This window comes from Condylura cristata, unplaced genomic scaffold (assembly GCF_000260355.1).
Source record: "Condylura cristata isolate star-nosed mole 26May11 unplaced genomic scaffold, ConCri1.0 scaffold00003, whole genome shotgun sequence".
NCBI lineage: Eukaryota > Metazoa > Chordata > Mammalia > Eulipotyphla > Talpidae > Condylura > Condylura cristata.
This window is the reverse complement of record NW_004567104.1, coordinates 8,149,007-8,210,297: the sequence shown is the minus strand read 5'-3', so window position 1 is coordinate 8,210,297 and position 61,291 is coordinate 8,149,007. Positions and strand designations below refer to the sequence as shown.

General features: G+C 39.1%; 1 protein-coding gene across 1 annotated transcript; it reads right to left on the bottom strand.

Moving 5' to 3' along the window:
• Window positions 1-27,887: 27,887 nt before the first annotated feature.
• On the bottom strand, window positions 27,888-48,490 carry SAMD7 (sterile alpha motif domain containing 7). Its single transcript, XM_004674947.1, has 7 exons — window positions 48,405-48,490; window positions 47,053-47,177; window positions 41,122-41,200; window positions 39,194-39,819; window positions 38,156-38,277; window positions 32,401-32,511; window positions 27,888-28,082 (listed from the first exon to the last, which is right to left on the bottom strand). The coding sequence occupies exons 1-7, from the start codon at window positions 48,488-48,490 to the stop codon at window positions 27,888-27,890; spliced, it is 1,344 nt and encodes a 447-aa protein (XP_004675004.1).
• Between the last annotated feature and the right edge of the window lie 12,801 nt (window positions 48,491-61,291).

The following is a 61,291-nucleotide window of genomic DNA, read 5'->3' as shown; positions in this document are numbered from 1 at the left end:
TGCATACAGAACTGGGGTACAGGCCAGAGGCTCACGGGCAGTGAGAGGTTTCACCAGAGACAGAGTGGGGAGTAGGACAGGCAGATCGACAAAGTACACTGCTGACAAAGTACAGTGCTGAGAGGAGCAGCGGGCAGGTCAGGAGAGGTCTGCCACGTCATGTGGTCACCTCCGGGGCAGGCGGGGATCAAACTCATGTGGAAGTGGCTTTAGCTTCTTAGTGCTGTGCTTTAAGCCGCTGTGCCAACAGGGAGGGCCAAAATATATATATTTTAACTTTATAACAGTTTATTTTACATTTTTACATTTTTTTTTTCCATCTCAATTGTAGTCCCCGCCGGTTTCCCATCAGCAAGTCACCCGTGTGCCATCACCATAATGCCGCGTACTTCCCTCCCTATCCCCCACCCCCCACCGCCACCCCCGTTTTTGATCCCATTCCCCCCTTCACCCTCACAAAATGTCTCTGGTATATGGCTGTTCATTATTCTTGTTATTTTCTAGCCTTGTCCATTATACTCCTGCTATGAGTGAAACCATCCGGTATTTTTCTTTCTGGCTTATCTCGCTAAGCATGATCTTTTCCAGCTCCATCCAAGTTGCTGCAAAAGACATGTGTTTCTCTTTTGGTTGCTGAGTAATATTCCATTGTATATATGTACCACATCTTTTTAATCCAGTCATCCACTTTTGGGCATTTGGGCTGCTTCCATGTTTTTCCAATTGTAAATAAAGCAGCAATAAACATGGGGGTGCAGGTATCTTTTTCAATCAGTCAGTGTTTTTGTGTCTTTTGGGTAGTTACCTAGGAGTGGGATTGCTGGGTCTTGGGGAAGCTCCATGTTTAGCAGTTTGAGGAACCTCCAAACAGTTTTCCATAGTGGTTGTACTAGTTTGCATTCCCACCAGCAGCAAAATCACTGTATTTTTAAACTGTAATACTAATTTTGATAATTTAAAACAGAAATATTAACAAAAAGATTCTTGTTCATATCTAAGGTACTCACAGTTTCCTTATATTTGGTATTAACAAATATATTTCCTTATATATTTGCTATGTACACTGTAAAAAAAGGGAACTATTCTAGGTAGCTTGATAAGAAGGGGACTTAATTAGGGGACTTAGATGATTCCAAAATCCTTAAAAGTATGGAGGAACACACAAGATTTGATTTTCCTGAATGACAGCCAGAGCCCTGCAGCCCTGACCAGCGTGGGGATCTCTACCTTTGGGAATTCAAGAGTCTGAAAGAGCAATACTACATTCAAGAAACTACAGGAATACCTGTGATCCATCTACAAGGAAGCCATTTTCAGAAGTAGTTGCCAGTACTGCTACAATTGCCCCTAATCACCTGAGGTGAAGGCTGGGCACTGGGGCCATGCTGTAGAGAAACCCTCTATCACTGTGACCTTGCTTGCCAGCAGAGTGAAAAACCATCATCAGCAGGAAGAGGGTCTACTCATCACTTTGTCCAGAAAGCTGGAGTAGGGGGTGGAGTCCGTAAGACTCTGCAGAGTTCCTTTAGGACATCCTTCCCCTTAACACTTCCTTTGTCTCCAGTTACTGTTATTTTCCTTACCTGTTGCTTCTAACAAAGAGGGTTTCTCAATTACAACTCATCACTTCCCAACTGAATGCACTACATTAAAAGTGGCACATTTTAAATCAAACAGCAAAGAATATACTAGGTTCCTTTCCTAAACTTATATCATTCTTCATTTTGTGCATTTTTTCATCTCAGTTGTAATCCCCATGGGCTTCCCACCACCAATTCACCCATGCCAAACTATACTTCCTAAGGAAGAGATTTCAGGGGTATTGATATTTCATTTACCAGAAATGGAAACTTTTCTCTTCTATTCATCTTCCACCCAGGAGTTAGTGATTTGAAGGACAGTATATTTAGTGCCTGACTCTCATAATAAATTTTTCTAGCAGAAACCTACTCATATTGTTACCAAGTACAGATGAGAATTACCTAAGTATGTTCATACATGATTGCTATTCTGATCTTCCACTTTGGTAATAAAATAAATGGTGAAAGTTCATCATGTGCTTTTAAGAAATGCCTGAATAATCCTACATATGACTATTCAAAGGCAAACTTTGCTTGTCTGGTCTTAAATTCAAGAATGAAGATATTACTTTACATTAGTATGTATTTTTTTTTTTTTAAGATTTATCCATTTGTGCATACAGAATTGGGGTATAGGCCAGAGACTCAGGGATGGCGAAAGACTTCACCAGAGACAGAGCAGGGAGCAGAACAGGCAGATCGACGAAGTACACTGCTGAGGGGAGCAGCGGGCGGGTCAGGAGAGGTCTGCCACACCATGTGGTCACCTCTGGGGCAGGCGGGAATTGAACTCATGTGGAAGTGGTTTCAGCTTCTTAGTGCAGTGCTTTAACCCGCTGCGCCACCAGGGAGGGCCACATTAGTATGTATTTTAAAAATTCACAACAAATCAATATTATAAGTGAATTTTCCTCAACCATGGATTTTGAAATTTATTTACAATTTTCTCAACGATTCATTTTTGCAATTTTCAAACCCACAAGAAAGTTACCAAAAAAGGTGTGATGAATTCTCACATATACTGTTCAGTCAGTTTCTACAATGTTCACATCTTTTTAACCACAATACCGTTTTCAAAACAGGAAATTGACAATATACTATGAAGTAATGTAGAGATTTTATTCAATTTTGTCCTGTACCACTAATGTACATTTTTGGGTTCAGGATAGAAGATCCTGTTTTGCACTTAGTTTTCATGGTTTGTTAGTCATTTATCTGAAAAAAAGAAAACGATCCTGGTTTTCTTTGTATTTCATGAATTTAACTCTTTGCAGATAACTGGCCAGTTATTTTGTGAAATGTTACTCCATTTGGGTTTATCTGATATTTCCTCATGACTACATTCAGGTTACCCATTTTCAGCAAGAACATCACAGAAATGATACTGGTTCCTTCCTCAGTACATCCGATCAGGAGGGGAGTCAGTAGTTGATAAGTTTTATCACTGGTCATGCTAACTTTGATCACCTAGTTAAGGTGGCACTTGTCAGATTCCACCACTGTCAAGCTACTCTTCTTCCCTTTGAAATGAATAAGAGCTCAATGAAGATGTACCTTGAAACGATGTAAATATTACTTTCATCACTTACTTTCCCACTCATTTCCCTACCTATTGTTACTATGGTGTTTGCCAACTGGTGTATTTTTTATTACTATCGTTCCTTCCACATTTAATGACTGAGATATTACTGTAGGGAAGTTTGCTTGTTTATGTAATTATTAAATGACCTCTTTGGCATAACTCTCTATAGACAATACGTAAGAATGGTTTGTGAATGCGAGATAATAAGATTTTCAGCTACTGTTTTCTCCTTACCATGTCACAAAACTGCTTCCTTTGTCATCTTGTAGCAAGTGGCTGCAGCCAAAGGCTGTCATAGGAGGTGCCCCCTGGAGGTGCTTGCAGGTGAGGCTAGATAGCCCCAGGGAAGATTATAAAAATTATTGCATTTGTGAGTAGAATGGCTTTTATGAAATATAAGGGACTGCAGAAGCAGCCATGGATTATTCAGTGCTTGGGATTCAGTGTTGGAGCATTCAGCATTTGGTATTCAGCATTTTTAGATCTTCAGAAATTCTGATTCCATGATCAGCAATTTTGGCCCCCACTGTGCCAATCTTCCAGAAAGCTATTGGAGGCCTCTGATGAATGCAAAGAGCCCTCCAGCAGCTAACCTTGGGGAAGAAAAATCGGAGACTTTGCAATTAGCCAAATGGCTGAAACTGCTCCCAGTTTTGCTGCTGTTACAGCCTGGCAGGAAAGGTAAATATCCAGAGCTGGGTGCTTTGCAGAGCTGCATGAGTGTGGCCGTTTGTTGGGTCATACAGCTGCTGTTTTCAATGCTACTTGTCTGGCGCTGTGCTGGAGTGTTGGGGACCGGCCTCAATATGCAGCAAGGGGGGCAGGGCAGGGTTTTCGAGGTGGGATACTGTGTCAGTGTACGGAGATTCCAAAAAGGGGGAAAGGGGAGTGGGAGCGAGGAAGACACAGGAGTTGGTATTGGGTGTAAATCTTCCTGCCCATTTTCTCAACAGGTCTTTATTTATACTGTGTAGCAAGTAGTTTATTACAATAATGCATAGAGTAAGTTAACAAGAAATCACCAGAAATGTTCTCAAGGAAGAGGGAACAATGCATCTTCTTCCTGACACTTTATGGTCTACTAAATTATACACATTTATGATAACTGTCATGTATACAGATGTTTAACTCTAACTCAAAGGATAAGGGATCTGGGAAAGGATGAGCTGTTAGCAAAGGATTATTAGGGGTCTTAGGGAAGGAATAGATTGTGTTAGCAGAGTCATCAGTGATTGTCTTAAGAGAAGCTAATGGCTAACTTAAGGCTAGCAGAGAATAGTTAGTGACTATTTTAGGAAAAGGTTAATTTAAGACTAGCAGAGAGTAGTTAGGGATTGTTTAAGAAAAGGGTAAATTAAGAGGAAGTCATACAGTCATGCATTAAGCAACACCTGTGTAAGCAAGGTTAGGAAATTGTCCATGAGTCCTTATGGCCTTGGAGTCTTATTTGAGGTTTGCTTTTTGTTTCAAAAGACTGAGGAAGCTTCCCAGGAGTCTTTATGTCGTAGGGGTCTTATTTCTCCTGGGGCTTGCCTTTTGTCTCAGGAGACAGAGGAATTTTATGTCCTGGGGTAGCATCTGCTTGCCTGGGCCAGGTAGCCACCTTATGAGGCTAAGGCAATCCAGTTGTTAGCTGATGGTTGCTCAGGATATTTTTGGTATTATGATTATACAAAAAGGGAGGTCGTAATGTAAGTTAGCAATGGAAATTCTGATCTTTCAGAGGTTTTCCCTTCTGTCCAGAATTAGTCAGATGACAGAAGTTGCATAGCTGTGTCACTGGGGCATCTTGGCACTTCCAAGATCACCTTCTGCTGTGTATTTTGTTGTCTTCATGAGATGGAACTTGGCCTATAGTCTGGCTGCCATGTACTGTAGGTCCACGGTGGCAGAAAGATGCCATCTTGGTTATGCAGCTTATTGTTGTGGAGCGAAGCTTTGCATCTTCAGTGGTGGAAAAATGCCATCTTAGATGATTTTTGATTAGGACTTGAAAACACTGGACACTGCTTGAGGAGAGGTAAATGACCACTTTGGCTTCAGCAACTCTTTGTTTTTCCCTGATTTGTTAAATAAACCCCCTTGTTTTCTGAGCCTAAGTAGTCTTGCAATTATGTGCGCAGGTGAAGAACTCAGATAGTGAATGGTAAACTACTTGGGCAGTGTCCCTGGCCAGTTTTAGTGCCCCTTGCTGCCCTGTATCAATATGTGTAACTGTATTTACTTTTTGAGAGAGGGGAAAGAGATCTAGGAAAGATATCATGTGATCTTGTGGAGAGAATCTAGGGATATCTCATTACAAATCTATTTGCATCCCTTGGTAGACACTGGGCTAAACATTTTTCCAAAAATAGATAGGCATATACAGCATATCTGAATGACTTGTGTGATCCTCATTGTAGGACCTGAGTGCTGGAAGGAGCAATTTGGAGCATGAATGTAGTGGAGGTTCTTTAAAGGGCAGAAAGAATCTGGTTAGGTAAGTCCAATGCAGAAATAGAACAGGAGTTTCAAGTGGTTGGAAATTTTTGATCACTATTGTGGTACTTACTTCAATACAGAGCTAAAAGTAAGTATGACACTTGGCAAAAAATGCTTTGTGTTTTAATTAAAAGAATTGTAAGACTAGATGCTCTAATTATGTTGTTCCAAATAACTGGGGGGGAGGGGGGAGGAGGAAAATTCCCCCTTATTCCTCTCCATTCTTCTCCAGCTGAATGAATAATCAAATCAACAGGTGAAAAACCAAGACTTAATTATTTTGTATATCTGCACAACAACATATGACACAGAGGTATGAGGACAGAGGTCAAGTGACATAGATGCTGTCTTGAGCTGAGGAATGGGATAGAAAGCTGAGTTTTCAAGAGGGGAAAGAAGGTAATTCACATGATGAAAAGAAAAGCAGATATTTTAAATTAGATGTTTGCTCTGCCTTTTAGTTAGGTTATTCAGATAGAAAGGTTATTTCTGCTAAGAGCCCTATTTCTGGGCAGATTCCCCAATTTACATCTTTGAGGGGAACTCAAGGTGTAGTATAAGTTTCTTTTGAACCTGCAGGGCCTTCACTGATTTCAGCTTGAAATTATCTATAAGCTTAAGTGGCACATCTTGGGGAGATCTGCAGAAAAACTCTTGGGAAGACTGCTCTAAATCCCCTCACAACCCTCTCCTAGTGGAAGCCAGGAGTAGTCTCCTCACTTCACAAGATCATAGTTGAATGCTAAGCCTCAAGGATGACATTTCTTTTTTAAAAGATTTCATTTATTTATGCATACAGAAATGGGGTACATGCCAGAGAAGATTCACCAGAGACAGGGTGGAGAGCAGAACAGGCAGATCTACAAAGTACACTGCTGAGGGGAGCAGTGGGGAAACAGGAGAGGTCTAATGCACTATGTGGATCACCTCTGGGGTGGGGATCAAACTTGCACTGAAGTGGCTACAGCTTGGCTTAGCTTCACAGTGCGGCACTCCAACCCACTGCACTACCAGGAAGGGCCCAAGGATGACATTTCTATTCCATCTCCACCAGGCCAGCTGTGAGACTTTGGCTTCATCACACTGGAAGTAGCTCAAGGCGGTACTGAGTTCTCAGCCCTCCAGTTCCCAGCAGACAGGCATGGACACAGCGTAGCTTCAGTTCTGAATGAAGCATTGCCGCTGAGGCCACAGGATCCCAGTCTACATTAGAATTTCAAATCATGGCCTAGAATGACTCATCCCATCTGAAAGCCCTCCAAGCATCCTAGTTAAAGATTGGGCTTCTGACATAGTTGGGCAAAGGTGAAGTGAAATACTATTAAGCTTTAATATCAAAGGGCTTCAATTGTACCCATTGTGTTAAGAATAAGATACCAGGATTCTAGAGATAAAACAATAATTTTCCCTAGCTTAACTTGGTCTCCAAAGCACACAACACTATTTAACTATAAAAACAAGCAGATCTTTGTGAGACATTATCTTCCTATTGCAAGATGAATAATAATGATTGCCTCTCCTTTATTCAGATCTTTTTCTTCCATATGACTCCAACTGTGCTGATCCAAGGTTCACAGGACACACTTAAAAATTTATAATTAACCCAAAGGCAGTTATAGTTACTATGTAACAGGTTGCCCATCTGCCAGAAAAATCTTACATGAGGGAAAACAAAAACAGTCATGACTGAAAACCTTAGAGAAGTATTTCAGGAGCATAGGAAACTCAAGAGTCAAAGTCAAAAACTTGAGAGAACAAGTTTCAGAAGAACAAGGCATTTGCCATTTTGTGGCAGGCTAGTTGTCTTCTGTTTGCCCTTCTAGATCTCCTCTCTCCCCTTCTCTATTACTTTATGATTCTCAGACTATCTCAGTGATCTCCTCCTGCTCTGGTTTCTGCTGAGGTCAGTCAGGGGGAAGCACTAACAGGAGATGGGGAGGAGGGAAAAGTATCCAGATTGTTGCATTTGCTGGTTCACATCTCTAGTGGGAAGTGCTGTTGTTGTCATGCCCTTAGTTGAAGTTCTTGCTAGGTGGCCTACAGAGCCAGCCGGTTGTGCCATGTTAGGTGCTAGAAACAGTTACCTCCCCTTGACTTTTCAGGCTTAGTCTGGGGTAGGCTGTAGGTGCTGAACTGAGAAGTAAACAAAAAATTAGATAAAGAAGCGCTTTGGAGGAGTTGTTTGACATGGATACACATGCATATCTAACTCAGGGACACTCTCAGCCAAATCTGGGACAGAGGAAGAGCCTGTCTGTTTGCTCCAGGACTCCCTGCCTCATTAAAAAAGGATGATGAGGGCCCTGTCAGGTGGCACAGCGGGTTAAAGCACAGCACTAAGAATTTAAAGCAACTTCAGCATGAGTTCGATCCCTACCCTGGAGATGATCCACATGGTGTGGCAGACCTCTCCTGACTCACCTGCTGCTTCCCTCAGCAGTGCACTTCATTCGTCAGCCTATTCTGCTCCCCACTCTGTCTCTCGTGAATCCTCTCACCCTCTGCACCTCTGGCCTGTACCTAGTTCTGTATGTATTCATAAATAAATAAATCTTCAAAAAAATTAAAAAAAAAAAAAAAAAGGACGATGACCTGAAGTAATTCTGATGCCTGTGGAAGAGCTGGGTTGACGAGGAAACACTGGTGTCAGTTTTCTCTTCTTTTAGAGTTAGAGAATGAGCAGAAAACTCCAAGAGCCCTTTTTTAACTTTGTACATAATTTTACAAATTAAAACTATGCTGGGTCTCTCTGTTGGTGCAGAGGTTAAAGACAACCCTATCAAGCTATTTGCAGCCACTGAAGTGGGAGTTCCATACCCTGTCAGGGAGGTGACTCACATGGCACAGCAGACCTCTCCTGTCTTACCTGCTGCTTCCCTCAGCAGTGTACTTCAGTAGATCAGCTTGTTCTGTTCTCCATTCTGTCCCTGGGAACCCTCTCACTACTCCCCCACCCCCACCCCTACCCCCCAACTCTGGCCTGCATCCCAGTTCTGGTATGCATAAATGCATAAATCTTTAAAAAACACTATGCTGGTATTTCTCAACAATCAGACTAGTAAAGAGCAAAAGTTTAGATAAAATTGTGATGGTGAGGGTATAGGCAACATTGCTGGCAATCGTGTAATATTTTGTTACATTTGTTCCATACATCACCTTTCCAAATATATCATGTTAACTTTTGCATAAAGTAGAGAGTAAAGAATATATATACACGTTTTTTTTTTTTTTACTTGCTGCAGGAGATAAGGTTGGAATAGAATCTTTTCAATGTATTTCCTCTTGAGTCTTGTGACCATATGCATTACTTTTTTTAAGTATAAAATTTAAATTTAAAAGTCACAAGAAGGATTTGGTTTTTGACTCTGTTTAAGATGGTGGATTAGTAGCAGCAGGATTTATCTCTTCCTCCATCAGCACAATGAACTCCCTTAGTGAGGGAACAACTGCACCTGAATAAGAACTGAGAACTTAGAGACTGTCATCTCCATAAAGTACGAGAGAGACCTGAAAAGAGTAGGATCACCAGAAATGGTTCTGCTAAGAATTATACTGGGGATTTTGGAAAGGTATTTTTTTGCACCCCCTCCTTTCCCCTCCCCCACACTGGATTCCCCAGTTTCCCCTTGCTCATAGCCCACTGATGAAGGGCAGCACTTCCCAAACAAACATTGTCTGTTGGGTGGGCTTGAGATTGGCACACTTAAGACTAGCTGGTGGCTAGCTTGGCATCCCAAATGTTCTCTTAAATGGACTCCTGGGGCATTCGCACAGTTTCTGGCCACCATTGGCTGGTGACACACCTTGGGGCTGATGATGATCCAGATGGTCTTGGTGGTTGGGAGAAGCATCAGACCCTCCTTCATCTTAGCTTGACAAGCATTTGAATGGCTTAACTACTACATTATCTGCAGCTTCTCATAAATCTAACTGCAGACCAAGCCCACTGGCTACTCTGTGCTTTAAGGCAAAAGCATTATCAGCAAAATTTGTATCAGAACAAGGCTGAAAGATCAATTGCAGTTTGAGTCTTCTAGGTGAGCCACATTGGGAGAGTCTGCCTGGACCAGAAAGTAATTGTGGATTTCTCCCTGTGTAAGAAGCCACAGCACTGAGGGAAACTTGTGTCCATGGCTATATACTCGGGAACCTATGCAGACCACATACCTCCAGTTTTGACCCTCCTGGTCAGGTTCTTAGACAGCCACCCCACACTGGCTCTTAATTTTCAGTCAGCCCAACTGGTGATATTTCAACCTATACAACAACAGAAACCTCAATATCCAAGACTAACAACCTAGGCTAATGCTTTACAACCTGCAATTTGAAGACAAGACATGCATGGAAGGGCTAGGAAGGAAAACAGTCTAGTTTAACTCCAGTCAATTGCTCAAGAGAAAACCCTGAGAAAAATCACCAATATAACAGAATTAACCGAACTACCAGAAGAAGACTTCAGAGCAACTCTCTTAGTGATGCTTACTGAAATTAGGCAAACAATTGATAAATAACTGAAAGATACAGCAAGAACAGAGCATGTGAAAAATCTCCAAACAGACATCACAGAAATAAGGAATGCAACAGTTGAATGTAAAATACAAAAGAAGAACTCAAACATTAGACTCAATGAGGCTGAAGAAGGAATTGGTGAGATAAAATAGAAGGCAGTGGGGAAAAGATACACACACAAAAAAAAGTGTGGGGGGGGAGTGGGAATTATATGATGGGAAAGAAGATAAAGGAGATAAAAGCATTTTTAAAATTTCTATATAAGCAACTTATGGGAAATCTCCAAGAGAAATAACATTCACATGGAAGGAATTCCAAAAGAAGAGAGAGAAAATGGCAATAATCTAATTATGAAGATGCAGTCTATATACACAATGGAATACTACTTATCTGTTAAAAAGATGCAATATCACAATCTCACTATTTGTGACAAAATGGATGGAACTAGAGAGGTTTTTATTAAAATTAAGTCAGAAGGAGAAAGACAAGAGTAAGTTTATTTATGGAATATAAATAAATGAAACAAAGGAATAAACAATATCAAACCAAATCAAATCCTAGAAATATGACTATAGGAGTGGGGCTGCCAGAAGGGGAGAATTGAGGGAGTAGGGATAAAGGGGGAGTGGGCACAATTGGCCATGGTGGAGGATTTTTGGGGTTTGAGTGGTTAGCATGGTGTGGCAACATACATTTGTAGAGCTGTGAACCTATATCTCTAAATCATATACAGGGTTCTAAACAAATGTTAACCAATAAATAAAATAAAAAGAAAATAAAAATCAAAAAGAAATAGGAGATGAGGTCGCAGCAGCAGCTGTAACAGTGGCTAGAGATAAAAGTGTGCTTTTCTAGCCAAGGTGTAGCCAGGCGTGATTCTCCTGACTGTTGAAACAAGACAGCCCAGGTGTTGGGTACACACCCAATGGGGGGACATTGGGGTGACAAAAGGTCACAAAGTCCTCGCCTGGATCCCAGGAATTATAGATGATTCTCCAGTCAGCCCAGGTACTAAGGTGCTGTCAACGTGTGGCCAAATGTCCCAAACGGGGGAATCAAGTAAGAATTGGGGGTATTTCACCCATAGTGGAAGTGAGCAAACCTGTTCTGATGGAACATGTTGAAAAAGCAGCCTCCTTGCTCCCTCAAGTGCGGTGTTCTGAAGTCTCTGTGCACTGGGACAACTTGAGAGCCCACTGGTCCTAGCTGGTCTCTGATGGTCCCCATAAGCACATGTAACCTTCTGCTTGCTGGGGGAGGGGGGGGCGACACGGGTTGGGGACAGGTCCATGCGGGAAGGGACACAGCATAACCCAGATCATGTGGGTTGTGCATGATCTTTTATCTTAAATGTTCTCAAGAAATAGGTATGGGACTTGAAAATAACTCTGAGCTCAATGGGGGAGGAATAGGTAGGCAGTGATAGTTTATTTTGCTTTTCCAAACCTAGACAGGAGTTGCTAATCATTTTCCTGTTTCAACCTGTTTTGATATTAAAATTCCTTTTGCTTCAGTTGTCAGTTTCCCTGACCACACAGGACGACTCATTCACAAATCATAGCTTTGGAAATGGGCTGTTGTTGGAAATTATACACCAAGGGTAAAGCCAAAGAAACAAGAGGGAGCTTAGACAATTGCAACAATCATCTGAGAGCCCACTGGTCCTAGCTGGTCTCTGATGGTCCCCATCAGCAGAATTCGAGAATGAATAATAGTCAAAGATAGAGAAATGTTTTATTTTCTGTTTTTCTTGTTGGTGTCCATGCTTTCAGTTTTGAATCTGTGAGTATGAAAAACATGGGTGAATTTTTAAAATAAGGACGTTCAGCTTTTAGAAAACAAGCAACCCAAACTAGATTTTGTCACGCTAGCACCTCAAGACGTGCCAGCTACTGTCACGTGTGTGTGTTTGTGTGTGTGTGTATACATTGATTAAATAGAGATGTATTTCTTTGACTATAATATTAACACTGACAGCTAAGGATACCATAGGTTGTACTTCAATGCCTTCATATCATAGGTTAGGCTTTAAGTAGTAAAATGAAAAATAAAATGAGTCAATTGAAATTTAAACCTGAATCTAGTTCCAAGTCAAGGGAACTTTATTGTGAAAACACTCCTTTTAAGGAAAGGTTTTCTGATGGAGTTTCTGTGGTTTTGTGATGGTTTCAGATAAATCCAATAATGGCATTCATTTGGCAGACCCAGGGCAACAGAGCAGTGTAACTGTGGCTATTTTATCTCCAGCAGCACACGAAAAGAGAGGAGCTGGTTTAGACATTTAATTATTCATCCTTTCACTGAATACCTATTCAAAGAGTACAGTTTTAGGTTCTGTGAGGAAAAAAAAGATGAATAAAATTAATAGTGTATGAAGATAATCAAGAGAATATTTACTCTAAAGATCCCAGAAAGAGGGAGAGAAGTGAGCAAACATTGACTGGACACCAAAATGTTAACCATGGCCATTTGTAAAGGGAGGAGTTAAGGGCTGCTCTCTCCCACCTCTTTTGTTAGGTTAATCCTTTTTCTTTTTTTAAAGATTTATTTACTTATTCATACAGAACTGGGGTACAGGCCAGAGATGCGGAGGGTGAGAGGATTCACCAGGGACAGAGCGGGGAGCAGAACAGGCAGATCTACGAAGTACACCGCTGAGGGGAGCAGCGGGTGGGTCAGGAGAGGTCTGCCACACCATTTGGGTCACCTCCGGGGCAGGCGGGGATCGAACTCATGCGGAAGTGGCTTACGCTTCTTAGTGCAGTGCTTTAACCTGCTGCACCACCCGGGAGGGCCCTTGTTAGGTTAATCTTAAATGTCTATATTCTGCCTAAGAAACATGCATTGCTTTTGGAATAAGAAAAAAAAATATTTAATTTTAGAAACTGACTAAGGCCACTTTAAAAAATGGATTAAGACACTGCCAAGGGGGCTCTACTTAGGTGATCCGGAACTGTGGACGAAATGGCCTTGGTTAGTCTCTTAAGGCTGTGGTTTCCAGAAAACATTGGTTGGATGCGAGCACAGGCAAGGCGGGGATTGTCCCTCTATTCAGATGACTCTACTGTATTCCAGCTACCACTTCTTGGCCAGCAAGTACTTTGTAACAGTTCGCTCACTCATACTACTCTCTTGCTTGCTAAATCTGTTCACCCTAAGTAAGGGGCCAACACTGGCAGAGTATGGGAAAATACACATGCTCCATGGTTGCCTAAGGTAAAGCTAAATGAGAGTCCAAAAGATTTAAAAAATCTTTTTCTAATTTAGAAAAAGTAAAAGATGAAAAATTTTGAGACAAGTTCAGCTGTGTCAAATCTCAAGCAAGTCGTTCAGTTTAATGGGACAATTGTTCATTGTTACAGGGAAAAACAGTACTGGCAACAATGAGAAACTGTTAAGCATACTTTGTTATCTTGTTTTTTAATTTTGACATTATGCTGTTATTAGAGACATTGTGTACACAGTGAAGTCTTTTCATTTAAAATCAAAACTGGTGTATATTTTGCTGTCCTAGGTTACTATTAATCATTAACTAGTAGAGCTTCTGGTCTTTGTTAGTCTCTCATATGAAGTTGGCAGAAGAAGCCAAAAGCGTTTGGGAACATGGCAGCAGCTGCCACACCACTGTCAGCATCCCATAAAAGAAAAGAGCTAGTGGGGACTGTGTTCAGGTTGTGTTAGATGCTGAGAGGAATGAAAGCGGTTGAATATGCCTATAAATATAAAAGGATGAACTAATTGTTTAGTTTCTCATTAGGTTCTGTATTTTCTTGTGGAGTTTTTCACTTTATTGTTGAAAGTTTTCATTTGTCTCACATGTTCACAGAGTGTTAGGATAGGACTCAGAAACAATTGGGCCACTAAACCTTTTCCTCATTTGTTATTCTTAACCACCAAGTGGAACAAGAAAACTTCCTCTTACCTCCTTGCCCACAGATTTAGTTTTATTATAATCAAGGAGACAATCCAAGTTCCTTCCAGTTCTAACCACCTTGACACCATCCTATGTTACTATACCGGTTTGAAGTCAAGTGTCTATATTTTTCTGCTATGTGATTTAATCAGTTCTGCTGATGATTTAAGTCAATTTGAATTGGATATTCTAATAATGTGTGTATATTTGAGTCATGACTGGCAGAACATAAATAGAACCATTTCACAAAGTAATGGAGGAGAATTGAATGACAATCCTTTTATGCAGTTGTGGGTGAAGTTAAGGGAAACCAACAAGAACTCAGAAATGTTTCATCCCAAGTCTGAAACAACAGGGGCTGGTTTCCCAGTGTCCAGATCTTGGGAAAGGCCAAAGGGGAAGTGCTGGAGAGGGTTACCTGACCGAAGCTGTGACATTCCTGAGGAAAGCAGCCTGGTAGGGAAGGAAGCCAAGGAGTACACACTCTCATCCTCTCCTGTGGGCTGTTCCCATTGGTTGAACCCAGTGGATGCCAGAGGGAAAGAAAGTCCTTTGATGCAATCTGTTAAAGCCAGTTTCTGAGCAACTAAGCATGGTGGAAAAGCATAGGGATCATTCATTATCCCACTGTTCTACTACAGATATTAAAAAAAAAATACATTAGAGATATACGAATATACTCAAAACTAGAGAGCAACTTATAGACAAAAAAAAAAAAGACTATTATAACCATTAATACATATAACTCAATCCCATTGTTGAGCATTCATTGGTGTAAGTGATTTAAAAGAGTGCAAGAGTCCCTCCCTGGTGGCACAGCGGGTTAAAGCACTGCACTGAGAAACTAAAGCCACTTCACATGAGTTCGATTCCCGCCTGCCCTGGAGGTGACCACATGGCGTGGCAGACCTCTCCTGACCCGCCCACTGTTCCCCTCAGCAGTGTACTTCATAGATCTGCCTGTTCTGCTCCCCACTCTGTCTCTGGTGAAGCCACTCACCACCCCTGAGTCTCTGGCCTGTACCCCAGTTCTGTATGAACAAATAAAATAAATCTTTAAAAAAAAAAAAAGAGGGCAAGGAATTTAGAAGTCATAATTGCTATTTTCAAAGGGCTAATAATCAAAAGAGTCTTACAAATGGAAGACAAAATTGTAGACCAACAATTTTAAAATTTGTTGTCACTCTCTCCAGAACTGGGTACAGGAGTCAAAAGAACCAATAAGACTAAGCGACCACTAGGAGTTTGAATTGACTGGAAAAGATATACTCTCAAGCTCTGGCCCCATAGAGGCATTTTATGGCTAGGGGATGAGGCCCTGCATCTGCTTGGAGGTCATTTGTACAGAATGTGGGAATGGAAAGGTAGCAGAGAGGGCACCGATCCTTGGTGACATCAGGTGAGCAAATACAATAGCTAAGCATTGCCCTAAAGCCCAATATTTAGGCTTTTTAATGACAAGATCCAATAAATTCCCTTTATTGTTTGACCTGGGTTTGCATTATTGAGTGTCCTAACTGATACCACCTTAAAACAAGATTATTGAAACCAACTGTTTTTATTTTTATTTATTTATTTTTTGATTTTTTTCCAACTATTTTTAAACAAAAATTTTGCATTTTGTTGCAGCTTGTTGTTATCCTTCAATTAAACCTTAAAGTCTTCTTTTAGTAAATATTTCAGTGATGGTAATCTTAACTAACCAAGTCAGACCATTCACTTTGGAAAGTTCTCTAAGTGAAGCAGGGTTTAGAATCTGTTCTGCAGATGTCATCTGCCTAAAGAGCTGGTGAGTTTAGACAAAGACTGGTGAATAATGGTGGTTATTATGCCTCTGGCATGTGAATGGTCATCAGGCCTGGAACAAAGATTTTTTTCATATGCTCCTAGGACTGAAAATGTTGCCTTTTATAGATTTGTCCTTTGTAGTTGCTGAGACTCAGCTCATGTACAGCTGATACAATCAGATGCAGGTCGATTCAGTTTGACTCCTGCGCTGTAAATTTTAATTTATCTATTTGTTTGCTCAGCTGGGTGGTTTTGGTGGCAAATCTGTGGTATTAAAATGAAGTACGGAGAGCCAAGATGACAATGTGGGGAAAAGCCGACTGTTAAAGGATTTTAATCAATTGTTAGACTAGGCTGGTATCTCATAGAACAATTAACCATCTGTTCTTCATCTGACCTATTAACAGAAAGTTAACAAGGGTGTGAGTTTTTCCCATTGATTTGAAGTTATATCTATGTCTGGGGACACAAATATGTGTCTACAAAGAATATGTCAATATAGTAGAGGTCAGCGTTTGAAGTCTTGAAAATATCAAGGAACTGTTATTTATCAAATTTTACCAGTGCTTTCTGTAAACACTTGTAATTTCTATTTTTGAGGTGAGGGAAAACTTCAGCAGAGCTCTGTTACCAAGCCAAAATGCAGCACTGAATTTGAAATAACTCCAGGAAACATTGTGCTTCCTTCACAGAACTGGTTGGATTAGTTGGATAAATGTCAAGAAACAGGTGACAGTTTAACAAAATATCCACCTGACCCACATAGAAAATACTGAAATGGGGCCCTCCGTGGTGGCAAAACAGGTTAAAGTACAGAACTATGAAGTTAGCAGCAGCACAGCTGCTTCAGTAGGAGTTCAATCCCTGGCCCTACGGTGACCACCATGGCACAGCAGACCTCTCCTGTCTCGCCCACTTGTCCCCTCAGCAGTGCATTTCATTGATCTGCCTGTACTGCTCCTACTCTGGTGAATCCTCTCTCACTGCCCCTGATCATCTGTTCTGGGGTATAGAACTGTACCCCAGTTCTATATGCATAAATAAAGAAATATTTTTAAATGGTTTCTTTTGTATTTTAAAAAATAATACAATAGCTTAGTTTTACATCATTTTGTGCATTTTTCCATCTCAGTTGTAATCCTGTGGGCTTCCCATCACTAAATCACCCATGCCAACCCCATAGTCCAGTGTATTTCCTTCCCTCCACTGTTTTTGATCCCATTCCTCACTCCACCCCTGTAAAATGTCTCTGGTATGTAACTGTTCATTATTATTACTATTTTCTCCTCTGGTCCTTTATACTTCTGCTATGCGTGAAACCACCTGGTATTTTTCCTTTTCTTTCTGGTTTATTTCACCAAGCATGAATTTTCCAGCTCCATCCATGTTGCTGCAAAGGCATGTGTTAATTTTTTTTTGGTTGCTGAGTAATATTCTATTGTGTATATGTACCATATCTTTTTAATCCAGTCATCCACTTTTGGGCATTTGGGTTGTTTCCATGTCTCTCCTGTTGTAAATAAAGCAGCAATAAACACGGGGGGCAGGTATCTTTTTGAATTAGTGTTTTTGTGTCTTTTGGGTAGATACCTAGGAGTGGGATTGCTGGGTCGTAGGGAAGCTCCATGTTTAGCAGTTTGAGGAACCTCCAACACTTTTCCACAGTGGCTGTACTAGTTTGCATTCCCACCAGCAGTGCAGGAGAGTTCCTTTTTGTCCACATCCTCACCAACATTTGTTGTTGCTAGTTGTTTGAAGATGTGCTATTCTCACTAGGGTGAGGTGGTATCTCATTGTGGTTTTAACTTGCATGTCCCTTATTACAAGTGATGTTGAACATTTTTTCATATGCTTGTTGGCCAGCTGCATTTCCTCTTTGGAGAGGTGTCTTTTTAGCTCTTCTGCCCAACGTAGATGGGGTTGTTTACTTTATTTTTGTTGAGTTTCATCAGTTCTTTGTATTATCTTTGTGATCAATCCTTTATCACTAGTTTTGTGTGAGAAAATTTTTTCCCAATCAGTGGATGTCTGTCTGTTTTTGTAATGTCTCTTTTGCTGTAAAGAAGCTCTCTAATTTGATGTAGTCTCATCTATTTGTCCTTGCCTTCACTATCATTGCATTGGGTGCTGTATTTTCAAAGATGTTACTGAAGTACATATCATGTAATGTTTCACCCATCTTCTTCCATCTCTTTAAAGAAGGACACAAATCCCATTAATGAGCTTTCCACCTCCATGACTAAATTATCTCTCCAAGGCCCTACCTCCTGATACATCACACTGTGGTTAAGATTTCAACATAAATGGGGAGAGGGTATAGAGCTCTAAACATTTAGCCCTTAAAACCTCCATCAGCCCATTTGCTGCCAGTCCCTCTCAACATTATTGGATTCTTTGATGGATAAAAGATTTTGAGCAATCTCAGCTGCCCTCCCATCTCTCTTTCTCTTTCTCCTTCTCCAAAAATAGTTAGGTCTCTGCACCATTTTTTCACAATTACATTCATATAGATAATAGCCAATTTGGGGCCCTCCCTAGTGGTGCAAAGGGTTAAAGTGCAGCATTAGTAAGCTATATGTAGTTGTTCTGCTTCAGCATGAGTTCGATCCCACAGCAGGGGAGAGACCCATATGGCATGGCAGAACTCTCCTGTCTCTCCCACTGCTCCCCTCTGCAGTATACTAATCTACCTGTTCTGCTCCCTGCTCTGTCTCTGATGAATTCTCTCACCACACCTGCCCCTCTGGCCTTTACCCCAGCTCTGTATGCACAAATAAATAAACCTTAAAAAAAAAAAAAAGGAAAATAGTCAATTTTACTTCCAATGATGAGAAGTTCTAGGAAAGATGATAAAACAGTTGTTAAAAGAAGCTCAAAGCCTCTGCTTCCTTACTGTATGTCTTCCTAGTTTGTTCCTTCCTAGGATATACCTGGGGAAGCACAAGAACAGTGTCTCCCTCTGGTGACCAGGGCACACGCAGGTGGCCCTGCACTGGCAGTCTCCTCACACCCACTGTGGGTCCTTCCACTTAATATTTTTGCAAAGACTGCCCTTCACTGTGTACCTGAAGACCACTGTTGAAACCACACATGTGCTACTGATGTGTGGTATTAGGGCCTATGGCCTACAAGAGGCCAAAGCATTTATAGAGCATTTGCTTTTTTGCAGAGGCCTCCAAGCAAGCAAAATGTATAATGCATTTGCTTAAAGCAAAAAGTACCTAATAAACATCTCTCCTCACAGAACAAGCTGCCAAACCCATCTGTAGTGTGACCAAAGTTCCCAGGAGAGAAAGTTATAAAAAAGAAAAAGCAGGAAAACCAGGAGAAGGAAAAAGAAGAGAGATATGACCCCAGGAAAGTACCTGGCTTCTCACCACCACCAACAAAAGTTAGGGTAGTTTTACCACACCCTTAGATATCCATATTGTAAACAAGTTCCAGCGACTGAATTGAAAAGTAACACTGACTCACCCCTCATGCATATAATCTCTTCTTAACCAGACCCTCTAACTTGGCTCACTGGAAAACAGAGAACTTTTTTCTTGTGTTCCAGGTGAAGAAGAGACACCACAGACTGAGCTTTGGCTACTCTTTCTGTTCACATGGCCAGGGAAGCTGAAGACCCCAGATGGGCCCTGGCAGACAGTAGCCATCTTTTTGCTCATGCCCCCTCCTTTTCTCAGCCACTTTCTGCTGCTGAACTCCTCTCACAGCTCCCCTAAGTTAGGGCTCTGAGTTCTTACTCTGCCTAACCTGGTCAAGCAAACTCACCCCAAAGAGGTTCCAGCACTGTGAGAAGCCTCAGTCACCTCACTCTGTGGAGGGACGTTTCTCCCCCAGCTGTGATTAACATGTTAGCAGATGTATCTTCAGCCTTCTTTCTGCTTCTAGATTCTAAATTCCCTTGGCCACTATCTCATCCATTCTAAATTCAGACTACCTCGCCTCCTAAGTATTTCTGTAACAATAAAACATTTGTTCTTTCTTCTACACTATTCAATTCTCTTATAGTAGTCAGCTTAAGCAGCCTCCTACAGTTGCCCTCCAGGTCTAAGGGAATTTATGCAAATGACTTCTAGGGGACCAGGTCAAAATCTTCCCTTTCCTCCACTGTACAGGGCTCTTCTCTCTCTCTTTCCCTCTTCCCCCCCACCCTTTCTCTTTCTCTCTCACGCACAGATGCACAATCTATGAGCTGTATTTATTACATGGCATTAAACAGCCTTTCTTGCTTTTGTGACTTATATGGGCCTTCGAATTCTGTTTTAAGCATGTTTAAGTCATAAGTAGTCTGTTAAACAGTTATTTAATGAACTGAACTGGACACATTACATAGTATCTATAAGGCAAAATTGAGTGTAAGTTCTATACCAGAAGCCTGTTTACATCAAGTAGGCTTTGTCCCTGTCTACACTGAATCAAAGACTAAGAATGCCACTTAGCTGCTCTCTGAACACAACAGAGTATTCTGTGCAAAATTTAGACACTTCAGTACTTTCTTTCAAAAAAAAATTATCATCAAAAAATGGGCAGAAGAGCTAAAAAGACACCTCTCCAAAGAAGAAATGCAGCTGGCCAACAAACATATGAAAAAATGTTCAACATCACTTGTAATAAGGGACATGCAAATTAAAACCACAATGAGATACCACCTTACCCCATTGAGAATAGCACATCTTCAAACAACTAGCAACAACAAATGTTGGTGAGGATGTGGACAAAAAGGAACTCTCCTGCACTGCTGGTGGGAATGCAAACTAGTACAGCCACTGTGGAAAAGTGTTTGGAAGTTCCTCAAACTGCTACACATGGAGCTTCCCTATGACCCAGCAATCCCACTCCTAGGTATCTACCCAAAAGACACAAAAACACTAACTCAAAAAGATACCTTCCTCCCCGTGTTTATTGCTGCTTTATTTACAACTGGAGAGGTGTGGAAACAACCCAAATGCCCAAAAGTGGATGACTGGATTAAAAAGATGTGATACATATACACAATAGAATATTACTCAGCAACCAAAGAAAAATTAACACATGCCTTTGCAGCAACATGGATGGAGCTGGAAAATTCATGCTTGGTGAAATAAACCAGAAAGAAAAGGAAAAATACCAGGTGGTTTCACACATAGGAGGAGTATAAAGGACCAGGGGAGAAAATATTAATAATAATGAACCGCTATATACTAGAGACATTTTACAGGGTGGAGTGGGGAATGGGATCAAAAATAGTGGGGGGAGGGAAGTGCACTGGACTATGGTGGTGGCACATGGGTGATTTGGTGATGGGAAGCCCACGGGATTATAACTGAGATGGAAAAATGCACGAAATGATGTAAAAATGAATTATTAAAAAAAAGAGATGGGAGAACTTCTCGGGCTCTACTCTTTAACCTATGTTGACACAGGAAGAAATTGGCACTTGGCAATCTGGTACAACTAGATCCTGACCATATGACATCTGATCTTGCACTTCCAACCTCCAGAATAGTGAAAATCAATTTATGTTGTTTATAAGCCATTGGATCTATGGTGTTTTGTTGTAATAGCTGAGGTAAAGGTGATAATACATTACCTTACAGTAGCAACGTGTTTGAGACTCTTGCTTTCATGTTCTCTTTGATTAAAATAACTTCTTAGCAAAGTGAAAGCTATAATTATTTAATTCTACTCAACAATCAGTAAACTTTTTGTGATCAAACTGGCAAATGAAGTCACTTAAAAGGGAATGGGTCAAAGGAGTGGTAGTGGTAAAATATCTGAGAAAGGTAGTTTAAAAAAATGTGTATAGACTAAAAACACTCAAAGATTTATGGACAAGTAATCTTTGACAAAGGAGCAAAATATATGTAGTGGAACAAAGATAGTGTATTCAATAAATGGTGCTGGATAAACTGCAAAAGAATGAAGCTAGATTACTACCTCATATCATACACAAAACCAACTCAAAATGGATCAAAGGATTAAACATAAACCATAGGTATACACAGGAAAATATAGGCAAAACACTACAGGACATATATCTCAGTAAAATCTTGAAAGACATCACTGAAAGCAAAGAAGTGAAGGAAAAGAGAAAGAGCGGGAAGTACATCAAATTAAAGAGCTTTTGTACAACAAAAGAAATATTAACAAAAACAAAGAGACATCCCACTGATTGGGAGGAAATTTTTGCACCTCATACAACTGATAAGAGACTGATCACAAAGGTCTACAAAGAATTCACATGACTCAATGTAAACAAAATAAATGATCCAGTCAAAAAATGGGCAAAAGAACTTAAAAGATATTTATCCAGAGAGGAAATACAGATGGACAACAGGCATATGAAAACATGTCTAACATACCTCCTAATCAGGGAAATACAAATCAAAACCACAATGAGATACCACCTTACATCAGTAAGAATGGCACAAATTAAAAAAAACTAGCTACACTTTTAAAAGCTGCAAACAAATAAACAAACTAGCTACAAATGTTGGTGAGGATGAAAAAGGAACTCTCCTACACTGCTGGTGGGAATGCAAACTGGTCCAACCACTATGGAAAGCTGTGTGGAGTTTCCTTAGTCTATTAAAAATGGAGCTACCATATGACCCAGCAACTCCACTCTTAGGAATCTACCCAAAGGACACAAAAACATTAATTCAAAAGAATACATGCACCCCTATGTTTACTGCAGCACTTTTTACAATAGCTAAGACTTATAAACAACTCAAATTCCCCAAAATAGTTGACTGGATCAAGATGTGTTAACTATACACTGTGGAATAGTGTTCAGCAATTTTAAAAAAGACAAACTAATGCCATCTGCAGCAATATGAATTGAGCTTGAAAGGATTCTGCTCAATGAAATAAGTCAGTAAGAAAAAGAAAAATACTGGATCATTTCACTTACAGAAGGACTATTGAGGATCAAGAGGAAAAAATAATGACAACTAAAAACCCACAACAAAACAAAACAAAAATAAACAGATAGCTATAAATTAGAGATATTCTGCAGGGGAGAGCCAGGGAGAGGGATCAAAAGGAGGTCAGGGAGAGCACAAGAGACTATGGTGCTGGTGCACAGGTGAACAGATGGTGGAAATTCTGTGGGTACTATACCTGAGAAAAAGCAAACATTGTAAGAAAAAAAAAAAAAACCAACATTTTTCAAAATAACACTCAATGAACTACTACCTTTCCCTGAGAAATTAACTTCTCACAGCTGAATAATGATGACATGTTGTGAGTAGCAACAGACACATAAAAGACTTTGGACCTTCTGTTTTTGGTTTATATTAGAAGATTCTCATTTTCCAAAGGCAGGATGGATAAGCTCAGTAAATTTATCACAAATGTCTATAAAACAGGCTTTTCATCGAACTTAGATAAAACACCCTTTTTCATAGTTACCATAAAGAGGAACTGGATTTGCCTGAACTATTTTCTCAGTAATGATTATTCCATAAATCTCAAATAGCAAATATGCATTTTGAGTACTTTGTTTTATTAAAAAAATCAGAATCCAAACATATTGTAAATAATTCTTTAGTAAGTAGATTCTTTAAAAACAAGATTTTTTTTATGCATACTGAACTGGGTTATAGGCTAGAGGTGCCAGGGTTGGTGAGGGGATTCACCAGAGACAGAGTGGGGTGCGGAACAGGCAAATTGACAGAGTACACTAATGATGAGAGCAGCAGGGGAGACAGAAGTCTGCTCCACCATGTGGATCACCTCCCTGGCCAAGAATCAAACTCATGCTGAAGTAGCTGTGGCTGGCTTCTTAGTGATGTGTTTTAACTCGTTGAGCCACCCAGCAAGGCCCCAGTAAACAGATTTTTAGAAAACTTTTATTGTAATAAGTTTCAAACATACACAAACATTGAATGAGTTTGATAGTGAATTTTTTTTAAGATTTAATCATTTATGCATATACAACTGGGGTACAGGCCAGAGGTGCAGGGGTGGTGAGAGGCTTCACAGAGGCAGAACTGGAAGAACAGGCAGATGAATGAAGTACACTATTAAGGGGAACAGCAGGTGAGACAAAAGAGGTCTGCTGAGCCATGTGGATCACTTCCTGGCGGGGATTGAACTCTCCCACTGAAGCAGCCACGGCTTGGCTTAGCTTCTCAGTGCAGTGCTCCAAACCACTGCACCACCAGGGAGGGCCCAATAACTAAATCTTTAAATAAAAAAAAAAAAAAAGTGCAGTCCAGACTATAGGCAGCTCATATTTATTTAGAACCAGGTCAGAAAAGATGGACAAGTACATGGAGGAAAGGACAGTGTGGGAGTGCATGTAGGGGGTGCATTATCATCTGGTGCAAGCTAGGTTGGAGTTACCAGGGGCTCTTGTTTGGGGGGCTCCATTATTCCTGCTAATCAAAGCATATGCTCTCTAATCCCTAGGTTTATGTGACTTTCTGCTAAGTTTGACCAGTAAGGTATTCTAGCTGATCTGGCTATTCTCCCATATCTGCCTGATGATTTCAGCACATACTGGTTTCCCAGTATGTTTCTCATACCTGGACTTTTGCCTGGTGAGAGGGCTCCTGCCTGATTCTACATTTTAGTGTTGTCTCAGTGCCCAGCAGAAACCCTGGGCACTGAGACAACAGCCCTGACAACAAATAGGACTACGGATCCCATGTTATATGTTCATATTTCGCTATATATATATTTTTTGAGCTTTTTTTTTAAATATTTATTTATTTATATGGAACTGGGGTACAGGTCAGAGATGCGGAGGGTGAGAGGATTCACCAGAGACAGAGTGGGGAGCAGAACAGGCAGATCAATGAAATACACTGCTGAGGGGAGCAGCGGGTGGGTCAGGAGAGGTCTGCCTCGTCATGTGGATCTCCTCCAGGGCAGGCGGGATTTGAACTCATGCGCTAGTGGCTTTAGCTTCTTAGTGCTGTGCTTTAACCCACTGCGCCACCAGGGAGGCCCCTTCGCTATATATTTTTAAGAGACAAGAATTCTTTTTTATAAATTTACATTTTTAAATATTTTTGAAGTACCCTTGTTTTAGATACTGAGTATTAATGTAACCGCTTTTAGTATAAGAATAAACTTCACAAAACAATTATCACAAGCAAAAAAGAAAGACAATGGACTCAGAGCATTGAATGTCCCAGTCATATTCAAATTTTCCCAATTGTTGTATGCATAAGTGTGTATAAGAGTATATAATATATATAACATAACATTTGCAATTTTTAAACATTTTAAGATGGTTCAGTGATTTTAATCATATTCACAATATGGTGCAACCATCATCACTATTTTATATCTAATGATGTAAATCTTTATTGTCTGCTACTTTTCATTTTTCCTCTCTCTGTTTTACTTTACCATTAATTTGTTAGAGAAAGGCAGGCTATTTCCACTGTACTGTTTCTCACAGTTTGGAACTATGGAAACATAACGGTGGTGATAGTTAACATGTTCTCTGAATTTTCTATAATTAGTTTTGGATCTAAAATTTCAATTATATTCATGTTTAAAATGATTTTTTGGTAAGACTACTTCATATGGGGTTTCATGGACTTCCATCAAGAGATAATGTTTGATGGTTTCTCCTTTTTTGATGTTACCAGTCATCTTTAACCATCATTAAATTCCCTCATTGCTTAGGAGTACACATTGATGATATCTGAATTTTATTATTGCTTTTTAATAGTTGTCATACCTCCAAATAGAAGTATTCTACTGCATGGATATTTATTCCATCTGTCTAAAAAGAGTATTTCATGAGTGAGAAGATCTTATTAAGCAAGCACAAGTTTGTTTGCAAACATCAGAGAGGGTTTTTGGTTGCTGCTATTTGCTTTATTTTTGCAAAGTGTACAGAACATGCTCCAGATGTAAGCAGCATTTGTAGAAAAGTTAAAAAACTATTTCTTAATGAGAAATCTTTACCCTCTAAAGTAATTTCTGTTACCAAAATGCATCTCTTTTTAAAAGGTGCCCTGTAGTCGTTAATCTGGGAAGAAAGCAATCTTCGTGTGGACAAGCAATTTCAGTCTCTGCTTGCAAAGAGAGCTGAGAGCTGGGAGAGCCTCTTGTGCCTTCTGATTCTCTCTTCATGCATGGAACTAAAATTAAGCACAGAGCTTTTTTTGGTGATAGTACTTGCCAGGATGGCATATCAGAACATTTCCTTAGCGCAACTTGGAGGCACATCTGTTCAAGTGAATCAGTTACCAACTCAATGACTCATTTAGAAAGGATAAGACATTCAAAAGCCATTATATGGATTGAACTACATAATCCCTTTGCCACTAAAAATATTCACATTTTCTTTTTCTCCTCTAACATAACATCTGTGAAGTTCTTGCATGTGGAAAATTATAACAGATGAAAGTTCATGAGATAAAAAGTTATTAACATTTTGAAACTTGGAGGTATTCTCTTCCCCCACACCCTACAGATGCCAAAAGCATAAACTAGCAAGTCATAAGCATATGAAAGTATAATACAATTTTCTTTCATATTAAAAATGAAAGAAAGCAAAGCCTAATGAAATTAGCATGGCTTGTGGGACAGAGACTTCAAGAAGTACCCTTCCAAATCAAACAATGAATGTGGGTAACATGCTATTTATGCTGATCAATGCCATGTATATTTTCTTTTAATTATCCATTACTGTAAAAACAAATGAGCCAAAATTAGTGACTGAAAACAATACATGTTTATTATCTCAGTGTTGGGGGTCAGTCAGGAATCCAGGGGCAGCTTAGCTGGTGAATCTCTGCCTCAGGATTTCATAAGGATCTCCCCTCAAACTGTGGGCAGGAGTATATAGTCATCTCCAGGCTCAAGAGCCACGTTCAAATTCCCTTGAGGCTGTTGGTGGACCTCAGAAGATCCACTCCAAGTTCAACCATATGGGCCTCTCCACAAGGTCCCTGGTTCCCCCAAGCAGAGGTTTGGAAAGAGAATGAGAAAGAGGACACAAGCCAGAAGCGACAGAAGTGACATCCCATTCTGGTCTCCATATTCTGGACACTGAAAAGGAGTCATTGCCTTTAGTCCTCCCAAAGGGGGAGGGAAATACACAGAACAGGAATACTAGAAGGCAGACACCCTTGAGGACATCTTAGACCCTGCCAACTAGAGTTTCTTTCTTGAAAATGTAAATATTTAAAACAGAGACTACATTCTCATAGTTAAAAATTCTAAGCATACAAAAGGATACATAGTAAGAAGTCTCCCTCACACCCAGAACACCAGTGCCCTCCTTAAGCAAACATAACAGTTTCTTGCTTATCCTTTCAGAGGCTTTCTGTGGAACGTGAAGTTGAAGGAATAGGACTCTGTGGGTGCCAGAAGAAAGCCACTGTAATCTTCTCTCTGCCACCTTGCCAATTCAAACCTGCTTTGCAAAGATAATTCTTTCGCAGCCCTTGGGTGAAATCCAAGGTGGGCACTATGGCTTTTTATGGTCTCTCAGATAATGAGTCCCACAGTTATTTTTAGTCACAACTGCTTCATGTCTGAAATAAAATGCCAAGTAATAAATTCTGAACTTTCAAGTTAAAGCTCTGCTCTTCCCTAGCTTGGGCCTCCTTCAGGCTGGAAGCCCACAATGCAAAATGTGGAGGCATGTGTCAAATCCCTAGCTCTCCATTTTGTACTTCTCTGCTTTCTTTCCTGCCTTCTTCTGATACCACTGGGTTGGTTGTCTTTGTCATTTTCTGGATTGTAGGGTAGGTGGTGGGTAGGAAATAACTGAAGAAAGGTAAGGTGATTCTTTGTCCAGTATTTGCTTTTGGCTTCTTCAAGAAGGCCGATCTTTGTGGAAACATTTCACTGTAACTTTCTTGATGTCTGAAAATTTGCTTCATTTAGCATTTGCTTCCAAGGACATGCCTCTATCCTATTTTGTGTTTAGAAGCTCTCAAACAAGACCTCCTCTAAGACAGCTCTTAGGAGACTTGGCTTTCTCTGTCTCTCAACTTCTATGCAAACTCTATATACCCTTCAGAAAATCCTAGACAACTTGAAAAACTAACAGCGTTTTTGCTCCTTGAAACTTTTAATTTCTCATACTATCTTGCTCAGTTCCTTTAGGAGCCATTATATCCTGGGAACAAGGCATGTCCAGTGTATCACCCCAGGAATTAAAATCCATAAGAGGGGCTGTATTTGTTGGTTGACCAAAAGCTTCTTTTGTATGGGAGGGATGTGAAAGATTTTTCTTGTAGAACATACTTTGCACATGCTGAGATACCTTTAAAGACAAAAATAATGCAGCCAGTAAGACTATGACTTCCTTCAGTAACTCAGTGTACTCTGCTTAGCCACAGACGACAGGGAAGCTGAGGTAATTTTTGGGACTGAGCATTGGTACAGTTATGATGGACATAATATAGTGAGGGGGAAGAGAGATTTTCTCCTACCCCTCTTGTTTACTTGACTGGTCTAATTGCACAAGGCAGGTGACTAGGAGAAAAAGATCAATTTAACCAATTTGTATGGAGGGCGTCTTCGTGAATAGGGGACTATTGAAATGACCGATGCAAGAGGCATAGACCTTCTAGACTAAGAAGCAATACATTTGTGAAAAACAGATGAGATTAAAAAAAAAATTGAGTTTGGATACTAATTCAGTGAGGAGCGAAGCAAAACTTGTAAGTCAGTCCTTGCCTTCATCTGGGCAATCTCCTTGGGCAACCTCTTCACATGGGAAAGATTTCCCATGTGCGTGTATCAATCTACTATCAACTGTTTCTCAAGTAACTTTCATTTAAAATATTAATATGTCACATTTCACACTTTGGGGTGGCCTGCTCTGTGTCTTGACAGGACTTTTCTTTCTCACAGTAACATAGCATTTACTGCTCTAAACTGGTTATCAAGGTGGCAGTAATTTTCCAGTTTCTTTTCATGGTTCTGCTGTGGCTCATCTACATAGAAAATGATTTCACCTGAATTCACTCCACCATCTTCCTTTTCCAGTGATCCTGGGAACACAGAGATACCTTATTCCACCTCGACCAACACCCAGCTGCTCCTTCTCCAGGCTGGGATTCTTTAAACAACTTCAGCCCACAGATGCCTTCAGCGGGCTTAGTGTTGCTACATAAAAGGCGCTGCTCTGGACTAGCTGCCTCAGGCCTAACCTGCTGACTCCACCACCCACTAACACTCAATTGGACCCAGGAAATTCTTAGGCTGTTCATGTTAGCACAACCGATGTTGTTCTCCATTCTGACAGTATTTGAGTTCTCAAATTCCAGTCACTTTTCTTCTAACCATTTCTTTTTTTTTTTTCTTTTTAAAGATTTATTTATTGATGCTTACAGAACTGGAGTATAGGCCAGAGGTTCAGGGACAGTGAGAGGATTCACCAGAGACAGAATGGGATTGAGGAACAAGAAGATTAATGAAGTACAGTGCTGAGGGGAGTGGCAGGCAGGTTTGGAGAGGTCTGCTGTGCCATGTGGGTCACCTCCGGCTGGAGGATCTAACTCACAGCAGTGGCTGCCGCCAGCCTGCCGTGCTGCATCCTAACCCATGCGCCACCAGGGAGGGCCCACCATTTCTTTCTGTGCCCAAACCAGGCACACTTTCTAAGTTTCTGATCTGGAGATGGGTCTCCTTCCTCTTTGGTGGGGCTTGCCTGCTATGGGGAATTTTGCTCTTGATTCCCATTTTGGAGATCGAGACTTGGTTATTGTATTCCTTGATAAACACCTACATGCTTCCCTTTGGAGGTTTCCAGATGCTGGAAGCTTACAATTTGACTGCTTTAGTTGAACCCCTGGAAGTTCCTAACACTGAATGCCTAGCAGCAAGAGGGAGCCCTGTCCTGCTAATGCAGCAGATGGTCCTGGGCTCAGTTGGGCCTCATGAACTTACTTACACTTGCCCTATGGGAGCAGAAGAAATGACTTACAGTCTTGTGAAAATGATGTGTGTGTTTTTTTGGGGGGTGGTGGGGAGCGGATGGCAATGCTAACTGCAAGTGAGAAGATTGAGAATGACTTGGGATTGACCCCAAGGAAAAGAACAACTAAAAAAGAAAGAAAAAAAGAAAAAGTGATAAATCATATCCAAAGAAAATCTAATTTGAGAGAAAATGTGTAGTATTGTAAGTATGCCAAGAGATACAATATCTCCACTAAAGAAACAGTCCATTTGAAAGTGAATACCATATTGTGCCAGTGTTAATTTCTTAGTTTTGACAAATGTGCTACATTATGTAAGATGTTAACATTAGTAAAAGCTGGGTGAACTCTTGTTTGCAAGTTTTCTGCATCTAAAATTATTCCAAAATGAGAAGTTGGGAAAAAGAATACCAATGAAAACATTAAAGTAACTGCATTATAATTAAAGAACTGCTTTACCCTATAAATTTTAGGCAAAGAAAAAAGGTTTTCCTACCATGAGGTGTTGCCTAATATCAAAAAGACCAGAAATAACAAGTATTGGACAGGGTGTGGAGAAAAAGGAACTCTTATGCACTCTTGGTGGGAATGTAAACTCAGCAGTCTCTATGGAAAACAATATAAAGGTTTCTTAAAATATTAAAGATGTATTATTTGATCTAGCAACTCCACTCTTTTATCCAAAGAGTACAAAATCCCACTAACTTGAAAAGATATATGCATTTCTATTTCTCTTCAGCACTATTTATAATAGCTGAGCTACAGAAACAACCTAAGTTCCCAGTGGCTGGCTGGATAAAGATGGGGTGTATATACACAGTGGAACACTACTCAGCCATGAAAAAATAGCTTCTTGCCATTTGTGGAGGGTATTATGCAAAAAAAAAAGTCAGAAAAGGCAGCTACCAGATACTTTTGTTCATATGTGGAATATAAAGAAACAAAGCAAAGGAAAAAACAAAACTAAACCACAATAAGTCCTTAGGAACTGGCTGCTACTGAGGTTGGGGGGTGAGGGTGGAGGAGAGTAGCAGGAAAGGGTGGGTGTGGCCTAAAGGACTGGGGGGAGGAAAATGGGCCCTTTGGTGTGGGCATGGAATGCTAACATACATCTGAAGAGGTATGAACATATACAGTGCTGTAACCAACAAATACCTCAATAAAAAAGAGGGTTTGAAGTATATTCTGACATCTCAGCTCCTGATCCAAGCATGTGTTATAACCAGGTGCTGTTCTGTATGAATTTTGGGAAGAATTAGTTGTGGTCTCTTGGTTTCACTTTTGGGAGACTCATTGAACAAAAAAAAATTTGACCTATTATGGACCTTGCATATTCTAAGGCTACATCACCCATCAACAAAACAATGATTTCTCTTCTGTAATGGGAGCAGAAGGAACTCCACAATGAGTAGAACAAATAAGTTAATCATACCATATGACTGGGGGTGATTTGAAGGAAAAGAAGAACCATAAAGGGTGCAGTAGTAGTATGCATGGGAACTAGGACATGTGCACTGTTAAATAGGGTGATGAGGACAGTAACTGAGAAAGCTGAAGGAGAAGGGAGAGAAATATGAGGAAATGAGGGGGGATGCATCTATGGAGCAGGATGGCTCTAAGGTGGAATATGCCCAGATGTTAGGGCAACATCCAGGGGTGCGTGGGCAAAGGCCGTAGTGGATGGGAGAGACGTAGAAGCTGGAGTCAGCAGGGTAAGGGAAGTGGTGGTGGTGGGGGTGAGTACCAATGAACAGGATGTCGACTTTTACTCTGAAGGAAAAAGGGAACTGTTGCAGACCCGAGTCTTATGTATTAGAAGGATCATTTTTTGTGAACAGGCTCTGGCTGGCAGAGGCAGAGTAGGAAGAATGCTTGGAAGGCTATTGCAGCAATCCATAGAGATATGATGGTGTCTTAGTCCAGAGGGAAGCATTTGAGGTCATAAGAAGGGGTACACTGGAGACAGGTACCCCCTACTCCAGCATTCTACTGTTACATTTTTAGGAAGTTTGTGAGTCAGTTGTTAAACGTGTCACTATTAAAAATTAAATTATGTAAATTTACCATGAAATAACTTATGTGGCAAACTAAGTTTATACATATTAACAACACCACTTCTCAGTTATTCTCACCTATCATTGCATTATCATTATCTCTGCTTTTGAGTTTATTTTTGTCTAGGCTATCCATATAGTGAAGGTACTCTGAAATGGGGTGCTGCAGCTCTTCCCAGTTTTGTATTCAGTGATGTTAAACTAGTTGATATCACATTTACAGGTATCAGTCATGGTGGAGTATTTACACTAAGGCAATTGACAGGCGCTAAAGACCAGGGACCACTTTGACTTTAACGAAGCTGGTTGTTAACAGCACACCACTGCTCTGGGCCTTCCCAACTATCCTGGCAGTGTGTGTGCTCCTCCATCTAGGGTTCCCAGGTCCCCCCGCAACCCCCACGCCCTCACTCATAGAGAGGAAAAATTTAATAAAGAGGTCAGGGTTCCCAGGTCTCTCCACTTCGCCCATGCCCCCACCCATAGGGAGGAAAAATTTAATAAAGAGGTCAGATAGGAACCAGCCATATTACAACAGAAAAGTAATACATTTCTCTTAAACTTCTGTCATTAGCACACATTTGGTCGTGTTAAATTTCCATACCTGTGATTGAATCTTTAGCGCAGGCCCTAGCTTTAAACCCATGGTGCTTCGCAGGTGTTCCTCTGTGAGTAATGGCAACGTTTCTCCATCAATTGCATGATCTTTAAATACCTTATTAAACACAAAACGTGTTAACTTTGTGTTTAAATAAAAGACCTTATTTTGTTGTTGCTTTTTTATATGGCTATTCTCATTTTGGAGGAAGCATTAATACAGGGTGACAAAAATTTTGTTCCACATCTTATTTTCAGTCACTATCTTCTGTGCTCCAGTAGCACATTGTTCTCTTAAGTAATCCTTGGATAAATACTGTGATTCCATTTATTGAACTCAATTCTGACCCCAAATAATTATGTCTTATTTACTATGTACCATCACGCTGGACAAATCAATGAGTGGCAAACAGTGTGTATCAAACGATGCCAGGAAAGACCTTTAGAGACAAATTTCATTTCTTACATGGCCTTCGGCCCACTGCCTTAGATGAATGGGAAAGGGAGAGAGGGAAATGCAGGTGAGCACTGTCTTGCTGGACCTTTCCAGCTGGGCCTACTTGTTTAGCTTGTGTTACGCTTGTGACCAGGCCTTCCTTTCTTCCAAAAACTAAAGAGGCTTCTGGTAAACAAAGCTTCCAGGCAGTAAATAGATGATAGAAAAAAAACAGGCAGAATGGTAGTGGCCTAATTTCAACTTTGAGCGACTAGCAATCCTTCTATCTTTATTGATGAGCTTTGGCTTTCTATTTCAAGCTTTCTCTAAAGTTTTTTCTCAAACTTTATATCTGACAGAATCTACTTTCCTTTTCAGCAGATCCTAGAGAGTTATAATTAAAAGAAAGAAAGAAAGAAATCAATTGATAAAATCTACCTCTGATTCCGGTGAATAGACTTGAAAACTGGCATTTTCTCCTTGCCCTGATACAGAGGAACAGGAAAATCTCACTGCTTTAAAGACAACCTGTCTGTCTACCATGCCGATGGTTCTCACTGTCCCACCTCAAGGTCTCACTCAATAAAATAACACTCCCTCTGGTCTTTAGTTTTCTTCTCTTCGGTTGGTTATTTCACATTGGCAATTAGGAAAGTCTCTGCCATCTTGAAATATGTAATAATAAAAATACACAAATTCTTCCTTAGTCTGTCTCCAGATACTACTCCTTGTTTCTCATTCCTTTTGTGGCCAATTTCTCGAGTATTCTAATGCTCCCCGTTTCCATATTTTTATTTCTTAGTCATTGCTCGTTCTCATGAAGTCTGACTTCTGGTCTCTGAGGTATATGAAACCTGTTCTCTTCTGGTCCTATTGAGTGACTGTCATTATCAAGTGTGGATTTTTTTCAGTCCTCACATTTCTTTTGCTCCTGGCTTACCTTTGACATGCTGGCTACTCCTTCATGATAATCCATGAATGCCTTGGCTTCAGGAGGCATTTCCCTCTTGGGGTACCCTCTGCCAGCTCCTTCACAGTCATCTTGTGGCCACTGCTTCTTGGTCCATCCTTATGTGTTAGTGTCCCTTAGGTTTCTGACCTCTTTATTCTTTCTGGCTCATCTCAGTCTCTTGATTTGATTTCAGTGACTGTCTCTATATGCCGAAATCTCCCTAATGTATATTTTTTAACCCAGCAGCTGAGTTCTGCCCATTCTGTCTCTCAGATAACATTCTTATCTGCCCACCCCACTGTACTTACCCTGGGCCAAACTTCATTATTGTTCGTCTGAGGAGGCTTCTCCTCAAGTGTTGCTCACTTCAACCTATTTTTATAAAATCAACCTGACTAACCTTTGTGAGATATAGTGAATCATGCCTCTCCTGTTGAAAACTTCCACTGCTTCCCTGATGAAGTCACAATCCTTCCCCAAGACTTCAAGCGCCTTTGATCAGGCCTCTTTTCCCTCTCTTGTCCTGGCTCTTCATCCTCATCTCTTGTACCTGGGCCTAGAACTCTGTGCCACTAGAAAACACTTGCATCCCAATCAGAAGTGAATTACATACTTTTGGTTCTAGCCTGGAAACCCTTCCATTGCATCCTTCTTCCCTCACATCCCCCAAGCTAGTAAACTCCTCAGTGTCAGCCAGATTTCATTTCTGATGCCTCCTCATCAGGAAGTTCTGAAGCCCTATGTGTACCCATCATGCCCAAATCTGCTCTCACATAGCACACTCATGTTGATGTGGAATCACTTACTGTCTGCTCTTCTGGAAACTGCCCCTCCCCAGAAAAAGAGGCATATTTGTCTTTTTCCACTAAGTGCTCCACACCTCAGATGGCACGCCTCAGAACCCGCTGTAAAACAGAATCTTTGTAGGGAGCCTTCTGTATTTTGTGATCTGTGACAGCTTAGTTATTTAAAAGTTATTAAGTGTTTCTTTTCCTATCTTCATTAAACAAATAATAGAATAGCTAAACTATGAATTATCTAAATTTGTGCCAAAGCAAAAATGCTGATAGCTTGGGTTAATCTTGTAACTTTATCTTGGGGAAATTTCTGACCTCTGTTAAGATGCTTAATTATCAAGAACAAATTAAGGATCACTTTTGAGAACTCCTATGGGCCAAGTTGCTCTTGTTCATAAACCAGATGATGTAATAGCTTCAATATAAAGCAATTATAATGGAAATAGCCGGATTTGGAGTTACATATATATTTTCAAGCACTTACAAGCCATCTTGATACTCAGTTTTACTCAGATGCAAAATAAGGTTAATAACTATCTTGCAGAAATACGACAGAGTGAATTTAAAAGATAATTTAAGTGCCATTCTTAGCATGGTACCTGCCAGACAGTCAGTGTCCAACAAGAAGTAGCCATTATTATTATGATCTTTTATAAATGAGGGAGCTGAGAGAAAACAGGTTAAGTGAGTTGCCTAAGAAGCATTAGCTTGCTAATTAGGGAACTTGCAAAATAACATACATTCATGAATCTAAATCAAGAATTTTTGTGTTTAATTCTTCTGCTATTCAGATAACTGGAAACTGATGAAAATCATTAAGTATATTGAAGGTAGAGTTTTTACCTCACTCCTCTCTCCTTCACAGGGTTCCAGTGAGCAATAAAGAAAGAGAAACCACCAGGATACATTTTCAGAGGTGGGTTGGCAGCCAGGAGAAATGAGGGGGCTACCTTTCCACCATGCTGGGTGGGCCTGGGCTCGAGGCCCTGAGGACAGTGACAGAGCACACTTCCCGTCATCAGGAGCCACCCCCCCTCCCATTCTCTCAAGAGTAGTTTGGGCCAAGTATATGATACAAGTGTGCACATATTTTTAGTAATTCAGTTACTTTTGGAGAGGGATTATTTTATCTGCTGAATTTACTAAACTAGACATTTACTTAGAACAAACAAAGTATTGTTGCCAAGTCTCCTGGATGTCCCTAAACTGCTGAGCCATGAACTCTCTCCACGGAAAACTTAATTTGCATTAGGATTTGGGATTTAGCTGCAGTTATTTTTTTCTAAATTTCTTTTTCTACCTGCAGGAGGCAGGTGGAGGAGATTTGCTGAGTAGACACCAAAGGTGGGAAGAAGTTGGTACGGGGTTGGGGAGGCAGTAATGGCAACTTCAACTTGTCCCAGCTGTGAGTAAGATCCAAGAGAGTGTTATAGACAAAGGTCCTTGTGAGAGCTGTACGCAGGGTCGCTTCAGAGCTTGTACTAGAACACGCCCACCCTGGGCGGGGAGCTCTGTACAGAACACTGAGCAGGTGGCTGTGCCGGCAGAGCTGTGTGCTCTGTCCCTGAAGTCACAGGCAGTCACCGGAGGGAAAAACTTCATGAAGAAACAAGAGCAGTACTTGATCCTGACCACATCTGGGAAATATCCGGAAATAGTTGTGCCACCTCTTGGGGTGGGGAAGGGAGTACCCACAGCCTGCTGGTAACAGATAATGAGTCAGCGAAGTTTGGAGGAGTTCTCCAAACTTAAAGTGACTTCAATGTACCCGCAAGGGGGACATTCGGTATTATAAAGTATGAAGTGCATGTAGCATTATTCATCCCAAGAGTGTTATTATAAGCTGAAGTTTTTTTGACTGTGGTTCACTCACTGACTGAATAAGATAAAGAGATTTCAAACAGATTCAATCCCCTAGCATCCAGCAATCACCTGCCCCTTATATGTGGGGTTCCTTGTTTCTGACTGTTAACTGAACTTGGTAACTTTGTTAGATCAGTGGTTGATGTGGCATTTGATAAGTGACATAGGTAAATTTAAAAAGTGACTTACCGGCCCTCCCTGGTGGCGCAGCGGGTTAAAGCACAACACTGAGAATCTAAAGCCAATTCCCCATGAGTTCGATTCCCGCCTGCCCCGGAGGTGACCACATGGCGAGGCAGACCTCTCCTGACCCGCCCGCTGCTCCCCTCAGCAGTGTACTTCCTCGATCTGCCTGTTCTGCTCCCCACTCTGTCTCTGATGAAGTCTCTCGCCGCCCCTGCACCTCTGGCCTGTACCCCAGTCTGTATGCATAAATAAATAAATAAATAAAAAAAAAAGTGACTTACCGATGGTTAAAGACAAATAATAAAAGTTATGTGCATTAAGGAGGAGAGAATAGGACAAAAATTTTATCAGGAATGCAAAAAGACCAAATGGGTGATTTGAATAAAATTTGCCTCTTAAGTAAATTGAGGTCCTGCTTTTACCAGAAGCCTCTGACATATGAGGAAATTAACATTTATTGTTACTGATAAGGTGCCAGAGACTGCTTAATGATTTGATAATCCTTTGAGAATGATTTATAACATTATGTTCCATTTTACAGATAAAAAAAACTGATGTGTTGAGAAGATGCAACTCATCCTAGGTCACCATTCAGAAAGCAGTAAAGCCAGGATTTGAAATTGTCCTTTTACTTTTTAATTTATTTTTGCATTGAAGAACTGAGTGTGGGCCAGAGAGGCAGGGGTGAGAGGAGTTCCCAGAGACAGAGTGAGGAGCAGAACAGGTATCTCTACTGAAATACACAGCTGAGGAGAGCAGCAGGCGAGACAGAAGAGGCCTGCTGCACCATCCGGGTCACATCCTTGGCCGGGTATTAAACTCAGGCTGTCGCAGTGATAGCACTGAGATTAACCCCTGGGCCATCAGGAAGGTCCTGAACTTATTCTTTCTGAATTTATAAGTCATACCCTTAATTCCTACTCTATATTCTGTTTGGTAAATTCCATAAATAGAACAAAAATATAAATAAATGGGAAAATAACAGAATTACATTGAAAGAAAATATTATTACAAAACTGAGATCTGAAAAGAATTATCTTTAACATCAGTTAATCATGATGTAGTTAAATGATAATGTCCTTTCCTTGTTTTCTCCCATTTAATATATAAACCAAAGATAATAATTCCATTATCTAGTAGGCACATTGTTGCTTGAAATTTTGTTATCCTATTATGTCTGACAGAGAAGTACATGCCTTAAAAGTTTTGGATATAGAGGTATAGGACAGTTGACATTTCTTACTCTTTTTGGGTGTTTGGCCTCTGAACCTCTTAATTTTGGGAGAATCCCCAAGTCTCAGGAGTCTTGGTGAAACAGAATTTAAAGCCAAATGCAGGCTTTCCCAGACTCCCGGCTAGTGTGTGGGCACAAGACCCAGGGTCCTGGTCAAGGGCAGCCATTGGCATAAAAAGTGGGGGTTTGTTAAGCATCCTCTCTGGGCACAAAGTACAAATTTAACAGAATTCATAATAAAGGAAATATATTTCAAATGTCATACTTATTATGAAAATACTTAATGTAAATCACCTGAGCATAATCTGAACAACCAGGTAGGCTACCGATGAAGTTGTACACATCATTCACAGTCCATTTCTGAATATCTTCATCCAAAGATAGAGTTCCCCTGATTGCAACCAGCGCATGTGTTCCTTTAAAATGGAAAGGAAATTATTTGTGGTATGAAATTTCCAGTAGAAAAGAGGGAAGCTGAGAGCACAGTTTTATGTATAGCTACATTAATTTCCTCATGCTCTGCTAGCATAGAATGATCTCTTTGTATGGTATTATATATGAACTCTTTAAAAGATATGAGGAGTTCCTTAGAGATGCTTTCTAAAAGCTTAGCTGTTTCCTTTCTTCCCCTAAAAGATCTTTACACAATTATATGTTAAGTTACAGGCCTGCTCCAGCATCTCTGAGTTCAATAAAAATGCCCTGGGGATTTTATTCTCCAGATTAACACTATTATTTGCCACAGTATTAATTATCTGCTGCCTTCTCTAGGTGAATTTAGCTACATCTTCATCATAGTAGTATAATACTTTATGAGGGAAATGATTGCTAGATTTCATGCCCACATCTTGTGTTTTGAAGTGTTTTAGGAAACTTTCAGTGTGTGTTTTGGAGAATAGTATTTTATAAGGCATCAGAACAGTATGGACACTGAAAGCTAATGCTTCTGTTATCTATTTTTTCCTCTACATTTAAATATATAGGAGATAGAATCCATAATGTAATCACAAAGCTCCTCAATTTTATGGTGAAACAGTTAACAGTAAGTTAAACAGAAAATTAGTTAAAATTTCTGGTAGCTTTCCCTTTCCTTCCTCATATTTACCTTTGCACTTGGCTGAAAATTCTCTAAATAGCAATGTATAAGTAGAGACAAGTTTCACAGATATGAATTACTGGAACTATTAACATAATGAAGCGATTTCATGAAGAAGGAGTTCTAAACAGAACTAAGAAAAAGAAAGACAAAAGGAAGTGCATTGGGCACAGGTCACTATGTAATTAAAGACTTGCCAATCTATGTTTCAATAAGACTAACCCCTGGTTACCCACCTGGCAGAGATGGTGGAGGAACTGGAGGGTAAACCCCATTCTTCTCACCACAGGTTGCAAAGTCCTGCTCCGATTCCTTCTCTTTTCCACTGTCCCAGTCCTCTTTCTCCAGGAGAGCACCATGAGTTCCCCAGGGTTTTCTGTAGGTGGGTTCGAGCTCTCCATAAGTGTTGGCAAGGGCTGTAGCTGACATCTCATGGGTCTCATTTGACTTGCTGTTGAGAGCTTCAGTTTCTGGGTCTTTTGCATACTCAATCTCTTCACAAGGCATTGCATGAGTCTGGTCTAGGACTTTTTCTTCTATTTGATTTTTGCAACTCTCAGTATCACTGTCTAGAACTTTCTGATTTCCAGTACCTCTCCTGAGACGCCGACATTTCTGCCTCCAGCTCTCTACAAAATTTGAACCTGTTGCCACTACCGCGGGGTTTCCTGGAAGGTTTCTCAAGGTGCTTCTGTGAAAATGGATATCACTTGCAGGGAGTGTGGTCCTGCCATGGTACGGGGCTGAGACAGCTGAGGTCTCAGAGCCATAGAGGAACGGAGGCACTGTGCCGGCTAGTCCCGTGGGGTTAACTTTTTCTATTTTCCGTTGCTGGTAAATGGCATGCATTTCCATTTCCATCCTAAAAACAAAACAATGCTTTTCCAAAACCCAAGAAAAACCATTGGAAATGTAATTTTAGTGACCGTTCCTATCCCTAAGCACCTCTGCCTTTCCTGTGAGGCCTCACACTACTTATCTGGAGTTTACTGGGTGGAAACACGTACCTTGCACAAAGCCTCTGGGTAGGAGAGTTTGGGATATGTTCGAAGGCGAAGGGATTGGCTGGTTCTCACAATGGAGGGCCAAAGCCAGTCTTTAGAACACACTTCGAACAGATCAGGCAAATTTAGCAAGCAAGGGATGATGCTGCACAGGGTAGCTTCTTTGCAGAGGTTAATTCTCATATAAAACAAAACAAAAACCTAAACTTCTGTGAGTATGTTTTAAAGACCTGTAGTACAATCTTAATGGGACTCAAGAAAGGAAGTAAGTCCACGCAACTCTTGACTGTTAGGAATCAATACGAGTGGCAAGAAAGGAGGGAGGAGGATGCTTTCGTGTTTTGCTGACTTTGCTTGTTGGTCATCACCTGGAATCACTAGAATTCAGTGATGAGAAAATTTACTGTGAATCCCTTTCTCACCTCCACCATAACTTACTCTTTAGTGCTGTGCTTTTCTTTCTCCTGGCTCCTGAAGAGCCTCTGATGTGCTGACATGGGGCTGATGGCAAATTCAACTCCTACATTTGGGCAGGATCAAAGTAATTATAGACCAATATGCCAACGTGAATTTCAAAGGATTCACAAGTAGGCATTTTAATTATGAGGCAATTTACTATGATCTTTAGATTTTGTTTCACAAATCTTGCTTTTATTCTTACCTAGCCTATATATATGCTTGTGTTTGTAATATATGTTTATATTTTTTCACCTAAAAATAAAGTCAGTGTGTATATATATATACACACACACACAAATGTAACAATATATAGAAATATAACAAATGAATAAGCATATGTAAAAAAGTGTTATATCTATGCCCCTCTATCTAAAGCAAATGATAAGCAAACAGGAAGTAGAAATTAAATAAAACAATATTGTTATGGCCCTCAATGGGTTAAAGTGCAGCACTGCAAAGCTAAGCCAAGCTGTGGCTGCTTCAGTGTGAGCTCGATTCCTGCCTCTGGTAGTGATCCACATGGCGTAGCAGACCTCTCCTGACCTGCCCGCTGCTCCCCTCAGCAGTGTACTCTGCCGATCTGCCTGTTCTTCTCCCCACTCTGTTTCTGGTGAATCCTCTCACTGCACATGCACCTCTGGCCTGTACCCCATTTCTGTATGCATAAATAAATAAAATCTTTTAGAAAATTGTTATATTACCTGGCAGTGTGCTGTCTTTGAATCATCTCATTTCTTCTAGCCATTGCCTTTAGAGATTCAGGTGGTAAAATACCCCAGCCTAAAAAAACAAAACAAACAGAAAAACCACCATCCCACACAACAAAAATGTCAACAGCATTCATTTGAAAATAATAAAACAGAACATAATGATTTAAAGCAGTATCTGCAGAAGACTGCAGTGGCACACAATGCTGGAAACAGTGCCAGATCAGAGCTCTTCAGCATTTTAGAGTCCTTGTGTAATAGCATGATAAAAGATTTTTTTCCTTTAAGTTTAGGTCTCATGATTGTCCATGTTTTCCTATCACATTTCAAAAGGAAAAAAGATGTAATGAATTGTGGACCACTTGATCTCTTTCTTTTGAAGTATAAATTGAGTTTTTATTTTACTTTATTTTTTGGTACAAGAGGACCTCACAAAAATAAAGTAACTTAATGTTTTTTGGAATCCTTAAAATCCCTGAAATTCCTGGAAATATATGCAATGATTTAAGTGGAGAAATAGAAAGTTCTCTGTGGACTTTTTGGTGTATCTGAGGAAAATACTTTTTATAATGAATTCAGTGGACTTGGGCAACAACTAAATTCTTGTGTCAAGCTTCTAAAGTTTCTTGAAATGTTTAAAGTGTCGCCAGAATTCAGTGTTCTACTCTGGCCTGGTACTGTCATGCTATATTAACTTCTTTCTTCGGGTTCTTGATGTACTTAGAGTCTACACTGGTGCTTTGTGGTGAAAGAACTGTTTTTTTTCTCTTTAAATTTTCAACCTGTCATGGACCACCAATACTTAAAAAACAAAAAGCAAAAACAAACAAACAAAAACAACTAAAGGGACTCAATTATAATGGCAAAGAAAACAAAAACAAAAAACAAATGGGGCCTTCTCTGGTGGTACAGCAGGTTAAAGTACAGCACTAAGAAGCTAAAGCCACTTCAGCATGAATTCAGTCCCCACCCTGGAGGCCATCCAGATGGCTCATCAGACCTCTCCTGACTTGCTCTGCTGTTTTCCTCAGCAGTGTACTTCGTCAGTTGCCCTGTTCTGCTTCCCACTCTGTCTCTGGTGAATCCTCTTACTGCCCCTGTACCTCTGGCCTGTACCCCAGTTCTGTATGCATAAGTAAAGAAATAAATAAATCTTTAAAAACAAAATATAACATTAAACTGAAAGATTTTTGCTCAGTGAAAGAAATTACCATTAAAATGAATACATCCTACCAAATAGGAGAAAAATTTTTGCATGCCATACATCCAACAAAGGGCTGATATCCAAAATTTACAAAAAAAAAAAAACAAACAAACTCAAACAACTACTCACATACACATACCAAATTGCCCAAACAAAGATGAGTGAAGAGCTAAAAGTCACTGCTCCAAAGAAGACATAGGCCCGTGAAAATTTATTCATTTTCATTTATCATCAGAGAAATGCAAATCAAAGCCACAATGAGATACCATCTCATACCTGTGAAATAGCTCACATCAAAAGGACCCAAATCAACAAGTGTTGGCAAGGGGGTGGGAAAAAATAATACCTTCTTATACTGTAGGTGGGAATGTAGCTTGGTCTGGCCCTTATGAAAGACAGTATGGAAGTTTCTCAAAAGACTTAACTACATCTGACATATCACTCAGTAACATCACTCCAACATGTCTATCCAAGAAAACAAAAATTCACTTATTTGAAAGGAAATATGCACTCCTATGCATTGCAGCACTACCTACAATAGCCAAACTATTATAAATGGAAACTACTTAGGTGACCCAAAATACATGAGTAGAGCAGGATGATGTGCTATGTGTATACACTGGAAAACTACTCAATGCTTTGAAAAGATATGACAAAATGGATGGAACTGGATATGACTTAAGCAAAGTAAGTCAGAAGGAAAAAGACAAATACTGCATGGTTTGACTTACATGGGGAACACAAAGAAACAGAACAAAGGATCAGATAAAACCACATTAATAAGAAGCCCTAGAAATCTGATGGTTGAATTGAGGCTACCTAAGGGGGTGGAGTATGGTGGTGAGTTATGGGTGTTGTGGTAGTGGGTGTGGTGCAATAACAATATTTGAAGAATTAGATACTATAGTTCAAAAATGCAAACAATGTTATAAACCAATATTACCTCAATAATAAAGGAGGCAATAAAAAAAATGGACAGACACATTAAAGAGACACTTCTCCAAACAAGACATACAGGTGGCCAACATGAAAAATGCTCATCATCACTTATCTTCAGGAAATGCAAATCAAAACCACAATGAACTACCATCTCACACCTATATGATTGGTCCATATTAAAAAGACCAGAAATAATAGTTGTTGATAAGGGTGTGGATGTGGAGAAAAAGTCATCTTATACACTATTGTGGGAATGTAGACTTTTCTAGCCCTGATAGAAAACAGTTTGGAGGTCTCTTGAAATATTGAAAATAGATCTACAATATGATCCATCAATCCCACATCTGTGTATCTACCAAAGAATACAAAAACACTAATTTGAAGGAATATATGCATCCTATTGTTATTATAGCACTATTAATAATAGCCAAGTTATGGGAACAACCTACCTGCTGAAGGATAGGTGAGTGGATTAAGCAGATGTGTCTATATACACAATGGAATATTATGTAACAATGAAAAGTATGGTTTTTTGAATACTATGTAACAATAAAAAAGATTGCCATTTGTGACCATCTGGATGGCCTGGAAGGAGTTATACTCAGTGCAATAAATCAAAGAATAGGACAAATACAAATATTTGAATGTGGGATATAAAGAAAGAAAACAAAGGAACTGACAAAACTAACCAAAACAAACCCTAGAAATGTGAATGTGGAATTGAAGCTACTTGAAGGGTGGGTGAGAAGTGGGGAGCAGAGGAGGTGCAATCAACAGTGGCAGAGGATTATAGATGCTTTGATGATGGGCATGGGGTAGTGATGTATATCTGAAGAGCTGTAAACTTATACCCCTAAATCATACAGTGCTGCAAACCTATGTTATATCAATATAAAATAATACAGTTTAAAATATATGAGTGTAAATTTTTATGAAATAAAACTTCAAATCTATGAAAAAGTATGCTTTTTTTTTAAAGAGAACTGACATGAAAGCAAGGAGAAATTCAAGCACAACTTTCAAAGGATTAACAGACAACAGACATAAGATTAACAGACATAAATTACCCGGTTGAACTGCTTTACAAGTTTCTCTATACATTTCTTTGTACAAATGCACAGAACACAGATCTACAGAAAATAAAATTGTAGATGCAAAAGTACACCTAGTTTTGTTCAATGGTAGTTTTATTGTATAAATCTGTTCTTCCTAACAAGAAGGTAGCATCATAGAACAGTTGTACTTGCTTTGTATGAACATAGTAGAGTTCATTAAACTATAAATAACATATCTTGAAATAAACTACACTGTATCTTATGTTATGATATCTTTTTACTTGTAAAACTCAGAGGTTAGATCAGATGACCTCTAAAAATCCTAACTCTAAAGTTCCATATTTTTACAATTCAATAGCTTCAAGATAGTCTTCTTTAGACAGCTGGCATATATGAAACTAGCAACCCATGACATTCTGCCCAAGGAGAGAGAACTAGTCTATAATATATTGTGGAAACCACAATTCAAATTACCTTGATTTTAGGCCCCACTGAAATCTAGGATCACTAATCTAGGATCACTTTTTCTTTTCCAAATAGTTGACATCAAAATTTATACTAGCTTGGGTGAAATAGTCCACTCCCTAAGCAACATTTTAATTTTTGAAATAGATCCCTTTCTTCGCTCCTATTTTCCCAACTATGCAGCTCAGTGTCTATAGGACCGAGGTCCCATCTTACTCGTGCTTACTCATAGACATTAGCCAGTGGCAGGAAACATGACCTGTGTTACTGGGACAGATGCTCAACATGCCTGCATGTATCCAGATTTTGGCAGCTTCTTGATTCTTCATAAATAAGAGTGACTTTCTAATTCAGCAGAGCACTATTTCACTGCTCTATTTATCTGTTGCCTGTAACCATGGGATCTAGATTTATGGGGCTCTTGCTTCCAGCTGGGGTTTCCATCCAAGATCAGCTGTTGGGACTGTCATCTTTGGATCACTCCAGTGGGTGTGTCTGGTTTCAGATCTGGCCACTGACACTAGATGACTGGTCTCACTGTGGTGGATTTGTGAGGGAACATGCTCAAATACAGACAGGTCAGTGTCTTTGCTGGCCTGGCAACAGTCATAATTCTTTATGTGTCACATTTTTCACTCATATTGTTCTCTTTAAGAATTGTGAGAATTAGGCAGCAGGGTCAAACAGAAACTCTTGAGTATAATTTTGGGGCAATGGCTCAATCTTCAGTATCATGAAGAATTTTTCTCCTATCCTCTACCGAGCTCTCCTACATGTTCTCAACATCAGTTGAAATTGCTGATTGGGGCCTCCCTGGTGGTACAAGGGGTTGAGTCTCAGCACTACGAAACAACAGCCACTGCAACACTAGTTTGATCCCTGGCCAAAGAGCTGACCCACATGGCACAGTAAGGCCTCTCCTGTCTTTCCTGCTGCTCCCCTCAGCAGTGTATTTCAGTAGCTCCTCCTGTTCAGCTCCCCACTCTGTGTCTGGTGAATCCTCTCCCCCCCCAAACCTCTGGCCTACACCCCAGCTCTTGTATGCAAAAATAAATATGTTTTTACTTAAAAAAAGAAATTACTCTGGTCAAGATCAACAATGACCTCCACAAAGCTGAATCAAATAATATATTCTTAATCTCCATCTGTTTATCTATGAATAGCATACTTGACATTATTGTTCACTGTCTTTAAAGCATTTCTTTCTCTGGGTTCCAGACTACCATAGTCTCATGGATTTCCTCTTCACTGATACCTTCTTAAGTTTCTCCTTTACTATTCTTCTTCATCTTCGGAGCCCTATGGTATGTCTCAGGGTTGATTCTTTTAACTTCTATAACACATGCTCTATAAATGATCTCTTCTGGTCTCACATATGCTGGTGGCTTTCAAAATGATATCTCCAGGCTAACTCCAAGATCTCTCCTGACTTCCTGACATCTCCTTTGGCAATGCTTGTTGGGCATCTAAAATATGATGTGAGCAAAGCTGAGGTATGATATCTCTCTCCACAAGAGCACTGTTCCTCTCACAGTCTTCCTCAACTCAGTGAATGGCAACTCCACCTGTATGATTGTTTAGATCAAAATGTTTGATGTCACCTGTGTAGTCTCTCCTAATATCACATGGGTACACTGTGAGAAAAACTGTTTTGTTTTTACCTTCAGAATAATCATAAAATCTAACCTTTTCTTACTATACCTACTGTCACCACCCAGAGTGAATCCATCATAAATCTTTTGACCATTATAATAATTCAACAACTCCAGTGAATCCATCATAAATCTTTTGACTATTATAATAATTCAACAACTCCCACCAATTTATCCCCATCAAATTTCTCCAAACATAGAAAGCACAGTGAGCCTGATAAATGTAAGTCAGATCATATCACTCCTTTGCTCTAACACCTCAAATACTCTCCTTCTTCAGAATAAATCTTAACTATGCTCTACCAGGCCACATATCACTGCTGTAAGTATCTGTATCTCTGAGGCCTCATATCCTCATAATCTAAATATTCTTTGTGTGTGGTAATATTACAATTTTTTCAAATTATTTGTCAGTAAATTGATGATTGGAGGAGTTAAGCAACTTATTTTTGGTCACACAGTGGTGGAAACATGACACAAATCCAGGTAGCAACCGCAGAAATATAAGCATAATCAGCACACTGCTCAGCCTCCAAAATTTAGCAGTAAGTTTGATTGGCAGCTACTCAAGTCATGGTGACTCTGAGGGAGAGCCATCTATTTCTCATACCTGAGTAGACACGATGCGAAAGCATGTTTGGCATATTCACATTTGGTAGAACTGAGGATCCAAATTGGGAAGAAATACAAAATTGTCTTGAATCAGCTGGTGCTACAGAGGAGGACAATAAATCTCTAGGAGGGAAAAAATAAAATAGACAAAATGAGGATGAAGTTGAACAAAATTTCTATTACACAAACTTTTTATTATTTATGGCGTGTGAACTATATTTTCCTTATTAAATAACATTGGCTTACCACACTGAACATGATTTAGGGGAATAAGGTCACAGAATGTGATGCTGCCATGAGACTGCCATGAGAGATTCTATCATCTCTTCCCAAAAGGAAGCACTTCATTCTCACAGTCTCTATTAGTTTAAGTAGAAATATGTTAAGAAAGACTAAGAAGAACTGACCTAGATGACAATATGACAGGGAAAATGGAAAAGGAAAGTTTTAGGGTTGGAAAAAAATCAAAGTCAGATTACTCTAGTTTTCCATGACCAACATTCAGTTGTGACTACATCAGTCATTTCTCATTTAATGAGCCTACTCTGGCTTCAGTTTTACCATCTGGGATTGGTGTTTGACTGCTAGGGTAGATGTCACTTAGCTAAACTTTGGTGGTCTCTAGAAGTACAACATTTTTGTTCATACTCTGTGAGCAAGAATAAATATTATATTTTACTTTCTCAGCATCTCAAAATATTCTCAAGAAGGGAAGATGGAATATGCCAGAATGTACAACCAAAATACTGATAATCTTACTTTTACTGAAAAGAATTATTCTATGACAGGAATTCTATGGTAACCAATTGCTCTTGGTTGAATTGTATCTCCAAAGGCCTCAACAAAATCTGTATGTTGAAGTCCTGTCTCCAACATGACTATATTTGGTGATAGACCTTAAAGCTAGTAAAGTTAAATGAAATCATAAGGGAGACCCTCATTCATTTGGATTGGCACCCTTCTATGTGAAGGCAAAATACCAAGAACACACACAGGTAGAGAAAATGGCCATGGAAGGACCCATTCAGGTGGTGTTTGCAAACCAAGGAGAGAGGTTGCAAAACAAGTGTTTGATGTTAAAGCTACATAGTCTGTGGTATTTTGTTGAGAGCCCTAGTGGACTCTGTCAATATGTAGTATATCGGTGGCTGTCACATAGTGTTTGATAGCTATTTGCTGAGTGAGAAATGTGTTGAAGATGCAGCCAGAAGAGTATCTTAATATGAATGATTGCACCATAGTTGACTGAAATAGCAATAGATGAAACAAGACTGGGGTTTATATAATGCAAAACCTGAATGACTATCCATTTTTTTCCTCTGACTGGAATATTGTATTGAGCAGAAATACCTCTCCACAACTGGAGGTTCAAATGCTGATGGAACCAGAGGGATCTTCTGCTGCCCTGGAACTGTCAATAAAGGATTCACAGCCATCATTGGATTTATCATCATTATCTCTCGCCACTGATGAAGTTCTAAAAAGAACCAGGGAGCTATGTTAACAAAAAACTGTGCTTTTTAATGAATTATTTGAATTATCCTTGGCAATGAAAACCTTTTGTATTTTTTCAGTACACTGGATGACCAGTTACATCAAGCATTCAGTTACACAAAATCCCCTCTGTTGTGGGCACCCAGGTACAACTGTAGAACACAGTGTTGTACTGATATGTCCTTGGAAATTGTTGCAGAGTCCACAGGTAATTCCACACTGCAAGCCATAATAAGATTAAACCAGTCTTGCAAGATTCCAGAAATACCAACTTATTTTGATTTTTATATTTCCAGAGGTGCAAATGCATGTATCCTTCCATATGTTCAAACTTTGGAAAAATATTCCTATTTAGTTGAAAAGATTAAAACAGAAAAGAGGAAAAATATCATACGGGCTAAAAATATATCTAATTACAGTGGGTACAGGCTGACTGTACAAAACTGCATTTAATTAGAACAAGTGATCCATTATATCCAAATAAACATAAATACAAGAAATTACAAATTTATTTTCAGAAATTAAGGACCAGAAAAAGAGATTATTATGGGCATTTCATTATTAAAGGGATTATATTTTGTCTTACAGTATTTTGTTAATTATTAATATCCTTTGCATATTAATGTCTTTAAAAGTTTATATATTGACAAAGACTGATCAAACAGGTCATTTTAGCTTCTCCTTTATCCTGAACTGTCACTTAAATTTTTTTTTGAGATACTAACAATTATGCTTAAAAGAAAAGAAATTAGGAAATAAGTATTCTGATTTTCAAAGTCATGATCTTTGTTTCACCCTTCATTTTCTTGTGTGTATATTTAATAAAACTGCAAGATAATAAGCATCTGAAGAAGTGTAATCATTTATCTCTGTATTATATACAGTTATAAATGAATGCTACCTCAGTGGGACAAAAACAGTTATTACATACATATGATTCAAAACTAAACATTACAGTGGCATTTAAATAAATATTCTTCAATCATTTCTTTTCAGATTTAAATTTACTGATAAAGTTCAAGTCCAGTAGTTGGCTAACATTATGTATTTTTAAAAAACTCTTCATACTGATTTATTTTCATGGTATTTCTGTGAAGTCAGTATAATTTTCTCTCTGCTAGTGGCTTCATAGATTCTAGTGACCATGACAGTCAGGATTAGAATAAAAATGTCAGCCAGTGCCTGCCAGCCACTGTGAGAATGCCCATGATGATTTCGGCTGAGTATAGTTGGGTGAGCTGCAACTCTGGTGAGGACACTGCTCAAAGCCTTGAAATTCCTGCTCCTGCATGTGAGATTTGGGCGCAGCCATTATCTTACCCCAGGTTCCCTACACAACTGTGCTGTTGGACACAACTTGGCATTTCAGTTGAAATATTATAGAACTTTGATTTGTGTCGCTGACATTTTCTGGCAGAACCAGAAATGAGATAGAATCTTTGAGATTTTAAGATGCAGTGTTCACCTTACACTTTATGTAATGTCTGAGACAAATTGGTGCAAAGAGATGGAAACTGGAGAAAGAAGAAAAGGCGAGGCACAGAGTCTACCCAGAGCGAGGATTGACTAGAGGCTGACCACCCCTTTTTCCCACACATAATTTTAGGAAAATGCCAGGGAGATTAGTCACGAAAAGGAAGGTGATGTTGTTGTACTTTGAGAGCCCTTCCTAAAAAGCAGGGCTTGAGACAAGGACTGGAGTGAAGATAATTTATTTGGGAGGTGATCCTAGGAAGCCCTCTAGAGGGACGTGAGACCAGCAAAGGAAAAGGCAGTAAAAGACGAGTTAACGTGTGGGTTACCACTGTGGGCACCTGCGATACAACACTTGAGGTTGGAAATGACCTTCGTCGTTGCAGGTCAACTCAGACAGGGGTCAAGAAGGTAAGTGGAAGAGTGACAAGAACATCCAGTGCTGTTGAGTAATTAGGTCTATTACCTTCTAATGTCATTCCACTGGATAACTGGCACACATGCCTTTCTTCTGGATTGCCACTATCACCAGACATAGACATATTTCTATGAGGTTCTGCAGGGTCCATTGTCTGCAACAACACAGCAAGATTTTTGTTCACTATTAGTCACATGTTCAGTGAAATAAATGGGGAAACTGAAGGCTATTAGACCAGTGAGGATGAAGCAAAACAGGTATCAGAGATAAATCTCATCTATTTTAGCACTGAAGCCTTCCTTGGGTCATACCTGTTTTGGATTTCATGTTTCTTGGGTTTGACTTTTAATTGACTTTCAATCCTGGGGGTTGACCATAAACTCTACAGTTTTGTTACATTAACTTATGGTAGTTTATTATTTTTATCAATTTTATCTAAAATGTAAACTATTCCCAAAGTCTAAGAAAATGTCCCTACATCATGAGGTCACTGGGGAGGACAGTCTGAAACCTGTTGTACTTGACATTATGGTTCAGGGTTTTACTTGGATCTCCAATTTTTTTTCATCCACACATTTGCAAGCAAGTGTGTATTTACTCATTACTACCATATCTACTGTTGCCCAATTTTTCTTTTTAAAATATTGTTGCCCACTACTGTAAACTGTATACTTGGGTCCACCCCTCTTCCCACCTCCAATTTCTATAATGAAACTTAATCACCAGAGTAATGATATTTGGAGGTGGTGTTCTTTGGGAGGTGATTAGGTCATGAAAATGAAATTCCCCTGACTGACTAAATGCTCCTAGAAAACAGACACCGGAGAACTCTCTGACCTTTCTACCACTTGAGCACACAGACAGCTGTCTGTGAACCAACAAGCAGTTTCCAATCAGACACTGAATCTGCTGGCACCTTGATCTTGGACATCACTTTCCACTTCCAGAATTGTGAGAAATAACTGCCTGTATTTTATAAACCACGCAGATTCAGCAGTATTATATTATTACTATATAACTATAACATAGTCCATAATGTGAATGGCCTAATACATTTTCCTATATCATGCTTATCAACATTTGTATGTCCCAAATTATATGTATATATATATAATCACATATATAAAATATATATGATTATAATATATAATATGATTATTATATAATGATATATATAATATATGTTATTTTATATATATAATGTTTCTATATATATATAATGTCATCTAATTTAAAATATATACTTACTTAATACACTTTATTTCTACAGCAGTTTCAGGTTCATAGGAAAATTAAGAAGACAGTACAGAGAGTTCACTGTTACCTCTTCCCACACATGCAGAGCTCGGCCAGTCTCAACAAGCTACACCAGAGTAGTGCATTTGTTATAATTGATGAAGCTACATTATCACCCAAAGTCCGCAGTTTACCTTAGATTCCTATATCTAAGGTATGTATATTGTACGGGTTTTGACAAATGTGTAATGATTTATATCCACCATTATTTTATCATGTATAATAGTTTCACTGCCCTAAGCCAATTTATAATGTAAAGCAAATGGTACCAGAACCATTTCCAAGGAAATATTCCAGATTGACCAGGTCTCTCTGTTCATTGGTCAAGTAGATGCTTGAAGTTCTAACTCTGTTTTTACAAACTCACCATTTTGGTGGGGGAGCTACTAAGATCAACCCATGAGCCTTTAAACTTGCATATTTTCTTTCTTCTCCCCTCCTCCTCCGTTTAACAGTTAGTTATTTTAAAACTTTTAAAATAGATTCATTATATCATAACTTTCACATTGTCAAAGATACTCTCTCCTTTTTAGAACTAGACCAGTAAGGTCACTTTGCAATGGCAGAGGAAATGCTCTTGAGTCGAAGTACAGAACAGGCTATCCTTTTAAAGGCAGAGCATGCCTGGTAATCCCAAATGCTGGGTGCACTGCTGCTTAGGTTTGCACTTGGATTGGATTCCTCTGACCCTGGGCACTAATCCTGGATGCCCAGCACTTTAGAAGGATGAGGATGCCTTAATCTGTGTTCAGACTCTTACCCTCAACAAACCCCTCCAGGCAGTACACAGAAGATTTAGCCAGTGCTAATTCTGTCTCGACTGATTAGGGCAGTAACTAAGACGTGAACTCCATGAACTAAAGCCCTTGCCAAATCAGCAAGAATTTACTGAATTCTTGCCTTGTAGCTAGGCTGCCAATCAGTTCAATTATATTTCAGGTTTTCATCTATATACAATAGCATCCATTAAAGTTAGTGGAATTTGACTTTAACCAACATCTGATTTGTATAATTATATATAGAATATTCATTACATTTATAATATAGGCATTCTGAGACTACCTCCATTGAAATCAGTTATTTTTTATAACTGCTATATTTGGAAAGTTTATGTATTTGAAAGGTTGATTAGTAGAACTAAATGTTTCTACAATTCTGAGAAAAATATAAATTATTCAATTAAAATGAAAGGGACATACTGTTTAAGGTCTTTTGTTTAAATTATAAAATGATCCAAGATTCTTCACTTATTCTCTATTCTAGGTGCCCCATATTAATGTGAGTTCTGAAAAGCAAATTAGTGCTAATACATAATTCATACTTCCATAAGCATATTTCATTTCTAAAAATAAAAAATGGGAAATCTCTCTGAAAGTTAAGAAGGCCAAAAGAGCTGCTGAAAAACATTTCATTATCAAGTACTTTTAGCAGAAAACCTAGATGTGAGAACAGAAATTATGCTTATTTCTCATAACATAGTTAAAAGTATGACAAGAATATTTGAACATCCAATAAGAAAAAGTTTTTTAAATACTATATAAAATATTGTATAAAATAAAAATAATTGTGTTGATAGACTACATTGTTTACTAAAGTTTATAAAAATAATTGTGTGGATAGTCAGACTACATTGTTTACTAAAGTTTAAAATATGATAAGATGACCAGATTGGCATAAATATTTGACTGTTTCTAACTATAGATGCACATAATTTCCTGAGAAGAAATTCACCGAATTCTAAAATTATCTGAATCATTAGTTCAACTGGAAGATATTGTTACCCTAAAATATCTGAACCCAAATATGCATCCTGGTCATTTGTAACAGGACAAATGACACTGTGCCTGAAAGATCTGAGCAGCTGAGATCACCTTCTACCTCCCGCCCATGTCTTCTGCCCAGTCCCGGGATTTTCATCCTCATGGACTTGCTGGCCTTTGTTTGTGTCCTTGTGGGGTCTCGGCCCTCCCTTTGGGTAAGGAGTGTACCCCGTGGCTGCCCCCTTGTGCTCTGCACTGGCTCAGGGTGCAATTCATTTCCCACCTAGCTACATAAAAGTGCTCACATAGGCAACTGTATGTTGACAGCTCTGTTGAGGTCTTGGCAGATTGAAGAGGCATGTGTCAAAAGAAACAGCAACAACTTAAAATGTAATACAAGATTTCTCCACTATGAAACATTCTCTTGGATAATTGTGACATTTCAGGCTCTTTCTGGTTCTTTTTTCCTTGCACTTTCCTCAGCTGTTTCCCCAACAACTCCCAGACAGTTCCTCCCACTTTCTTTGCAGAGACCTATCTGCCCTTTTTCAAATTCTGCTTGGAGACTCTTGGTCTCTCCATTTATCTCCCCTGTCCATTTCTCTAAAGATAGGGGAGCCATTTAGAGATTTCTTTTCTACTGTGTGAACTACACCACTAGTATGCCACTTTAGAAAGCAGATAAACTTAATTTTGGTTTTAAATAACAACTTCCCATGTTATTATAGCATACTTTAAATGAAAATGTGTCACCACTGTAGTGGTGAGTTGTACTGCCAACAAAAACAGTTCATCTGAAGCTCTTGGCAATGGCAGTGGAATGCGTTATTGAAGATGGGTGATGGCGCATGCAAGCTCCTCTGATCTCTTACTTCTCTTCACTCTGGAAGTGCCTTGTCATTAGATCTGTCCATTCCTTCCTGAAATGTAACATTCTAGGCACATCTATTGTCAGGGAAAGGAATAAAACTTTGTTATCATCGAGTAACCAGAAATTAGATAATTTCTTTTCCACTTGAATCCAACATAATTTATGTCCTTCCATGGGTCAAAACATGTCCAATCTCTTTAAAAGATTGTTAAGCAACATCTATCTTATTTGGATTTGTACATAGAGTAAAGTGAAATTCTAGTAGTACTCCTATAATTGAGCTAACTTGTAGATATTGTAGCTCAATCATTTAAATTAATGAATTGAAAAATAATAAGAGATTCTGTTTCCTGGTTATCCGTGATAACTCCTCTAATTAAAAAAAAAAGATTTTCTATTCTGATATTTCATATTTCTATATACCATAAGAATTTTTGCATTATAATTATTTGCTGTAATGGCAGGCCAGAAAAAATGCAGTGTAAATGTATAGGAGTAAGACACTTAACAATTAGGCACTTAATCTATTTCAAGACAATAAAACATTTAACAATAAATTTACATACAATGTACTAGCTTTATCTTAAGAAGCATCAAATAGAATTTACTAATTTACAAACAGTAATGGAGAAATAAAACTTATTCAGAAATTTAAATATTTCCTTATAAAACTTTATTTTTCAAAAGTATATCATTTTATTTTTATAATGAACCCAGTGATTTAGTGAAGAATGCTATTGATGATATTTATACAAGATAATTTCCAGAATTTTCCTTTTTCTTTAAATTCCTCTAAACTATATTCTTTTAAAATAAAGCTATCATTATTTTATGTGTTCAAATATTTTACTGAGAATAACTAGCTTCCATTTGGATGACTCAATATGTACGTTGTATACTTACAGCTTCTTGGTTTTGACATTGCTCATGGAAGAACCATCCAGACAGAAGACTTCCTGTCTTTCAGTGGCAGATGCTTTTTTGACTGTAGGTGGAAAAACACATCTGACAGCTGTTTCAGAAGTTGTCTGAATTAATTCATTTTGCCTTAAATGCAAACTCAACTAAGTTGATTAGTCCTATTTTATGACGGAAATACCTCTGATATCCTCTGCAGATATAAGAAAAGACATTAAGCCCCAGGAAAATGTGCTACCGTATACATAAAACTGTCTCAGAGTCTAGTCTTTAGTTTAATCCTTCCTTAGCCTTTAAGGTGCTTTGTGGTAATTCACTTAATGCCACTCTTCAATTTGACACAAATGGAAAATACTAAGTAGTAAATATTAAGCTTCTCTTTGAAGGAAATATTGTCCGTAACTTAGAGAAGATACTAAGTTATTTTCCACAGAGCTGCAAAAATGAACAAAAGATCACAGACTATTTGCTAAATTTCTACAATTGACAACTGTACTTTAATTCACGTAAAGGGTGAGACAATCCTTCAAGGTCTATAGGAGAGCTGGGAACTAACAAAAATAGAAAACAATGAATTTTTAAAATGTGACCTGCTTATTTGCCAGAGAAACATTTGTAGCCTTGAAAAAGAGCATCTTTTAAAAATTTCTAGTAATTTACTAGTAGAAAGTACAAAATAAAAATCCAATAAAAAAAAATTAGTCATGTTCAAGTAATGCTTTAGGTTTCCGGTTTGAAGATATTTTTTTCCTTTGTTGGCACACATTTTTTTTCACTGGCTATTAAGGTCATTATAAGAAGGATCATATGTAACATACTGATGGAACTCTGGAATAGTGGGGGCTTAAATGACTAACAGACTTAATTAAGTCCCAAGCCCAACATCCATAAACTGTAAAATCCGCTCAGACCCAGACCACTCACCAGTGCCTAGGGATCCCGTGGGTGTAGGCCTCAGTCCAGGTCATGCAGGACCCCACCTGGCAGCAGGTGAGTGCCCAGGCACAATATGGGAGAGACAGAGACACAGCTAATAGAGATCAAGACCACAGCACGGAGATCCTGGAAACAACAGGAAGACAGAATTACACCACAAATGACAATAGTTGACCTAAGGGGAATACTATACCATGGAACAAGATCAAATCTACGGAACTCAATCTCAAAGATATGAAAGACCTATTCTTCCTCTCAGATACAGAATTCAAACTTATATCATGAAGAAATTTGAAGAATTCAGAGAAAACTCAGAATCTTAGGTGCACATGGGACATTCTCCAGGATTGATTCCATACTGGGCCACAGACAAATATTAACAAATTCATGAAGATTGAAATCATACCAAGTATCTTCTTGGAGCATAAAGATATCAAGTTACAACTACAAAAAGAAATCAAAGAATACCTCTAATATATGGAGACTGAACAATATACTAATATTAAAACCCCTGAGTCAGTTAGGAAATTGGAAAAGAAATAAATATACCTCAAGATAAATGACAATTAGAACATGACCTATATGTAAGGGACACAGTAAAAGCAGTACTAAAAGGAAAGTATATAGAAAAACAGGCCTGCATCAATTAATGAGAAAAAACCTAAATAAACAGTCTTGTCTTTCATCTTAAGGAACTAGAAAAAGAAGAATAACAACAACAAAACCCAGAAAGCCAAAAAAGAAAGTGATTAAAATTGGGGGGGGGGGATGAAATAGAAATTTAAAAGATAGTCCAAAGAATCAATGATGCCGAAAGATTGTTCTTCAAAAAAATAATCAAAATTGGGCCCTCCCTGGTGGCGCAGCGGGTTAAAGCACTGCACTAAGAAGCTTAAGCCACTTCTGCATGAGTTCGATTCCCGCCTGACCACATGGCGTGGCAGACCTCTCCTGACACGCCCGCTGCTCCCATCAGCAGTGTCCTTCGTCGATCTGCCTGTTCTGCTCCCCACTCTGTTCCTGGTAAATCCTCTCGCCCTCCGCATCTCTGGCCTGTACCCCAGTTCTGTATGAATAAATAAATAAATCTTTAAAAAAAATCAAAATTGACAAAACTCTAGTAAGTCTCACTAAAATAAGAGAGGGAGAAAACTCAAGTAAGTAGGATCAGGAAAAAAAAAAGTTAAAACATACTGCAGAAATTCAGTGGATAAGAGTGTGCTATGAACATTTATGTTTCAGAAACTTAGATGAGATGGACAGATTTTTTTTAATTATATAATCATCCATGACTAAAAAAGGAGGAAATGGAAAACCTGAGCAAAGCAATCATAAGCAATGTAATTGAAACAGCAAATCAAAACTCTCCCTGAAAGCAAAATTCTGGGACCAGATGGCTTCACAAGCAAATTCTACCAAGCTTTCAAATATGAATTAGTACCTACCCTTCTCAAACTCTTTAAAAATACTGAGACAAGAGGAACACTTCCAAACACATTTTGTGACATCCCCATCATGCTAATACCAAAACCAAAAAAGGAAAACTACAGACTAATCTCCCGAGTGAACAAAGATATAAAAATCTTTGATAAAATCTTAGTAAGTTGAATCCAACAATACATGAAAAGGATTATACATCATGATCAAGTGGGATTTGTACCATAATCACAAGGATAGTTCAACATCTGAAAACCAATAAATGTAATTTTCTACACCAACAGAAAGGAAAATAAAAACCATATAACCATATCAAAAATGCTCAGAAAGAATTTGCAAAGATCCAGTATTCATTTATAATGAAGTCCTCAAAAAACTGAGGATAATTAGAACATAACATAATAAAAGCCATCTATGATAAGCAAGCATCATTCCCAAAGGTGAAAAACTGAAAGCTTTTCCACTGAGATCTAGTATAAGACAATGATGTTGACATTCACCATAACTATCAGAAAAGTCATGATGTATTTTTTCTATGCAAAAACCCAATAATAATGTCCAACAACCCAATAATATTAGAAGTTCTTATTATAACAGTTAGGTAAGAGAAAAATATAAAATGAATCCAAACTGGGAAAGAAGAAAGACTATCATTATATACAGATTATATAGTATACATAGAAAACTCTAAAGACACCATAGATAAACTAAATAAACAATAATCCAGTTCAGCAAAGTGTCGGGCTATAAAGTAAACACACACACACACACACACACACATAGATCACACACACAAATCAGTTGCCTTCTTATATGCAAACAATTAGCTAGAAAAAGAAATTGAGAAAATCATCCCACTTAGAATCACACATACTCCTACCACTACCCCACACAAATGTAAATACTTAGGAAGAAATCTATCAAAAAGATATAGGGTCTATATAAGGAACACAATAAAACATTTTAAAAAGAAATAGGAGACACAAAGAAATGGAAAGTTATTATTCCCTGATCATAGATAGGATGAATCAATATTATCAAAATGGCCATTCTACCCAGAGAAACTTACAAACGCATGAAATCCCAATAAAAATTTTTTCTTTCTTTTTTTTTTATTTCACAACAGTTTATTTTTACATCATTTTGCACATTTTTTTTCCCATCTCAATTGTTCCAATAAAAATTTTAATGACATTTGAAGACTGGAACAAATACCACAAAAATGTATATGGTACCACAAAAGACCCCAAATAGTCAAAGCCCTCTTGAAAAAAAAGGGGGGGGGGAAATGGTGATATCACATTTCCACATTTCAAGCAATACTATAGAGCCATAGTTATCAATACAGCATCATACTGGAACAAAAACAGACATACAGACTAATGGAATAGAATTGAGAACCCAGAAATGAAACCACATGTATATGGACAGCTAATCTACAGGAAAACAGCAAAGCATATGCATTGGAGCAAGTAACAACTCTTCAATAACTGGTGGTGAGAAAATTAAACAGCAGCTTTCAAAAGAATGAAATTAACCATGATCTCATTCCACATATGAAAATCAGTACAAAATGTATGAAAGACTCAGTCAGACCTGAAGCTATAAAATACGTAGATGAAAACATACAAAACACTCAATGTCGTAAACCTCAGAGATGTCTTTGTGAACTCATGCCCATCAGCAAAGGTAATAAAAGATAAAATAAGCACCGGGCACTACATCAAGCTAAAAGGTTTCTGCATAGTGGAAGAGACTGTTACCAAAATGAAGAGACACTGTACTGAATGGGAGAAAATATTTGCATGCCATACACCTGAAAAGTGACTTGTCTCAAAGCTCTACAAAGATCTCATACAACTGAACAAAAAGAAAAGAACCCAATAGAAAGATGGGCAAAGTCTTAAATGGGTACTTCTCCAAAGAAGACATGCAGATGGCCAACAGGCACATGAAAAAATGTTCATCACATCATCAGAAAAATGCAAATCAAAACCACAATGAGATACCATCTCATACCTTTGAGAACAGCCTATATTAAAAAGACCAGAAATTACAAATGTTGTTTCTGTGAGAGGGAGATCACTGGCTAGGAAGGGACACTGGGGTCCCAAGGGATAAAAGAATTCACCAGAGGTAATAAAGAAAGTAGAAAAGGAAAAGTTACTAATTGTCCTGCTAGAGAAACAGGAGGCAAGACAAGAATGTTGTACCCAGGGAAGTTTGAAGCAATTTTTATACTCCAACATTGTGGACTTTCTAAGATTAGAACATAGGTCTGTGCAGGCTGCTATCTACTAAAGTGTCAGAGCATAATTATTTCCTGCATTTTTAAGAATTTATATAAGTCTTTAAAAGCCACAGGTGGCTTTTATGGCCCTGTTTCAATAGCAATCATTTGGTGCTTATCTGCCCAAGGTCTCTGGGCCAGGTTCCCATGGTAAATCATCAGTTCCCCTTATCTCTTCAAAACTTCCCAGTAAGTCTTCAAAACAAGGAAGAAACTGAGACTTTTTTAAAAGATTTTCTTATTTATTCATACAGAACTGGGGTACAGGTCAGAGATGCGGAGGGTGAGAGGATTTACCAGGGACAGAGTGGGGACCAGAACAGGCAGATCAACAAAGTACACTGCTGAGGGGAGCAGCGGGCATGTCAGGAGAGGTCTGCCTGGCCATGTGGTCACCTCCAGGGCAGGTGGAATCGAACTCTTGTGGAAGTGGCTTAAGCTTCTTAGTGCTGTGCTTTAACCTGCTGCTCCACCAGGGAGGGCCGAAACTGAGACTTTTAACCCTACAAATGCCAATAACTTGTGATAGTGTTAAGAAAAAGGAAACTCTCTTACACTTGCTAGGAATGTAAACTTGTCCACTCCTCTTGGAAAGCAGGGTGGAGGATCCTCTAAGGCTAATAGTGGATCTACCAGATGACCTAATCACTCCTATTTTCATTATAGCACTATTTACAATAGCCAAGATATAGAAATAACCTAAGTGCCCCCAAATAGATGAATGTGTCAAGATGTGATATCTATACAATGGGAAACTACTCAGCCATCAAGATGAATTCATGACATTTGCAGCAACATGAGTGGAGCTTGAAGGGATTATGCTCAGTGAAATTAGCCAGAAGGAGAAAGTTAAATACTAAATGGTGTCACTTATATATGGAATATAGAGAAACCAGCCAAAAGGTCAGTTAAAGACAAACTTTAAAGCCGGCCTTTGAAAGTTGATTGTAGATATGAAGCATCCAGTGGGAGAGGAGGGAGGGATAGGAACAGAATTATGGGCAAAGCACAATGGATTATGATGGAGGAATATGGGTGTTTTGGTGGTGGGACAGCAGTGATGACCACGCCTGAGGGGAGAAATTCTATGCCATAATAACAAGGATATAAAGCAATGGTACTTCATTAAATAAATAGTAATAATAAAAAAGGGTTAGGAAGCCATGAAAGTAAAATAATATGTTTACTGCATAACAAAGTGCTTTTAAAACATTACATCATCGAGGTTTCACTCATAGCAGGAATATAAAGGACCAGGGGAGAAAAAAAAAAATAATGAACAACTATATACCAGAGACATTTTGCGGGGGTGGAGTGGGGAATGGGATTAAAAACCAGGGTGAG

Bases quoted from the DNA above. Each gene is read 5' to 3' on its own strand.
- SAMD7 (XM_004674947.1), bottom strand. From the start codon at position 48,490: ATGGCTGTGAATCCTTTATTGACAGTTCCAGGGCAGCAGAAGATCCCT. The intron at 41,201-47,052 runs GTATGAGAAATA...TTGTTTTTTTAG, and splicing joins TTCGCATCGTGTCTACTCAG to GCTGGGGTATTTTACCACCT. The intron at 38,278-39,193 runs GTGGGTAACCAG...TCCATTTTAAAG, and splicing joins TCCTCCACCATCTCTGCCAG to GAACACATGCGCTGGTTGCA.